The following is a 72,089-nucleotide window of genomic DNA, read 5'->3' as shown; positions in this document are numbered from 1 at the left end:
ATATTTGTGACAAAAATTATATTCTCTCATATACATGCCCCTAAATATGGAAAAAAAATGTGTTGAATCTGTATTTTGACTGCTTATAGCAAATGTCTGACAAGGTCTACCAGAAAACAAGTTATATCAGTGAAAAGAACTAGGTCTAATTTATATATGTACCCATTTTGAAGTTGGTGCTGTGAAGAAAACTATTAAAAAAACTATTTATAAAGCTCTGATCTAGCAGTAACAGAAGGTGCAAGCACGTTGTGAACCCAATAAAAATGAGTCTTAAAAGCTGCGTAAGTACAAAATGTCTGCATGCAGTCACTGCCAACACATTTGAATATACGATGTGGTTCATTCCCATGAACTCTACAATGTAAGACAGAACCCCTCAAAGTATCCAGTATTTTGTTGCAAAAGTGGCAGGTAATCATTTTAAGCAGACTAAGCTATCATGCCACCTGAACTTATGGTACCTGGCAAAATGTCTGCTTGAAGTGGCGCCAACACATTTAGGAAGAAAAAAAAAAACTCAACTTCTCTAGTTTTTGATGCAGAAAGGCAGGAACTTCAACAAACACCAACGTTTTAACAATTTCTTTCTCATTTTTTTTCCGCAAATAACCTCCCCATCCACAGCACTGACAGACTCAGAAGCTCAACAAAATGCTGCTGCAGTCACCTGAAAAAAACCCTCAATGTTGCTAGCATGTTTGACTGCACAGATGGCAGGTAACAGTTTTTAGGGAACAAAGCTAGCAAAACCAAATAGAAAAAGAAACACACATCATGAACAGAAGAGACACACTGTCGAGCATTTCAAACTTTGAAGGAAAGTGTTAGCTTAGCAGCACTACCCCGCTTGTATTCCTCCACAGCACAGTGCTGTCAACACTTCCCAACAGTGGCAGACTTCGCACACATGAGAGAACGTGCAGACATGTCACGTGAGCTTCACAGAACAGGACATTTTGGACAGCATTTCAAGAATGGACATCTGAGAGGGACACTCAGTTACCCAAACTGGAATACAAAGATATTAAATGTGGAGTTATAATGGAAAACAGAAAAAGAGAAATTATGTATAACACTTTGATTATTATAGCCAAACAATTTATACACAAATGTAGATTTGTGAAGACCCCCCCTACTGTTCGTAATTTACAAGAATGACATAACAAACTTCAAAAAGACACTGAGACATGTGAAAACCAAACGAGCCTTGATTGTTTATGAAAATTTGAATGTATTAATTCCTGATTAGACCTCTAACTTTATTTTGATATTTATTTGTTTTATTTTAATTTATTTAATTTTATGATGCTCTTACTAATGTTGTTCACTTAAGTTTGATATTGTTGCTCACTCTGGAAAAAATAAGTCTTTTTCTATGAAATTGATTGATTATATAGCCAGATTTTGATTAATAAAGTTGGGGGGGGGGGGGGGGGGGGGGGGCTTTGCAGAACTACTTCCGCTGTCTTGCGTTAAGTCCGTGGTGCAATGAAACAGCTGCAGCAAACTGTGCTGTTCACTGATTGGATGAGGCTGAGCTCCTGTAGTTTGAAATTCAAATAGTCGTTTATTTATTGGGGAATGTAAAGAAATACACGGATCAGGAACATTTTAATATAACACTCCAGTGTTTTGAACCACTAGCTATTAAAAGTTATTTTAGTATGGAAAGTATAGTTCATGATTTTTACTACAATTTTAGTTCTTACTTTTCAAAACAGATGTACCACCTGTTTATTTTAAACCAGGGCTGATATACTGATCAATTTTTCATATAAATTACAAAAAGTGAGATAATAGTGTATGCAGTTTCATTTGGGTAAAATGCTCTTCTACAAAGGATCACAAATTATTAATTATTTGTGCACAGTGTGAGTGCTAATAAGTTAAAATGACCGAACTGACAAAAGAAGCCTGTTATTTTAACACTGTCATATTTAAATTTTAACAGTATTGTACTGTTTTTTTGTAATACATGATTTTTCTTTTTAAATGGCAGGAATCTGTGAATTCAACAAAGAAATAGGATTTTTTTTTTTTTTTTTACATATTTCTACCTTTAAAATGACAGTTGTATTTGGTTTTGGATTTTACCAAATATTGCCGTTAAGTGACCATTGCTTCATTGTTTTTTAATTTACAGGTTTTTAATGAAATGATTTTACAACATTCTGCTATAAATTTTACAAACTTTTTTTTACAGTGTACAGTTGCGGAAAAAAAATTGTTAGACCATCAAAACTCATCAAAAACAATGGTTATGCAATCAAGTACTAACTCCTGTGTGTATCATGTGACTAAAACAGACAGAAAAGAAAACATGGAATGCCTAAAAGCACTGTTTTTGTCAGTGCAATGCTATAGATACTGATGTAAGAACTGAAGAGATTTTGGTTATTATCAAGAAAACATGGAAAATGGATAGATATCAGCTCTGAAATTAAACTCTTATGAGCTGTTTTTGTTATTATTATTTGTCCAAACAAGTGTACCTTTAGTTGTACCAGGCATTAAAATGAACAAGAAATTGAAGAAAACAAGGGTGGTTTACTGTAGATACAATGAACATCACTGTGATATAAAGTGAAAAAAATAATCATGAGTATATGTATTCCTGTAGATTTATATTTTAACCCCAATGATAAGGTGCAGTGCTGGAAGAATTTGAAAATTACCCTTTAAAGTGCTTTAAAAGTGCTTGAATTTGACTTTGAAAAATGAGTATGAACCCTGTGCTTAAACTTTCTATTTCATTATTGCATAATTTCTCTAGACTTAACCACACTATGCATGCAAAACTTTGTAACAACGACAGATACAGAATTCACAGTATCCTGCAGCATGAATTATTGGTCCTGAATCGTAAAAAGGGTCTAGGTCTTAGGTCTACTTGTAAAGTCCATAAAAAGCATCAGGAGAGGAATGGGACCCATAGAATCATGTTAATACAGATTCAGATCCCCACAGTTTACACAAAGTAGGTCCATAAAGCCAGTGGTGAGGGAGGATTAATACAGACCCCAGATGTCTGCTTTGCCCTGGCCTCACAACAGTCAGAGGAAAAGAAAATCCTGAGACACCAAAACATAATCAGATAAAGGGAGATAAAGAGAGTCTTGTTACTTTGGATGGAATTTAACAATAGTGGCCATCTAGTTATATGTAATAGTGCTTAAAATGTATTCATACATCTGCACTGAGCATCTATTTAGAGCCTCTAATCAGACTACTTTTATATATATATATACATAAATAGGATAAATTACATCTCAAACCAACAATGTCACTCTTCATTTTCTCAAAAGCAAAATAACAAACATAATTGTAAAAGAAACAGCATTGTTTCATGAGCTTAATAGTGTAATGTCTTTAAGTACAAAATAGGTACAAATTGAACTGATACCTGACAAGATATGAAAAATATTTCCATAATCCGTATCATACTTTTTAAAATGAATTCTATTAATTAAAAGTGAATGCATGTGTATTTCTACGATGAAATGTAGCAACATGTTATGTCATACAGAAGCATAAGAAAAACACTAACTGAATTACTAACACAGTTTCTATAGCATGACAACAGATTCCACAGAAGGGGATAGAGTCTTGTTTCCTCTCAGTCTAATTAAAGTTGTAGTTTTGATCAGATTCCTATTGTTGCTTCCACCTAGTTCTCCAAAACCTTTAAATAATATACTGTACATCCCCTACATCTTAAAGTAACAAATTAACCAGGTACAGAAATCATGAATAGGGTTTCAACAGCCAACTGTACTACTGCTCTGTGAAGAGTACATGGTTATAAACACACTCACTGGTTCAGCAGGTAATATTTGCATATGCTTGTGTGCTTATGTGAAGTCTGTGTTGGAGTCTGTAGCTGTGTTTCCATAAACATTACACACACATTTTTTAAAAATTGTGTTCTGTACAGTGTTTATTATAGCATGCTTCCACTGAGTGGTACAGATCAGGTCAGTACAGTATGGTACGGTTTGGAATGATAAGGCCTGGCCATAAGCATTTCCACTGCCAGCTATATCTTTACTTGGTAGACAGCATTTAGGCCATGAATGCAACACTTAAAGGGGTCATATTTTGCTAAACCCACTTTATTAGTCTTTGCTATGTTTATTTGTGTATTTGGACCCTAATAGTTCAAAAAGTTTGAATTTGAACCCTCTAGGTGCTGCAAAGCTATCTTTATATTCATTTTGGAAAAAAACTGTTTTAATTCCTGCTTAATTTGATACGTCTATAACTAGTTACGTCACAAAATTTGCACAAATAAGGTCAAGACTTCCAACAAACATTTGTCCGAATATGACAGAATTGTTTGTCAGCAACAGCAGTTGTAATCCATACTGGAATTATGTCCAGACTTTGAGATGATTACCTAAAATGTTCAGTTGTTAATTGAACGGGACAGAGGAGCACAGTTAACAACCTGGAGGGGGTGGGGCGTGAAGTGGCTCATGTGCATTTAAAGGGCCAGCGCTCAAAACGACCTTTCTGGTGTCATTACTCAGAAATAGGGTTGAAGATGGACCTGTGGAGTTGAATTAATGAAGAATTCAGAACCAAGCATAACATTTACAGATTATGTAGACCACAGGGAAATGTTTTAAAATGCATAATTCCATTAAATAAAAGCAAAATATCACTCCTTGCTGGTAAATGCCATTCATTGTTTTTGTAAAAGGAGTGACATTTTTCTGTTACCAGGGCCAGATTAACACTTCATTGTACCCTGGGCAACAATATTCAAGGGCCCCATCATCACAACCCCAGGATCCCTATAATCTGGCAAAATACAGAATAAGTTCCAAGAACATATGTAAATATACCCCATACTTCAATATCTAACTATCATCAAATGCATTTTGATGTACAAATGTGTAAATGCTCGTAGAACTACAAGTGCACCACTATAGCCTCTTGTCAAGGCCACTCACTTGCATATGATGATATGAAAACAAAACACATTAGCATCAGTATAATCTAAAATTGATCCACTACACGACGTTCTTTAAATTTTCAGTTTTTTTAATGTCCCTCTCCTTTTTTAATTTTCGTTTGGTGCTCCCACTTAGCTGCTTCTCCATGTTTGCAATGTTTTGATTCGCGTACGTCGCATATGTCGCGTAGTTCTTGAGGTCTCACATCCCGCTCAGTGCACGCACGTTGATTTGCATCACCACTGATTCGCTTTTTGGACTGACCACTGAGGAGAGGGTCTCAGCTCATGGTCACAGACAGCAGGAGCAGGGTTTCTGTGCAGTGCAATGGCTCCAGGCAGCGGACAGTTTCATTTATAAGCAAAAGATAACCAGATATTTTCGTTATGCCCGAGCTACCCAGGGCCCTTCAGAGGTCGCGGGCCCCTGGGCAATTGCCCAGTTGCCCATATGGTTAACCCGGGCTTGTCTGTTACCCAATGGACTGTATTGGGTCTAGCTCCTCCTTATTGATACAGTCCCATTTTCCTATGGACCTGTAACAGAAAGGTAGGAAGAAATGTTGGTTGGTTGGGCCCTTTTTACAATTGAAACACAAAAGTAGTGTACCATTCAGTGAAAACACACTATTAGAGCCATGTGAAATGTAACCTACAGCACCACCTACTGACAACACAATGCCACTTAGATTATTCGCTCCAAACGTGTTCATGGAAATGCTCATAATTTACATTCAGCTTTTCTAAAGTTTGCTTCAAATTCACTTGACATTTCAGCGAAACACAGTTTGTCATCTGCTGTCATCTAACTCTATTCACAGTTGCCGCTATACAGCTTGCTACATACGTGACAAGAACAGAGAAATTTGTTTGTTTTCTCAAGGAGGCAAAAACAAGAACGAGATATTTCATATTTCACTAGAAACTTAAGTGCCAAACTCATGGGAGGTCTGCATTTCAGCATTAACCACACCCACTTTGAATACCTGACCAGTCTTGCAATAGTTCTCGCACACTGCATGATAAGAGGGTTTTGCCCAGACAGTGTGTTGAGAACAAACTGCGAGAACTCCAAAACCAGGAAGAAGAAAGAAGAAGATGAAAGTTCTCTTTTCTCGTGGAGTATGCAGCCGACTTTAACGGTCTATACCAGTGGTTCTCAACCTGTTTTGAACAGACACTCCCTTACGTCATTATGCCTCCTGCCGCCCCCCCATCCAAAAAAAAAATTGCAACGGGGGGTTTATACAGCTCACTAGGTCACGCCCCCCTCACCTCATCGTGAACCTGCCACCCACACTCATCTATTCCCCCTCCAACACAAATTTGTGACGGGGGGGTGGGGGCACTCAGTGATTCACGTTACACAACAACCCCATTTCTGTCTGAGCACCCCCCTCTCAGCTTTCTCATTTTAAATGCCTCCTGAAATAGTCCTAGCGCCCCCTGGGAGGCCGTACCACCCCCATTGAGAAACACTGGTCTATGCACCAATTTCTACGTGGAGAATTCTGAAAAGTTCTTCAAAGCTTCTCTTCTGCTCTTCTACAGCATCAACATTAACTAACCTTAGCTTAGAAAAGGAGTTGGCAAACATCAACCAGTGACCGGCTTTAACCTGATATGACTGTGTCTTGTCTGCATCACAAATTTTGGCTTCATTTAATTATAATAAACGGATAAAAACCAGGGCACACCGTCATCATTTATTTCTGGTTAACCTTGTGTTCAAGCTAAATTTTCCAGATCATATGACAATTTTCATTACTCCACAGTTTAATGATATTTTATCTTTGTTATGTAACTAGTTGACAAAAACAATACAAAATTTTCCACCTATTCTGACCCTGAATTGGGAAAAAAAACTCTTCAAAGGAACTGAGTCAAATAACAATTGAATGACCATCCTTCTGTTTTCCATTTGTAGGAAAATCAAAGCAGACATAATCATGCAAATTGTATCAAGTTTAAACCAGCAGCGGTGAGTGTTGCTCCAACCTGAGGTCACGTCCTGTACGGAGTCTAGACGAACACAATGAAGCATGAGTCAGTTGTTCATAGTAACTGTTTATATTGCACACTTCTGTATCTCATGAACGTAGCCTGCTTCGCTCTCAACAGTTGTTCTTATCACTCTCAACAGATGGAACAGAGTTTGATACGGTCCATTGCACAGGCTTTTAATTCACAGCATTTTTTAGTCTCACTGACTGCCTTCGGGCTCGATCGGTAGCAACTGAAACACCTGGTGAAAGCAATTAATGTGTCAAGGGTGTCTCACCAGTTACTACTGAGCAGCTAACACACCCATGGTGAAAGACTGGTGTATATATACAGGGATGTGGCTCTTTTGGCACTGGGAAAAAGGGGAATTAAAATCTTGTATCAGAAAAACAGTCTATATTATGTTATTTTATGTTGCTTTGATGCTTAGCGTCAGGGGATATCCTGTGGTCAGCAAATTAAACTCAGCAAACTGTTGTGTCTTAGCTGTTGAAATCAAAATTGCTCATACGTGATTTAAGTCTGAGATTAATTAGTGGAAGAAAAAACCTCTACATTTAAGTAGTAAGTGATGTAATTAAATCCTACAGATGTCTTAGATTTAAGTCTCTGAAATCAGATGGCTGAGTCATTCCTTGAACATTTTAGCTCAGAATTCCAGCCTGTTTCCCAACATTTAGACAATAAAAGAGCTGAAACTCAGTATCTTATTGAGAATGAATGAATGAATGAATGAATGAATGGTTTATTTTTGGTTTCTGCAGTAATCACCACACACAGTACAACAACCACAACAAACACAAAAATTTAAAAAAGGAATAGGCCAGAAGCAGCTTATTTTTTGCCTATCTTTTTCACCTGACACACCACTTACAATAAATTACATGTACATCATTGAGCATTGTCATTATAACAAAAGAATCAATAACAAAACAAAAACACATCTACCATCTCCACTTAATATTCCTGAATGATCTTATACTTAAGGTATTTTTTAAACTACTTAAATTCATCAAGTCCATTCCATAATTTCACACCCACAACCAAAATACATCTGGACTTCACATTTGTCCTCACTTTCATACATTGAAAAATATAAAGACATCTTAAATTGTAATTACTCTCCTTTAATTTAAAGAAGTCTTGAATGGTATTTGGAACAATTTTTTTTTTTTTTAACTTTATAAATCATCTCTAATATTTTAATACATACAATACCCATACGGACTCATTGGCTTGGTTGTGTAATCTGTGCCTGTATGACATTCTTTAAACTTAGTGGTTGTTAGCTGATATTAGGCACCTTTGTTGGAATTACCAACTTTCAGGGAAAACAATCACTCAAACTAGAACCTTAAAGTGTACCTGTACTGGTCATGCTTACGACATTAAAACCCCTTTAGCCCTATTGGCCCGCCCGCGGGCCTAAAAAATTATATTAATATTCATCTACTATAAAAATATAATAAATCAGGACAATGGATGTTTTTTTTCAACTTTTGCTCAAAGTTTAGACCCTAATGTTAATAAAAGTACATCAAAAGTGTATTTTAATGCAAACTTTAATGCTCAAACATGATTTTTAATCTTTGTGGGGTGAAATAAACACTATTAAAAATCTCCGACACAAACAATTACTTTATGCATATCATCGTCAATCCAGCCGAAAAAAAATAGGAAAGGATAAAAAATTCTAATTTCTCTTTTAGTTTGTTACAGTTTACTCAGGCATAGTAATAGATAAAATATTTTAGACAATGGGAATAGATTTTGTGAGGTCCATAGACACCAAGAACATCCATATAAATGTTATTATTGTGAAGTAATTCTTCATTTACTTTGGGTATGTCTTTTTAGGCATTTTTCCTCTGAAAATATGGTCAGGGTTAAACAGGTTAATTATGCTGTGTGTAAATTCAGTAGAAAATTCACCTTAAATGCACTACACTGCACTTTTTTTTTCTTATGAGTCATATGGGGAGCGACCAGCACCAGCCGTAAGTGACATATCCGCGTTGATTCCAGGTGATTGGGTGCCAGTAAACAACCAGCAGTCAGTGAGAGAGACTGAGTGGAAAGCACGTGTTGGGGCTTGTTGTTTGTGCAGCCGTAAGCTTTACACTCCGCCATTGTTCTAGAAATGCAACCAAGCACCAGCCGATAATGTGTCATCTTAGACTGGTGTCTGCTGGACAGGGTCAGTGATCAGTCCGTCACAGCCCTGGTAATCAGACAAAACAATGACTGCATAACTACCTGTGCTGGAACAGCCCATGAAGGACAAAACATGTCGCTGACCATGGCTGACTGACGGAACAGTGACTTAGTACTAATGCATACTTGACAACGATCTGTAAGTTACTCAATCATTACCTATATATGTGATCTTTTGAAATAGCTAGCAATAAAAATACACTACAGGTACCCTTTAAGTTCAGTCAGATACATCAAAACTTCAGTTATGTTTTGAAGTCACTTGACATTTGGCCACCGAAATATAATCAGTTCACCTTGATGTCCACGTGAACATTTGTGCCAAATTTGAGACAATCTGCCAACCCATTCCTGAAGTATTGTGTAGTGGTGATAAACACTCAGTTAGTTTGATGCTCCAGACATTGAATCTGATGTTTAATCACCATAATTCATTCATTAAGATGCTTATGACTTTGACTTTGATTAAGGGGTGGTACCTGATAATGGTGATATCCAAACCATTTGCCCTTGAAAGTCCACATTAAAAGTCCATAATCACTCATCTGTAGGTTGTATATTATATCAAATGCTCTATAACTGCAGACTGGTTTACCATTATTAAGGCTCATTTTTGCTTGTTTTACGTACGTAAATAGGTACATCCGTTTCTAACGCTGTCATGCGTCACTGCCTTCATACTTCCATGTGTCCAGTTGGAATGAGTGTTTGTCAATCAATCCATCAGAGGGCGCCACTCTTAATTAATATACTGGCTGAAAAAGACTAAAGTTTTTTGAGAGGAAGAATGTTAATAATAACAAACATGCTGATGACTTAGGAGGTTTTACTAATGTTTATACTAATGTTGACTTTGAGAAGGGTAGTTGTCATAAATATGTTGGTAGTTTTTCACTAACTCACTAACTCTTTGAAAAATTCTGCCATTTCTGGAAATTATTCTCTTAAAATTTCAACACTGCCTCCACGGTTCCCAGTGGTGCTGCTCTGTATTCTCTCTCTGGGTACGTATCTGCAAGCTCCCAGAAAACGGACAGAATTATGTACGGAATATATGCAGAGGACGGACAGAACGCTCAGCCCGTATCTGTCTGCGTCAATAACGTAGAGCATAAATGAGCCCTTAGACTGTTCTGAATGACTGAACATGAATGCATGACGACTGCCTCTGATTCCTCCCTTCTGTACATCAAGGGTCCAATGGGAAGCCCTATCTGCTTAAGTTTCACATTTTTTTGATCTTATGTAAGGCATAATCCAACCACAGACAGTGTAACTGGAAATGTGTGATGAGTTCAGTTATTAGTGATGACGCAGCAAAAGCTGAAAAATAATCAGTCAGGGGGGCATAACACAGTGGACTCATCACTGGATTTCTTTTTTATATGTGTGAGTCATTGTGAGTACAAACTGTTTATTACCTGCTTTCCTGCTATTGAAATCATCCTGCTATTGAATAAAACCTCAGTTGTGTGTCTATGTGCTGTTTGTTGCCTTAGCACAAAAACTAGTTTTTTGCAAAGTTTCAGATCAATCTGACCTTTGATTTTGAGTGTAAACATGATGGATGGACCAAGCGACATACCCTGTTGTAAACATGTGTACATCTAAAAACAAAGAGTAAGAATCTGAGAGAAACTCAGCCCATCGGGAGGGTCACATGTGGCCACACCATACAGAATGCAATGTTGAACAAAGGGTGCCAGGCACAACAAACCCCGCCCCTCGCACATATTGTTGCTTATTTTGGCATCGATCCAGCTGATATCATCATGTCTATGCATGTGCTGATGTCAGCATATCAGTTACCTCCATATATGTGCCAAGTTTTAAGTAAATTTTTAAAAATGTATGTTTTTAAAGACATTTGAAATTTCACCCATTATACGTAAATGGGAGAAAAAAAAGATGAACAAAAAAATGTATTAAATAATGTGAACTTTGATCTAATTTTCCCAAAATGTAACCACATCTATTCTGGGTCACTGGCTATAAACCCAATTTGGTATGAATTCAACCAATAGTTTTGCTGCTAGAGTGCTTACAAACAAACAAACAAACCGAACCAAAAACAATACCCCTTGCCTCCCCTTTGGGGGGGGCGGGGTAATAAGTGTTGAAAGCAGCCTAAAGAACTTTTTGGGTTGGATCAAGTGTCTGGATATGTGAAAGTACAGATACTGTTGTCATTTCATATTCAGAATAAACATTTTGAGTTTTCTTTTCAGAGTCAAAAGAGTCTCCTTGTGATTTAGAAACAAAGTCATGAAAAACTGCCTTTGGAGTGTTTTCCCCAGTGGAACATTGAAGCAGCCGCAGCTGTCAAAGGGGCGACTGTGAAACCCAGGCCATACATTTCCATGGTTTCTTCTTGCTCTCCCTTGGCCTGTGTCATTACTCAGTTTAGCGTTAGGTGTCCACTTGACAAAGTGCACTAGTCCACCGCAGTCATGTCTGTACAATGTAACCTCAGCAGACGTGGGTTAACCCCAATGTCTGAGAGATTACACTCGCATTGGTAATTCAGCATACTTCAGTGACTGCTCAACAGCATGTTTGCTGACGGTGAAGTGTGTGGGGCTCTTGCAGAATAATAATGAAATTAAGTTACAAAGCATGTCAGTTTGAAACAATCCAAGTGGAACATCGTATTCATTATGTTTACACTGGTGTAGAGTCTGCCACACTGTTCTGCTGTGTTTTTCACAGAAGCTTTGACCTGGATATAGTGCTGCCACTCAGTCTTGTTGCCAATTCACTTCACACAAAATCCCATGGCCCAAAACGAAATGTTTATAAAACTGCTGACCGCAGATACAAAAGATAGGCAGTATGTTTTCAGAAGCCTTTGTCAATGTGCTGACATTTCATCACGTTCTGGTTAGTATTAGTTAATTTTGATGTTGATGGCTCTTGCTCACTTTAGCAGCTTTTTTTTAGCAGCTGGGACAATAGAATTATGTGTTAAAGGGGTCATATTTTGCTAAACCCACTTGTATTAGCCTTTGGTACATTTATTCATGTATTTGGACCCTAATAGTTCATAAAGTTTGAATTTGAACCCTCCAGGTGCTGCAAAGCTATCTTTATATTCATTTCGGCAAAAATCAAGTGGATTTCTACAACCTGTTTTAATTTCTTCTTAATTTATTATGTTTTATAACTAGTTACATCACGACATTTGCCCATATAAGGTCAAGACTTTCAACAAACTTTTCTCTGAGTACGACATAATTGTTTATCAGCAGCAGCGGTTGTAGTCCATACTGAGAATATGTCCAAACTTCAAGGTGATTACCTAAAATGTTCATTTGTTGGTTGTATAAACAAACACAAGTGGCTGAATGGGACAGAGGAGCACAGTCAATAACCTAGAGAGGGTGGGGCGTGAAGTGGCTCATGTGCATTTAAAGGGCCAGTGCTCAAAATGACCTTTCTGGTATCATTACTCAGAAATAGGGTTGAAGATGGACCTGTGGAGTTGAATTAATGAAGAATTCAGACCCAAGCATAGCATTTACAATTTATGTAGACCACAGGGAAATGTTTTAAAAATGCATACTTACATTTTTATTTTATTTTATTTTATTTTATTTTTAAAAGCAAAAAATATCACTCCTTTAAATCTTTTGAAAAGCCAGTGGTAGTGTTTTAAAATCTGACATCAGTGCAAGGTTCAGTCTTTGCATCCATTGGATGGAGTCTTAAGGAAGATACAGCAGGTCAAATTTTAGTCCACAATGCAGAGTAGACCTGGTCTGCATGTGCAATGGACCCATGGACATTTGAAAGGACTGTAACACTAGTCTGAGGGCTAGGTTTGTCCAGTGGTGTAGTGGTCCCTGGAGAAGTGGGTATACTCTGAATTTTTGCCCCTTTTTTTTAAGTAGTCCAGAAAAATGCAGTTTTAGAAACAGTGACATGTAAGACTATTTAGTTTACCCTATCTAATCAGTGAAGGTACCAAGTACTAGCCAATTAGAGGCAGAGTAGGGCAGGTCATGGCTTCACTATCCTAGGGGAAAACATGGGCAGTTTGGCTCAGATACTGCTGAATGGTGCACATTAGGGGAATTTAGAAGTGGGCATACTCAATGCTGACTGAAAATAAGTAGGTATACTCTGTATACTGCCATATACCCTGGACTACACAACTGGGTTTGTCCAACTACCAATGAAGGTGCCAGTAAGCAATCATCATTTAAAAAGAAATGGTTCTATCCATTAGAATCCACGTCTAATAATAATTATATAGCCCAGAAAGGAGCTCTTCTTTTTTTTTATGTTTTATCACAGGCTGCACCATTGTTAAGACGCATCATGTTTCCTATGTTTGACTATAGAGATGTTACCTCCTCAACCAAAGAACCTAGAACAGACAAACCAATCACCATCAATGAGGCCTTGAGGTCATTACAAAATGCAAGTATGCTATTGGATGAAACATCTTTAACATGTCTAATTGTGTCTTATTTTACTACAGATAAGAGACATTCTTGCACTTGATCACAAAAAATAGGCCTAAATGCCCCAGAATTAGAAACATTTTGTGTTGATTGGGTGATAAGTTTTGACTGCTGGTGCTATTTTGGGATGTTTGGGATGTTATGATCAGAGGGTGTTATATATATAAATAAGTAAGCTGTCATTTTCCCCAGGGCAGTGATGAATGAACAACACAGACTCTTACTTATGCACTATTATATTTGTGTCTAAATTTGTTCAGCCCCATTCACTGCACCACAACAGAATTTAAGAGACTCCAGCAGAGCAGCTGCAGAAGCTCACAGTGTTCCGAGGCCTGTGTACAGAGGATGGATAAGGGGGAAAAAACAGTACATCTGTGTCCCAAGCTGACACTCACAGGGCTGGTGCTCACTGGCGAGGTTTGGAGTCTGTCTCTGTGGCTTGGCCCAGACCTCGCATCCTCTCCTTTCACTCCCATCTGAGGTCAAGGAGTTGTGCTTGTTTGTGGGAAGCTCTTAACTGTCTTGTAATGAGCCCTCTCAGCAGGAAAACAAGGCCTTGTTTTTCCAGAGTTCAGGGTTGAATGCGTCCACCTCTGATCAGACCTCACTTGGAATCATCCCCTCTTGCAGCTGACTGACGGCAGCTGCAGCTCTGGAAATGATCCCAGCTCATTTATCACTTAAATGAGACAATGAAGCATACCTGACACTTCAGTTGTAATACCTGACCACAAGCATTACCCATTAATGTCAATGTACAAACTACTGCCACGAGCAGAAGATGGTTTTGTATGTATTTGTTAGTGCTGTCAAATGATTTAAATTTTTAATCAGATTAATCACAGGGTATGGATTAATTTTGATTAATCACGATTAAATAACAATTTTTTTTTATCTAGCTATATTAGTTGCGTTTCATTTTGCATGAGCAAACAAATTTAAGAAAGAGGGGAATATATATGCACTTAACGTGTTTGTTAAGCTGGACAATGCGTTAAATGAAGTGCTAGCAGAATCCCTGATGAACGTATGCTTCATGTTAATGTGGTATTTTAAACTGGAAGTGTTTCAGTGAAAAGACAACTCCTTCCTGCAGAGTGTGCGTAGCACTTTTTGTCAGTCGACTGTTCTGTCTTGTTTTTTGGGGTTTTTTGTACTCAAATTTCCCATCCAGAGGGCCAACATGCTGTTAAGTATCTTCCATCTTTATTGGTTGGTTCTGCTGCCTGTCACTACTGGATCAACTGCAAATTTGCACATCCGCGATGCTAACTCTACTTGGACAAACTGCCCAAAATGCATTGCCAGAGATGGTTAGAGTCACTCTGCGCTGCAGATGGGTTAATTGTGTTTAAAATTTAATAATATCTATCTATCTATCTATCTATCTATCTATCTATCTATCTATCTATCTATCTATCTATCTATCTATCTATCTATCTATCTATCTATCTATCTATCTATCTATCTATCTATCTATCTATCTATCATGTTGATAAAAAAACAAAGGCATATTAACCCTTTACAGGGCACTCATAGAAATACTCTGAAATCCCAAATTTCAACCTTAGTGTGTTATTGGAGGATGTAACAAGACTTTATCACTTTTGTAAAATTTTGCAATTTTTTTTTATTGTCATGTAAAAAATCAAGGTCAGTGAAGTTGCCATATTTGGTTCCTTACCTGTAAGTGGCGCAAAAAAATAAATAAATAAAAAAAATTCAAGAAGGAAATATGAAAAATACAAAAAAAACCACAAGTAATGTGAAAGGAACATGTATTTTAGAACATTAGACCAGCATAAGTGCTGATCCAGACCCCTGTCCACATCCACATTATCCCTTTGAACATCATTCCTTACATTAGTACCATTACTTCATGGTGCCTAACACAGTAGGTACACTCACTGTTCATGCAGAGGTGGACCTTACAGACCCTGTAGACCATATTGGACCTGAGATTGGTGACTGACTGTCCTCACTGGAACTGTTGCTGTCACTGTCTTGTAATGTATGCAGAAACTACCAAAAATAGTCACTTGCCCAATAAAGGGTTAATGTGTTACTTCTCGCCAGCACAGATTTCACACATTTTATTGTGCAAACTATGTGTTTGTCCGGCTGCTGTTTCTTCCCTCCACATACATATTTACAAGGTCTGACTGATGTGGTTTTAAAAAGAAAACAGTCTATTAATGTGGGACCATAGGAATGTGATAAATTCACTTAGAGCAATTTGGACTTGAAGATCTTCTGGTCACAAGAATATCACTAATCTATTTCAGACTGTGGTTTTGAGATTTGTCCTCCTTGGAATTTGCTTTGGTGAAACCATAAAAAAAAGTATAATGTTTGAAATGTACAGTATGCAGGGCCTGAAGAGGAGACTATTGTTTGTTAGCACATTGTCATCTCTCTCTGCTGTTGGATTCACTTAACATCCACTCTGAGAATTTTATTATTATTATTATTATTATTATTATTATTATTATTATTATTGACAGTTTTAAGTGTAGTAAAGCTTTTAAGTTTTAAGATTCATGGCCAAACTAGAGCCAAAAAAAGTACTGGCACCGGTTAAAGCTGTGTTAAAGAGGTGACACAAATACAGATATATGTCCTCAAGAAATATCTCCTTTTGCGTTTGATGTTTCTCCGAGTTTATTTTTTGTCTTTTAACCTGGCTTTGAGGTTGAGTGGTGCAGGTGTCTGAGCAGCAGTCAACTTGTCAAACTGTCGGCTGAAGGGATAAAAAAAGAAGTTAAATGTTGTTTTTTTTTTTTTTTTTTCCTTTCTTTTGAACTGCAAAAGGAAGGGTGGAAAACAACTGTATCATCAAGCAGTAACTGGAGTTCAAGACAACAATAGATTTAAGTGTTTCAACAGTGATCGTTAGGAAAGAGCGGAGTCACACTGAAGGCGATAAAAGACACATCAAATGAGCCAAAGCTGCTGACTAGAAATGAGAAACCTCTTGATTACTTTTCTGCTTCATCTGAATCGTAGGTTGTCAGCGAAAACTTTTCTAAGCTTGAAAGGTGAACAATTACAAAAGCTAAGAACTTAAAACATAAAAGCCCCCGCTGAGGGTCCTACAGTTCAGTGCTTTTCATGTTAGTACACAGCAGTACAATCGTGTGGTACCAGCTGGGCAGATCTGCTCCAACAGTTGTTTAGAGATGAGATGTTTGGAATGCAAAAACTGTGAGGAGTGGAACCGCCATTTATATAGAAGCTCTCCAGCTCTTTATACAAGATCTGATTCCTGAATAAAATCATTCTCGTGAAGAAATTTACTTGGACATAAAAATTCCAGGATGATGTGAGGCCACTCGTCTACGATGAGAAGATTTAATGCCTCTTTGCCTTAATTTTAATTTTAATTTTTAACTGAACACCTGCACAGAGAGTCAGGAGTGAGGGCAGCAACTGAAGATCACATGTCTGACCGGAAATTTCACAAAGACACCAGTTATGAACCAATTATACCATGCATGAGGGCCATTTAAGACTCAAATACAGCTCTTTGTGACCTCTTCCATACTGAAAAAAATTGAAGTGAGCAGGAACGTCAAACTCATTCTAGTTCAGGGGCCACATACAACCCAATATGATCCCAAGCAGGCCAGACCACTGAAATACTAATCATAACAATAATAAAAAGAAGAAGAAGAAGAAGAAGAAGAAGAAGAAGAAGAAGAAGAAGAAGAAGAAGAAGAGTGAATGGTTGGATGTGAATGAATATTTTATATAGATGGAGTTATAGAAATGCCTTTTTTACTGTTTTTTGTACGTTTTAGTTTTTATTAATGTCCGTTTTTTAATGATATCGTCGGTCTGCCCAGGGACTACAGGTGGAAATTAGCTCTAGTGCTACAACCTGGCACACTACATCTCTTCTTTTTAAGGTTAATGTATACTGTGCATTGTCCCTGTCTGAATAAATAATTTAAATTAAACAATTAAATTAAATTAACAAGAACAACTTCAATTCTTCTCTGTGGTTTTTGTGCAAAAAAGTAACATTACATTGTGAAAATATACACTCACAGTCAATGAAAACTTTGAGACCATATTTTTTGACATAATTTTTATTTTGAAACCCTAAACTGGAATTTTTTCATATGAATCATGTGTTTAGGATATTGGCATACAGAAACAAAAATCTAAAGATTCAAGAATAATTTAAAAACAAAAAACTTAATAAAAGAAAATGGCACCTGCCAAACACTAAGTCACAACAGTCAATACCCGGTATGGCCTCCATTTGCATCGATGCAGGCAGTCTATTGTCAACAGAGCCTGTGGTGTTGTGGCGTTCAACCAGGTTTCTGATTGTGGGTTGGGAACAGCCCATATGCCTGGCTATATCACTGTAGCCTCCACCATACCTAGTGCCCGGAGACGTTATTCACGTGATAGACGTGGCATGATGCTGTTCACTGGACTAACAATGGTGGCCTTTTTGGGCCTTTATATAGGCCTTCAAAACCAATCCTCAGATTGTGCAAATACCCACTGAGTATTGCTCAATGTGTATTTGGTCCACTTTTGCAAAGAGACCGACCCATGTGCAATGAACCATGACAACGTGACAACTCATCATTATCTCAACTACCCGAGCACTAAGTCATCAATAAATCCACTATGAATTATTACAACCCCCCTACAAGTAGAAATATGCATACATTTGTACCTCAAAGTTTCTATTGACTATCAGTATAATTACTAAAATATGAATAACCTGAACAACCTGAAAAATAAGTGAATTTTAACAATATTCTGCCTTAGATGATCATTTACACATGTACAATGGCACAGAATATTTGGTAATACACATCTGGAACTGACATATGTTATTGAACTTTATGATCAAAATAACTTGTCGTGACCCAGTGACACCCTTCTGTGTAATTTTTGTGTTTTACAGATTCATCCCATGGACCGGATTGGACTCTTTGATGGTCCATATGTTTGACACCCATGGTATAGAACAGTTTAACACTGGCTGTTTATTTTTTTATGTTTTTCTGCCTTCAGCCTTTGTCAAATGTCTCTTCACCTGATAACACCACTCTTGGTTTGTCCAGTGGAAAGTGTTTTATGTGTTTATAGCCCCCCTCTGTGGTCAATAGAGTCATTGCATTGTTAATTCTTTAGAACCATATAGTACTATTGACAGGAGATAATAGTGTCAATAATCAATCACATGTGCATAAAATATATTTATTGAAATCCTTTGGAATTAGGAAATAGTTTAACATCCTGGATCTTTCTAATGTCTGAACCTTAATCATCTCCTCATGGGTACAAAGACTAAACCGTTTGCGTATGTGGACTGAAGATGAAAAAGAGTATGGATGTGGAGTCCAAAGGATGTCCAAACAGGAAGCAGTTTAAAAAGAGTACAAAAGTAATATTTTCAACACATACAGGGATGAAGGTGTTGATCATTACAGGTGTTTGTTGCTTACTCTCATATTTTTTGTTATTTTTTTGTTAGTGGAAGGAATAGTTTATGACACATATTGAATAACAGTCACATGTTTCATATATATTCTGAATGTAAATTGTATAGCATGAATAGACAATGTTGCCCATAAAGTTGGAATAAAATATTTTTCCCTTTTCTCATGAAATGATTGTGACATTGTGATTTATTCTTGATAGATAAAATGTTCCTGGGACTCAGTATGAAATCATTGCTGATTACTAGAGTATATAAATAGGAATTCTTTTTTTTTAATCCTACACTGTAGTACTTATTTATGTATATTTATTCATTATTATTTTTTAGATTTTTATTGTTATTATCAGATTTTATTATTATTTTTAATATAGGATTCATTTTATAGGATTTTACCATGTCATGGCTGGACCTAAGTACTGATTTCATTCATGTATACACTACATGTAATGACAATAAAGTGAACTTTGAACCTTGAACTAAAAGAGGATTGTGTCTTAAAATATAATTATTCAAGCTTTTATGGGCCACAGTGTATACTTTTGTATCTAGACATAAGATATATAAACGTAATAATGTTTTTTTCCTCTTACATTTTCCTCACTTACACTGAGGGTCTAAGAACAGATGGTGCTTTGTATTATTCTACAAATTATAAAATCCTTTGAAGGACACTTTTGATTTGTGATATTAAGCTACACCATTTTCTACATCACTTTATGTTTCTGTTTGTGTTTAAAATCAAAAATTAAAATGAAATGAAATAAATTACGTCTTTGTATGGTCATTTTTGATAACTTTCAGCCTTACTTTTCATCCTTCTCAGGCCTCTTGGGTCTAATCTTCCTCTTTTTGCTTCTTATTCTAACCTCAAACTGAGCAAAGCAGGAGCTCAAAACAGCTGCAATGGCAAATCTACATTATTGGACCTTTTGTCATTTTCTGATTTTCCTGATCCGACATAATCAGCCCAAACATCCCTACATTCCATTACTGTCTTCACCTGAAATACTGACTTTGTCCAAAAGAGGGAAGCATATATCAAGCATCTTCTAAACTCATCTACTCTGTATCAGAAAATCTTTTCCTCATAATATGCACCAGTTTAGGTCATTTTAATAGTAACATCTTACTGTTGTCTCATATTTGTTGCAACAAAACTATTTCACTGCTTTATTTTTGGTTGCTATTTCGTTAACCCTTTGGGGAAAACCTCCATTTTTACAGTTTGTTCAGGTCATGAATAAACCCATAAAGACCTAATGTTACTTTTGTGACTTTTTCTCTAGATTTCACTTTTCTTAAATGATTTATCACCATTTATTATAATACTATCCTCTGTATTTTGTGTTTTATTATTTTTTTTCAATGAAAACCATGTATTTTCTTGTATTTAACCCTTTCATGCATAAATTATGAGCCTTAATCAAGATTTTTTTCCGGAGTGTTTTTATTCCTCTTTAGGCATGAAAACAAAACAAAAAAAACCACAACAGAATTGATTTTTTATTAACCCATTTTTCAAGGAATTACAAAAATGTTCACTCAGCTGGACACCATGCATTTAATTTTAGAAGCAAAGAAACATGTATTTACTGATACACTGTGTGAAAACTATGACATAAAAACATTTTTAATGCTGCTAATCTGATGTTTTCTCACATTTTAACATACCTGCATGGAGATAATATGCAAAAAAACCAAACAACCAACTTTTGTTTAAAGTAAAAAAAAAAAAAAAAACTGTTTATTTCAGTCTAGTAACAATTAGGTTTTTTTTTCACACTCAAACATGTTACTGCAGATCAGGTTTATCTAGAACAGCAAAGTTACAGTAATGGAATGAATTGCAGCGTATGTGATGATGCACAAAATAACAAATCCATGAATATACAAGAAAACTCCTTTCATCAGCTGTCCACTGTAGTGACCTCTATGCATGAAAGGGTTAATTTACTGATCATGTGGATGTTCATAGAAGCTTAGATTCAAGTTGAGGGTGATAATATCAGAAACAGAGAAAACCGAAAAACAGGTGACTTTTTCACCATAGCTATCAATAGCTAAACATAAAAACTAGTATCTCCATCCAGTGCCACTGAAAGCATTGGAAATATCTTAAAAGTTATATTTTCTGAGACCAGTGACCATTTAAGACATGGTGTTTCCCTACTATTCTTTAACCTCTCACTTCAACCCATAAAGACCCAGTGCTACTTTTGAGCGAGTTCCCAATTAATTTTTCTCTTTATTTGAACCTTTTTAAATGATTTATCACTATTTATTATAATTATAATGTTATAATCTATATTTTGTGCTTTTTTGTGCTAATCATATATTTTCCTATATTTAATTGACTGATCATGCAGATCTTCATAAAAGCTCAGAGTAAAGTTGAGGGTTGTATCAAAACAGAAAAAACTGAAGAAAAAGTGACTTTTTCAGCTAAGATATCAATAACTAAACATAAAAGCAAGTGTCTCCATCCACTGTCATTGATCCAGCTCCATGGGTTTTACTAGTGAATCAATGTTGTAGAAGATGACATTGTTTCTATGGTAACTACGGAGCCTCTGAACGTCCAAATGGCTCATATCTGGTGACCATGAAAAGATGAAAAACTGCATTTAACCACAATTATTTACGTGATGGTTAGGATTAGTGGTTCAGAAGTTATTAAATATTTTAGATCAGTAGATGGTTTTGGTTGCCAGTTGCTGTTTGGGTCTTTATGGGTTAAACATAATTTACTGACCAATACATGATGCATGTTTGTCAGTGAAAGTAAAGCTGCTGTCTTCACTATGCCAGTCTGACGTCTTTACATTTTGACTGATAATATCTTTAAACCATCATCTGCCATAGCTTTTAGCGCGTTTCTTCTTTTTCAGAGATTGTTGGCTTCCTGAGACGATGAAATAGCTTTGTTTTAGTTGTGATTTAGAGGTTCTACAGTACCTTTATAGGTATCTGTTGCTGGTCAAACATGCCAGGCTGTCAGTGTTGATGTACAATGCTTTGGAATACTTTAGAAACCAAAATGACATTTTCTCTTTGTCGATTTCCAAATTCAACCTCTCAGATCTTGAGCCACAGGGAGAGGATGGTTGTAGAACTACAGAGATGGAAATTATCACGGATCAGCGAGGTTGCTGACAGGACATCTCCCAGCCTAATCTTAAAAAGCGCTGGACGCCTCTAATCTGGGAGGGGAGGGCCCAGTACATTCTACTGGCAGTCACTGGTGACCCACTGACTCCAGTGTCCTTACATACCCCACACAGTTTATTCACCCACATGATCATCGCACATCTTTGGGAAATTTCTACAAGGATTATACCATTAGAGTGACAAAGAAAATATTGATGCAGTTAAATGGAATTTTTTTTTAGAGAATTCGAGGTGAGAAAACAATGACATAATGAATCTTGGTTGGGTTTAAATACATAATAATAAAAAAAATACAGCATATGATTCGCGTTCACCTTCATGCTGTTCTAAGTATTCAGTGACCAAAGACAATTCCCGTCATGTTTTCCCTCTAAATTGTGTTCCATCTGTACGCAGAAACAAAATAATTACATAATATCTGAAATATAATGAGCTAGAATCCTAACAATAATGACTTAATATATAAAAATACTGATTCAGTGTGTGAAAATAAAGATATTTACTCAGTTTAGTTTGTGAAAATAAGATCCTTAAGATGACTAATATCCCAAAAATAATGAGTTAGTATAAGAAAAAATTACACTATTTCAAAATAATGACTTCACTTCTCAGCATAATGAGTTACACATGAACTTTAATCCCATGGAGATATATATATATATATATATATATATATATATATATATATATATATATATATATATATATATATATATATATATATATATATATATTTTATTTTTAATTTTTTTTTTTTTACTTCACCTCAAGTAAAGTAAAAGCACAAATAAAATGTGAATCAAGTAATCAGTAAATAATCTACAGAATTGTTCTATCTGTCCATGATGTCCTCCACCTTATTCATTATTTTATCAATATTAGATATTGAGATTTACTCTTAGCCCTTTATCAGGCAAGTTATTTGGTTATTTCCATACACATTACAAGACAGCTCCAGTGAGGACAGTGAGTCAACAATCTCAGGTCCAATGTGGTCTACAGGGTCCGTAAGGTCCACCTCTGCATGAACAGTGAGTGTACCTGCTTTGTTAGGTACCATGAAGTAATGGTACTAATGTAAGGAATGACGTTCAAAGGGATAATGCGGATGTGGACAGGTGTCTGGATCAGCACTGATGTTGGTCTAATGTTCTAAAATACATGTTCCTTTCACATTACATGTATTTTTCTTGTATTTTCATATTTACTTCTTGGATTTTTTTTTTTTTTTTTTTTGCCACTTATGGGTAAGGAACCAATTGTGGTAACTTCATTGACCTTGATTTTCTACATGACAAAACAAAAATTAGAAAAAAAATTGCAAAAGTAATAAAGTCTTGTTATGTCCTGCAATAACACACTGAGGTTGAAAATTTGAATTTCAGAGTATTTCTATGAGCGTCCTGTCAAGGATAAATAATGAACTAGTATAACAAAGTAATGAGATGGCTTTTCAAAATAATGACTCAAACAAAATAATGAGATACTTTCTCCAAATCATGATATTGTTTTCACTTGAGAATATTTATGGAGAAAAATGAAAAGAAATTGAGCCGTTTCAATCTTTTAAATGAGGGATTGCGGGACAAAGGTTGGAGGTCTAACTGATTTTTATCATGTTACTTAAAAACACCAACACCAGTGGTATTAGGAATTTAAGATCATGAAACATTGAAGAGTGCGTGTAGATTTTTAATTTCAGAATATAATTTTTCCCATAAAGCCAGAACAGCATAAGGGAATTTTGGTTGTATTATAATTTAGACACAGTTGTAGTCAGATGGTAATATTATTTTCAAAGAAACACACTTCTGAGGAAAGTTGTGGTTTTATTTTGGTGAAGAGGTGATACAGTTTGATTCAGATTGACGTCATGGATATTGTGTTTACGTCAAGCAGAAATGGACTGGGTGTTTCTTATTGACGTGATGCACTCCTTGGGGTCTGTCTTAAAGGCCAAACTAAAGTAATGAAATCATTCAGTGTTAAAGATCCTGGCAAAAGAAGAGCACCCATATACTCCAAAGATTTACCATTCATTTCTCTTGGAAAACATGGGAGAGGGGAACAAGAGAGTGAAAAGGAGAGAGTGGGAGGTGAGGGAAAGCTCCGTCCAAAGGAGCCAGGGTAAGAATTTATGGTCAGGAAGAGCGATGAATGTGTAATTTACGGTGCATACTCTACCATTCCCCCTGCCCTCCCCTTTGGTAATGAGAAACGGCTGTTTTGTTGTAGATCCAAGGCATGGTATACCCCCTCCCTTCTGGCTATGACACACCATTAGTTTTTATTTCTGTCTCTGCTTTTACGACCCCTGCCCAGGCGCCAGCATTTGGCCGCTGATCAGGATCATCGTACCATCTAAGCTCTTCCACCTCCCAAGATGGCCTCCTGTAGCCTGAGGAAGACCATACCATAACTGCTGAGGGCTCGCCACTGGAGATGGATAGCATCATACTTCCAGCAAAATATTTTCTCTTATTCTTTGAGGGTTCGATTGAGTTCAGGCCAGAGGATAAGAGCTTAACACTTATGGTGCATATTTTTGTCAGCGTAATGAATTATGAGACTGGCCTCTGGTGAATAACTGTGTCGGACAATTAAAGCTGACCTCCATCACTTCTTTGTTTAAGCAGTAAGATGAAATAAGTATTTAGTTTTTAATGCTGGGTTATCCTCTTAAAATGAGACTTAGTGTTTAGTTTGGGTTGTCGTTTCTTTATGTTTCAATATCCATGGAGTTCAAACTTTTAGCTTGTTGGAGTACAGCTCTTAGCAAGTCAAGAAATAAGTGACCCTATCCATTTGAAGCAATAACCGACAAAACAAGTGGTATATAATAAGTCTGTAAAAATCCCAGATGGTCATTTCTTTTCGGGAATTATTGCTATTAGACTCAAGTAACTAGAAGTGGCACTCAGATTGTGCAGACCACGACCGAGGCCTGTAGTCTGCGATTCTAAACTACAAATTATAACATTTATTTTCCTCCTCGTCATCAGTTGGTGCCACTGGTAGCAAGGTTATTATCGTTAACGAAAACGAACGAAATGACGAAAACTAAAATTGAAAAAACATTTTCGTTAACTGAAATTAATAAAAACTCTAATTAAAAGAAAAAAACGATAACTAACTGAAACTGTATCGTGAGCTTACAAAACTAACTAAAACGTATAAAAATTATGGATACAATTCCCTTCGTTTTCGTCTTTGTCAATGTCGGATTGATATGAAATTAATTTATTTCGCTCCAGCAGTTTTAGCTGGTGACACCATACAACACTTCCCAGTCTGTCATGTCTGGTCACTGGTGGTTTCCAGTCGTCTTCTGGTCCCCACTCTACCTGGAACATACAGACTAAAGCTGGGACAAAGCAGCACCGTCCTGTCTGGGGTTTACTGTAGTGATACATGGGTCGGGTTTTTTTTTTTTTTTTGGCGTACCGTGTGTGTGCGCGAGTGACAGAGACAGAGCAGAGCTAAAGGACAGAGTCAGTGTTGAACTAGCATCCAGGTTAAAACTGGAGAGTTTATCACCATGAAAAGACCTTCCAAGCCCTGAACTGCACAGTTTAGAAGAGGAGAAAAGAGGAGGAGGAAAACTAATCCAATTACAGAGGTATGGAACCTGTTAGAATGATAAAAAGCGTTTGATGTTACTAGCTACAGCTAGCTGAACTGAACTGAAGCAAAGTTGGCTAATAATGGAACTGGAGATGATTAAGAGATGAGATATCTGCTAAGGTGTGGTTTACTGATGAGGAACTGGGTTATATATGTTTATAAGTGGTTTATATATGTTCCTATCTGCTTTAACTGCTGGTTAGCTGGTTTATAATATGTTCCTATCTGCTTTAACTGCTGGTTAGCTGGTTTGTAATAGGTTCCTATCTGCTTTAACTGCTGGTTAGCTGGTTTATAATAGGTTCCTATCTGCTTTAACTGCTGGTTAGCTGGTTTATAATAGGTTCCTATCTGCTTTAACTGCTGGTTAGCTGGTTTATAATAGGTTCCTATCTGCTTTAACTGCTGGTTAGCTGGTTTATAATATGTTCCTATCTGCTTTAACTGCTGGTTAGCTGGTTTATAATAGGTTCCTATCTGCTTTAACTGTTGGTTAGCTGGTTATATATGTTTCTATCTGGTTTAACTGCTGGCTGCTTTGTGCATCTCCTCTCATGCTTTGCACATCTTCGCATTGTTTCACATCAGTGACGTTGTGTAGGGAGTGCACCCCCCCTCAACCTGCTATAGGGAATTTATACATTGTATGGTACATTGTGTCTCTGCTCAGTCCATGAGCCGCCCTAACCCAAACCCCCAAATAAAGTGTCCAGGGTAACCCATATCCACGCCTCACTAATTTCTTTGAATAGGATGATGAGGAAGATAAAATATATGAAATAACTAAAACTAATACTAAAACTAAACTAAACTAAACTAAAACTAAGGATTCAGAAAAAAACGATAACTAATAAAAACTAACAAACCTGCTCTAAAAACTAATTAAAACTAACTGAATAAGAGAAAAAAAGTCAAAACTAATTAAAACTAAACTATAATTAAAAATCCAAAACTATTATAACCTTGACTGGTAGTAGTATCCTTGTTGAAAATTCCAACAGGAATGCCCCTGAAGTTTATGACGACGTTTATTTACGACTCATGGGATGGTGTCATGTATGTTTACATATGCTGTAATATTCCACTATTATTCCAAATTTGACAGATGTCACATAAACAGCACATTCTGCTTGGGTATGGCAAATCTGACATGGGACATGCTGACATTATTTCTCTTTGAAGAGGGTTCCTTGGGTACAAATACAAGGTATTTGGTAAATGAATTTGATCTGTGCGGTACGCTGCAGGTTGCAACACATGCTCAGTTGGAGTAAAGACAAAGGTCCTCTCCATCCATCAGCAGAAGAAACATATTCTACATTGTCAATTGCTCAACATTGTGGCAGAGGGTATCAGTGAGTTTATAGATATGAGCAAATGTCAAAATGCCAACATTTTTCCTGAAGGTGTTGGTAGGAGCAGAAGGCTGAGGATGAGTTCACAGAGTTCAACATCTGCAACCAGTGGGAAATTCTGAAAAAGCAATATTTGTAATGAGGTATCTGCATGTAAACATGAACATAAGAGGAAAATCCATGTTCACTGGCCATGGGAACAGAATATTTTCTTTTTCAGAATTAGGAGGGAAAAAAATTTATATCAGTATGTATAACTGACTTCAAAATTCAACATGGATGCTCTGTGTGTCAGTGGAAGATGTGATAATCCACTGGTGACTGACATTTTATTTGTGTCAGGTGCATGCATAAAATACTGTCGGTCTAGTGTTTGTATCTGCAAAAACAGCATGAACTGTTATGAACTGCTGCTGTGGAACTGAGGCTAACGTGCCTACAGCTGATGTTGCTAATAGAGATGGAAACTGATAAGAATTTAATGATTCCGATTCCATTATTGATTTTGCTTATTGATCCGATTCCTTAGCGATTCCCATTGGGTGAGGGAATAGAAGAGTACAAACAGGTTTGTTTACATTAACTGTCTTATTTTTCCATCTCTGCACAGAAAATATAACATACACAGTATGCACAAATAATAACAGATGACACCGGGCTCAGTTCTGGATCATCCAGTCATATATGAGGTGGCAATTGGGAATATCAAGGGGGCACATGTCAGTGATGAAAGCAGCGACATGGGTCACACCATACAACTGTATCCCGCTGTTGTGCACCTCATTTTCCTTTCCCCTACCTTCAGAAACTTTTGAGGGGGCAGGACGTTTGTTGCCCCCCCAAACCGGATGACGCCCTGGCGTTTGCTTTGCTGCTAGATTCACAAGTGTCGCCAAGTAGAGTATCAAATAGATGACATTCCTGTAAATGAATAGCATGCTGTGTGGACAAATGTTTGAGCATATTGGAGGTATTTCCCCCCTTTGAAGAAATGGAGGCTTTGCAAGTGTTACAAGTGGACCTGGTGTCATCTTTTCGCATGAAAATATAGGCATACTTTGGAATGTTTTTACCATGATGCCATGCTGGCTACGTTCTGAAACAAAACAATGCAGCGTACAAATGATGTCATCACACATGTTCAAGGAAGGCAGAATCATAAGCCGAATCGTTAAACAGGCAGGCAAACAATTCCAAGGAACTGAGCTGCTGGGAACCAGCTCTCAATTCCCATCCCTAGTTGCTAATGGTCGTTCACTAGACTTCAGTGATTCACAGGCCAACTCTAATTTGTCAGGTGGTGCCAATAGATTTAGGTTTTTGCTCTAAATTTGAGGCTGATTTTATTCAAAATTACTTAACTTTTCTCAGTTTACACATACAATTTGCACTGCTCTTGAAATGGATGGTGTACAGGTTGGAGGACCCAAACGCAACACACAGAGATGCAGGTAAGTCAGAACAGTTTATTAGCACTTGGCCAAAGACACTTATAACAGGAAGGCAGGAGCAGTGCTAAGGATCAGCATGGCTTGAAAAACCAGAACCACAAGGTAGGCAGACGGACCTCTCATCAGGGTGATGCATAAAACACAAATGTCGGAAAGAGAAGCAGCACTCAGGGAAACCGGGACCGGTAAACGCCGCAACATCACAGGCAGACAAAAAGCAGAATATCCAAAACTGATCTTAGGGTCACAGACAAAAAGGCAGGTTAGGTTACCAGAGCTAAGGTGAAGAGCAGTAGTCACAAACAGGTACAAAGACAATCTGACAATGTGTGGAGGAACGTGCCCTGCTTATATCTTGGCCAGCTGATTAGGGACAGCTGGGAACAACAGGTGGAATGGGTTAGGCTGATGAGGTGTGGAATGGTGAGGGAGAGGACATTAGGAGAGAGTCCCAGGTGAAACTGATGTTACTGACGTGGTGTGGCAATGTCAGGGAGGAGACAGTAGGGAGGCACACTGTGACAGCTCTGGTGTTTTATCATCCCTAATGAGATGTTCACAAACACTGCTGACTAGGGGTGTAAGAAAATATCGGTTCTGCAATATATTGCGATATTTCATTTCACAATATTGTATCGATATTAAAAAGTATTGTATTGATGTTTTTAGGTATGTATTCAAATGCAGATATTAATTTTTGTTTTTTAATTTTTTTTGGTTTATATTTTATTTATTATTATTTAACAGTCTTTTATTAAATAATGTTAGTTCCTTTATTGGGATTGCACAAAAATAATGTTATGATGTTAGTTATGAACTAATAGAATATGAACATTTGAACAGGATCTAAAACTGTAATGTCTGCGAAACATAATTTAAGTTTTAGAGGAACATTTTGTGCTATAGCATTTTTATTTGATCCTGTTCTGATCACATACAAATGTGTTTACCGCACTTTCCGGTCTATAAGGCGCACTGGAATATAAGTCGCACCTGACTATAAGCCACAGGTGTCCACGTTGTGACATGAGATATTTACACAGAAAGATGGTAAACAGAAAGATTATTTAAATATTTATTTCCATACTTTAACCGCTTTTTTCCAAACAGTGCCTGGAACACGGCAGTAAATGGCAGGAACAGGCTGGTTCAAAAACCCACAAAAGTCATTGATCTCTGTCTTCATCTTCCTTCTGCTCATTGAAACCACTGCAGTCGTCTTCTTCAGTGTTGGAGTTGAACAGCCTCAAAGGCTCCGTCACACACCTTCTATGTCTCTCCTCCGTTGTTGCTCAATGGCCCTTCCGTGCAGCAGCTCTATTTCCTTCTTGGACAGACACATCGATTGCTTTTAACTTAAAAGCTGCAAAATATGCATTCCTTCGTGTGTTTTCCATGATGAGGGTTTGTGCATGACACGCAAAATGATTGTTACAAGTTAAGATTAAAACTTCTCTTCGCATCGCCTCCTCCACCTGTCTATCTCACTTTTGCGCTACCTGCTTGAAAGCCCCCTGGTGGCCGTTAGTCCGTATAAAGCTATACTCAAGCTGCATCGCTGTATAAGCCGCAGGGTTCAAAACGAGAAAAAAGTAGCGGCTTATAGTCCAGAAAGTACTGTAGTATTTGTGCATATTTCTGGTGTAATTCAATTCTTCAAGGAAATAATCATTTAAAAAAAAGAAACAAACAAAAAATTGCCTTTTTAACAGTATCATGATATATTGTGATCTATCATATCCTAGTATTGTGATTTGTATTGTATCAGATTCTTGCCAATACACACCCCTTCTGCTAACCCTGTTTTAGTTTGACAGTTGAAGGAGTTTTCTTGTATGCCAATGGACATACATGGAATTGGAAATGATGTTCATGCCTGAATTCATTGTTCCTTGAGTCATTATAAAACATAGCAGATTACATTGCATCATGCTCCTACTCATTAGATTCACAGTAGGAAGGCTGTTATTTGAACAGTCTGTGAGGTTTTCCATGATTTCCATGATTTCCATTTTGTGTAACTTTTGCTGCTGCTGTCTTGACCAGGACACTGTTGAAAATTAGATTTTTAAACACAATGATCTTTTTTTCTTGGTTAAATAAAGGTTAAAAAATTAAAATAAAATAAATTCAGAGCTATATATATATGTTTGTATATTTAGCACTTTACATATACATTTATTTTTTCTTTTTCAGATTCAGACTACTTTATTAATACCCGAAGAACAATTCAGTTCACAGTTACCCTGCCTTATTGGATGTCCAAACAGTTAGAGACAAACAAATGCAAAACATTCATGGCAGCATATGACAGCCACATACATACACATTCACCTGTCAATACCCATGCACATTTTTGTATGGTTGATCATTTCTTTCCTACTAATTTTTATTAAAATAGTTGTATTATTATTATACTTGAATGGAGAAACTGTACTACACAATTTCCACCCTGGGATTAATAAAGAATAAAATAAGCTGAGTCTCCAGTGTTAAAAACAAAGTTGAAAACAGTTCAAATCTGCACCTTTTTATTAGATGTAGATGGAATGTGACCTATACCCAACCCTCATACCATGTTTCATGAAATTTGGTACAGTAGGGTTTGCAAAACGCTGCTTACGGACTCACAAGCAGACAGACAAAAGGGAGTGATCATATAATCTCCTTGGTGGAGTTTAAGATACACCTGGCACAAGCTTGGAATTCCAGAAACGTAAATGGTTTTTGCATAGAAAAGTAAAATCAAACACACACATTGCAAAATCAGTGTATGACTGAAGTTTCATCAGCTTCAGCTGAACTTTATTTAGGCTTTCACAGAGTAAGCTGTACATGATGATACTAATACTTACGCTTGATGATAAACACAGTTTGACATATTCAGTATCACAATTCATAGTACGAGTGAATAATGTTGCATGTAACTCTCTCCTGAAACTAATATCTTGTGTAAAGCAAACAGCCCCATGGAAAACATTCATGGAAAAAAAAAAAAAACAACACTTTTTCTCTCTATCTGCAAAGTAAAGAAGCCAGCTTTTGGAATATAAATGTGTAAAATGCTATGATTGTTCTGAAACTTGAGCAGTAGGAAACATTATGGTTGTGCAAAATCTTCAGACCCTGTTGCAAACATACATGATTACTGAGCAGCTGATGACTTGATGGCTTATATAATAATCAGTGACTCGTAGTTACTGCATATTCGATATATCACTGTGCATTTACATTTGTTCCAGACCCTATTCCTTCAATCTATGAGACCAATATTAAAACATATGTGCAAATGTAAACACACATGTACAGACAACTAAGTTCCATCAACAAACATTTTGATTTCGTGCAGAAGTGCATACAAAGTAGACACAACACCCAGACTTTAGGTGGAGAAAAAACACACGCACACGCATACACACACGCTTGCATGCTCAGAGGCATGCACATGCAACCTGGTACCCATGCAAATATCCATGTGTTTTTTATCCCTTATTTTTTTGTGCAGAGTTATCTGATACAAAACACCAACATTTAAATTGAAACAAACAACTAAGCTATCAAATGACAAAAGTTTCAAAAGACACAAGATGAGGATAATAATCCCTCAGAGCATCCTCTTCTAAGCTTAGATTCCCTCTTCAAAACATATACAGAAGACCTTTTGTCCTTATACAACCACAAATGATTTCCAGTGCCTTTCTTTGTTTCATCTCACAACAGGAAATAAAGGTACAAAGACTTTTAATACTATTCTTTTTCTTTATATCACGTACAGAGGCAGTTGAGAAAATCCATGTCCTGTCTCTCTCTCTCAAACACACACACACACACACACACCAAAAAAAACAAAAAAAACAAAAACAAATGAAAAGCAGACTGTGATTAAAAACTGACTGGAACAAAATACATCACAGACCGGCGGAGACTGAGGAGACCCTTCATTCATTATCGAAGGCTGCAGTTCCAAACTAAATGATCAGTTTGTAGGTCAATGTCGACTTGGGTTTGTTCGTGAAAACTGAGTCTTTCCGAGTCTTTCTTTTGCAGCGTGGTCACCTATCTGATCAGTTTTAGGAAGCCTTTTGTGTTGCAGCATTCCTCCAGTTCTCTTTGCGCATCTTCTAGCAGCATTAATCTGTTCCTTCATCACTTTCGTCAGTCTTTTTCTGTATGACTGTCACTGCTGGTTGAGGCATTGTCCCTGGTTTCCCCTTTGCCACCCCCACCCCCCCACGCCCCCCTCCTCCCCCCTCCAGCAGACAGCAGGGTTTAAGTGACGGAGCTAGTTGTGAAGCTAGGAGCAGTGGTCGTCCTGCTCTGGCCTTTCCTCCTCCTCCCACCTCCTCCGCCTCCTCCTCCACCCCCACTTCCACCTCCTCCTCCACCACCTCTACTGCCATCTTTGCCTTCTCGTCCTCGTCCACGTGTGTTCTCCCTGTCTCTCCTGTTTGCATCATCTTGTCTGTCTCCTTTATTCTTCCTGTCTGAAAACACAAATGAGAAAAACATGATTAATGACATGTTACAGCAGATTTTGTAGTATTTTAAAAGGGTTAAAGTTCAGTGATGAGCAGAAGTGGATAGTATCAAGCACAAAAACTTAGTCTCTACATAAATAGACTCTTTGGGTAAATGTACTTTACTTGAGTATTTATTTTTCTGAACATTCTTTTACTTCTACTCCTTACATCTTGCTATCTGTCAACTTCTTGCATCTCCCTTCTTTCGGTATTATTGCATTTCAGGAGAGTAGCACATCTTCTCAATAGTAACCCTTTAACCCAATAACGCCAAACGTATCATATTTGATACATGACTTTTAAAGACCTCTACATGATCAGTGGGATATTTTTTTCTTTAAAAACCTGATGTATACAATTAGATACATGCAATACATGGATAATCTACCAGGGGGGAGGAATTCATTCACCAGAGGCCTTTCCAGTGACACTACAAGGACTGTCCTTAATGAGGAAGGAGGAAGAACTTTATCAGTTTTGAAAAGGAATTACCAATTTGTTAGACATGTTTGTGTTATATTATGTTTTTGTTTGTTCAAAAATAATAATATTTGAGTACTGAGACCCGATGTATCGAATATGATGCAAAATTGAAACTCATACATGGAAATTGATATTTGAAAAAAAATGTGTTTGGATGTTCAGAAGGACCGATAAAGGCTCCAGTTTCAAAGAACTGGAATTTTCTGTCAATGATTTAATGGTTCAGGGTTTACAGGGTTAAAACCATTTGTATCGTATTAGCTACACCAGGTTCTGAGACCTTTATCTTATCAACAAAATCAGTACTTTCCTTAAAGCTGCATATGACGTTCATCACCAATTTTTCATCAAATCTGTAAAACCCGAGTCATAGCCTAAGTATCAGGAATCCGTTAGTCTTTCTGTGATTACCCTCCTGAATCACTTCCCTCATGGTGAACAACTTTGAAGTGTACTCTATCACAAGCAGTCCGTTTGTTTACATACCAAACCGAAACCAAACCGTCACTCAGGCCTTTTCGGAATTCCACGCAGCAGCAAGAAGCAATGAAGCTGTTTCTGTGTTTGTTGCTGCTGCAGCCGCACTGCGGCTGTGTGGAATTCCCATTCCCACAATGCACTTTGAGACAAATTTCCAAAAATGCTCGAGTGACCTACCGGCTTGGTATGTAAACAAATGCACTGCTTGTGAGGGAGTACACTTCGAAATTGTTCACCATGAGGGAAGAGGTTCAGGTGCGTAATCATGGAATGACTTAAGGATTCATGATACTTAGGTTAGACTAAGGTTTTACGGATTTGATGAAGAATTGGTGATAAAAGTCATAAACAACTTTAAAAACCTTTCATATGTGACCCGATACGTGTTTTATGCCCCCTGGTGGATTATCATACCTCTACAGCCAGTGGAAAGGCTTTTTTTTGTTTTGCCGTTTTCAGTATGGCTGCTAATGTTAAATCATCCAACACACATTTTGCAGGAAAGTCTTTGGTAATTTTCAAAAAGTTACATTAAGAAGAACATTTATATTATTCATCTGAAAACTGAAAAATATTGGAATTATGGTGCCATTCAAGGGAAATAAAAAGGCTATAAAAACTTTTATGTAAAAAAAAAAAAAAAAAAAAAAAAAAAGAAATGTTCTAGATTTTCAAAATGTTACCGGTAAAATTAATTTTTGTATCTAAAGTTAACGTTGTTGTGAGCAACAAGTCGCCAAAAATGCCCACCGTATCAAATGTGATAGAAAAAAAATATCATAAACGTAATTATATAGCAAATTGTTTTGTTTGGATTATGTTAAAAGGGCTAATGAACATTTCAGTTCCAAAAAATGGGAATTTTGTGGCTACTTTTTAATGGTTCAGGTTTTACAAGGTTAAGGCTGATTTCAAGCTAAATGGATATGACAATAACACTTGGTGTATTCATTATTGCTTACTACATGGTTTTGCGGAGTATTCTACAGCATTCTATGGTTTCTTTCTTAAATCATTATTTGTTGTAAAATGTGTAACTCTTTTAGTAAGCAGCCTTTCAGTATGATCACTCAACTTTGGGCAAACACCCTGTATAATCCCCTTGGAATTTGTTTTGCTGCAACCAGCTTGCTGTGCATTATCCAATACAGACCATTAACAACACATGTAACAAGAAATTCTGTAAAAAAAAAAAATGTAAAAAGAAAAAACAGGCAGCAAAATAAGACTAGGCAGTAGATCAAAGTCTCTGTAGACTCTGCTGCAGACGTGTACATTTAAAGAAAGTTAAACGAAAGTTAAAGACAAATAGGGATAGCACAATAGTGCAGTGGTCAGCACTGTCACCTAAATACCCATATACTGTCCATCTTGCACCTTAAAACAGATCGTGATGCTGCTAATCACAGTCACTATTACCACTTTATCTTGCTCATGTTGCTGTACAAACACACCACCACCTTAAGCTGTCGCTGGAAATGTATATTGTGAAATACTGTACAGATTCAGAGGTTTTTACAATTATTTTAGTGTTGTTTTTTTTTTTTAATAGTTACTTTTAATTCTATTGTTCTTAACTATTTTTTAAAAATCTATTATTACCTATTACTGTCTATTTTTTTTTTTTTAAATGCTGTTCATTCATGCTGCACACCGAGATCTGGGAAACTGTGTTTTGTTCTGATCATGTCTGAGATTGAATGACAACTAGAAGCACTCAGAGAGCGCAGACCTCCGCCAAGGCTGATCAGTGGCCCCCCCTGTGGGCCCCCCACGCCAAGGAGGTTATGTTTTTGCCAGGGTTTGTTTGTTTGTCTGTCCGTTAGTGTGCAACATAACTCAAAAAGTTATGGACAGATTTTGATGAAATTTTGTGGTCTGCACCCCCCTGTAGGCCCCCCCCACCCCCGATCACCACCAAAATTTAATAATTTCTTCCTTATCCCATTTCCAACAAACCCTGAAAATTTCATCCAAATCTGTCCATAACTTTTTGAGTTATGTTGCACACTAACGGACAGACAAACAGACACAGACAAACAAACAAACAAACAAACCCTGGCAAAAACATAACCTCCTTGGCGGAGGTAATAAAGCTGAGTCTGAGTAAAAGGGCAACATGTTCTCCTCATGTCTGTATGGGTTCTACCCAGGTACTCCAGCTTCCTTCCACCGTCCAAAGACAGGCATCTGAATATGTTAACGGGTCAGTCTAAATCAGGGGTCGCCAACCCTGGTCCTCGATATCTACTATCCTACATGTTTTAGATGTTTCCCCCTTCCAGCACACCTGATGGTCATTATCAGGCTTCTACAGAGCTTGATGATAGGCTTATTATTTGAATCAGGTGTGTTGGAAGACGCATACATCTAAAACATGCAGGATAGTAGATTTGGAGGACCAGGGTCAGTGACCCCTGGTCTAAATAACCCATAGGTGTGAATGTATCTGCCTTCACCCAATTTTACCTGGGATAGGCTTCAGCACTCCTGAATCCTTCCCAAGTAGTACACAGTTCAAAAAATAAATAAATAAATACATGAATGAATGAATGAATGAATGAATGAATGATAGTCAATGATAATGGCAGCTGTGGCTCAGTTGGTAGAGCAGGTTGTCCAATGACCAAAGGGTCAGCAGTGGCTCACCTGGCTCAGACTGTCCACCTGTCGAAGTGTCTTTGGGCAAGACACTGAAACTTAAATCGCTCCCACTAGGGCCTGGCAGCGCCTTGTATGGCAGCAGCTGCCCACTGGTGTGTGCATGAATGTGAGGCTTTGTAAAGCCCTTTGGGCACCATGAAGGTGGAATGTAAGTGCAGTCCATTTACCATTTTATTTTAGATGAAATTTGATTGGTAATAGTCATGGTAATTTTTTTTTATTTGATGTTAACTTTGCACAGAAATGTCGGTCAGAGGCCTATTTGCTTAGTTACAGTGAATACATTTCAGTGTTTTCTCTCAAGTAAATAAGTTGAATCAATACTTCTGTTTTTTTTTTTTTTAACACTGTCTACATCTGTCTACTGTCTCTCTACATCACATCTATCTACACCATATCTATCACTTCTATTTAAGCTAAGAATGTGTGTACTTTTGGCTCCTCTTGTGATAAGTGTGTCTGTTGAATCTGAATGTACAGTTATGATTTTCCTTTTTTTACTGACAAGCTAAATGTGTCAATTCTGCAAATACAAAGCATGAGCGTTGATTAAATCCACCATAATGTTATGTTTTGTCATAAACACATGGTGACAGCAACAGCCACAAGAGAACATTAAAAAATAGTCAACACTAGGACAAAGTAAGTAATTTAAACATCTAGACACCATTTTTTAAAGCTCCACCTATCGCTCCTATAAACACTCATGTCTGTTATCACATTATGCATAACAATTGTACATTTTAAGAGCATAATTGCTGTATGAATGCAAACATCCTCCAACGCACAGGTGATGTGTATACACAACTGGTTCAGCAACTGAAAATGTAAAGCTATAAAAGCTCTCAGGAAGCTCAAGTGTCACAAATGTCCGCCACCTTTAAACCACTTCGGACATAATGAGTTAAACACTGTGAAGGGCCCAGTAATGGCCCATGAGGATAAAACGAGATGTCATCAAGTGTATTGTACATTGTCTCTAGTATCAGGTGGCTGTTGTTTAAGCAGCAACTATTCTGTTTTGTATATCGTCGAGAGGGTAGTTAAACTGGAGGATGTTTGTTATGAACTTGTGCGCTGAGAGAGACTCTGCACATCCTGGAAACTGAGTGAACACATGCCAAGTGCTGGACAGTGTTCACTATGCAGTTGACAACAGCAGGGTTTTATGGCGCCACCACGTTTGTCTACTGCTGAGCGGTAATAACTACAAGTCTGTGTTTATTTCCACACCAGTATTGGTTTTACTTGTTGTACAAACAGTTATGATTTTTTGGTACAAATGCAAAGTAAAAAAAAAAAAAAAAAAGAGCCCAAATGTGCAATATTTTTCAAATCTTACCAAAAACATGTTTCTACAAATCCAGTGAAAATCATTATATGATGATGAAGAAGAGAATTCGATGTTGTCGAATGTGAACAGACCGAATACAAAAACATTTATTTAATTCAGGCCAAAGCGGAATCACAGTTGTTTCGCTCATAAGTAAACGGAACGTCTCGATCCCACACGGTAGTGCTCAAACAGGAGGAACTCACATCTATCTAAGAGCCATTAGTGCCATAATCAGGGAAACATCACTACTGACATCATTTGGTTAGTCATGTTGTATAAGAAAAACTGACGTTCAAATGAGTTGATATTAAGTCAATTAATGCGTTTTTGATCCTAATCAAGGGATTAATGTTGAGCGGTGGTCATTTTAATTGAAATCAATGAGGCCCAGTGAGAGAGAGTGTAGCCTGAAGTGAAGAGTTAAGAGAGAATCATCAGAGCTGATGTGCAAACGGAGTAAGGACTTAATTAGTCCTCGAACAAATCACTAATGGAGCCAAGAGAGGGGGACTCCATCAGGTTATGACAGCTCTGATTGCACCTCCTCTCCATCCAAGCTAAACAATTTTGCCTGACAAATGCAATAACACATCCAGAAAATTCTGTTTTCGCGTGAGACCCTTCGTGGAGCTTCAGGAAAAGGGGGGTGGGATTTTGCAGCCAAATCAACACAAAGCGTGAGATCTGCAGACCACTAAATCACTAATGTTATACAAGGTCTGCCCTATGTGTTTTATATAGTCGGTTTGCCAGCCAACTCCCACAGATGAATCTGCAGCTGTGCTCTTTTCTTACACAGAGTCAGTTTACCCACTTGAACTGGTTCACCGGAGTCATGGTACCATCACCCAAGAATTACCTCACAGAAGAAAATTCATTCTTGTGCATTTTGGCAGTAGTAGCGTACAGTATATGGCTGTCTTTCATACGGCTGTATTTCGCAGTATATTAGAGGAAAAACAGGACCTCCTTAACTTCAACAGTCACCCGTTTCATTATCCAAAGAGCTTCTATGACTCATCACTCATCAGGCGACACCTCACAGGTCATTCCTACCTTTCTAAAATAACCTAAGTTTGCTCCAAGTTTAGAAATTTGGCAGTCAACTTGAAGCAATTTTTATCAGGCAGTTTATAATATTTTACAGTTGATTATAATTTTTAAACCCACGGCCGAAACTTCTTCCAGTATGCAGGCATCAAGAGTAAATTTACCGCTGTCACAGGCTGTCCAAAAATAAAGAGCTGCACCGTCCCTCACCCCCCACCCCACCCCCCCTTTAGACATGACTGCAGATCTGTATGGGACAATGTCAGATCATATTCCATTCTTGGAGCCACAAGGGAATCACTGAGGGATGGAGAACGGTGCTGTAATATTCTAACGTCCACTGTGTTTACTCACATACATCCAGGCATATCATCCGTTACGTGTTGCAACATCTGTACCAGTGCCAGCAGTGTGCAAATATTGTTATGGAAACTAATGAAATCCCCTAAGCGTGCCACCATCCAATACTGCCTTTAAATACTGCTTCTTTACAGCCTTGTAAATAAATGTGACTTTAGTTGAAATTGGCAAAGTACACAAAGCAGATTAGCACGTAACAGAAAGAGGAAAAAAATGTGATAATGAGTCTTAAGCAGCGTTTAACACCTCAGTGGTTAAATGGACCAAAATAAAGGTCAAATTAGCTTCAGTTAGCAAACTAGCCCCACCTCAACACTATCATCCCCTTTTTTTAATCTTGCCATTCTATTAAGTACAATTTTTAAAGCAAACCTCCAAGATCGCTGTTGTTTTTGCGGCACCTTTCATCTAATAAACTCCGAACCAACTGGCCAGCCCGTCTTTTATTGGCCTTAGCCGTCATTGAGGCCAAGAACGCCTAATAGGCTGTTATGAAAGTTGATAATGGCCACTGACTGGTGAGAATGACTGTTAACCTGCTGGAGAACAAGCTGCTGTGTGGATGATAAGAGCCCAAGCAAACATGTCATGGTCGTGTAAACCTCACGCTTCAACGGTCTTTAGAACAAATAGCTCTTTCTAGCTCTGATCATTGTCCAGCTTCGCAGTGCGTACTGCCCGCCCTTCATCTGCTTGGCTCATACAGGGAGTTTATTGTTTACATGCTGAGAAGTCAAGAGATTCTGTATCCTGTGAGCTCAGCCAAACCAAACCCAATCAACACACTGTGGGTCACAGACACACTGGCGGGAAAACAGGCCTTTGGATGTTGAGTAATGGTTCAATCACTCATCAAATTAACTGATGGAGGCATTACATGAAGCACACGCAGCTTTAAAGCTCGTTCATTTGGTATCTTGGTACTTTCGTAAGATTATATTAATGACTGTTTGTTGTTTTTGAAAGGTTGTTCCCATCTGCCATGTTTACTGTGTTAAACATGGGCGGAAGAAGTGTTCAGATTTGTGTAAAAGTACCAGCACAAACAGTGTGAAAAACTTACTAAAAGGTTCAATATGTAAGATCTGCGGTGTTCATTTGCTTACATTAAGTTTGTGCTGGACTCTGTATTGTCTGGGAATCGATGGTTAGCAGTTGTGTTGGGTACTGTGGTTGCTGTAGATGAAAAGGTGTACTGAAGAACTCAGGAGTCAGTGCAAGGTTTCTCATGGAAAAATACTGTAATTTCTGGTCTATAAGCCGCTACTTTTTTCACACTCTGTGAACCCACGACTCAAACAACGATGCAGCTAATTTATGTTTCACAGGCTAATGATCAATCCGGCTGTCAAAGAAGGAAATAGAGCTGCTGCACGTAAGCTTGGCATCAATGAATCAAAGGTGAGACGTTGGAGACGGCAGCGTGAAGCATGGGTGTGGCTTGTAGTCAGGTGCAGCCAATAGTCTAGAAAGTAACTCAAGTCCTTAACAAAGAAGTCGGTGTACAGACCATTATCATGGATGCCGGCTTCTAAGATAGTGGTTAGTTTGGAACAGGGTTATAATAGTTTTGGAGTTTTCATTATAGTTTAGTTTTATTTAGTTTTGACCTTTTTTTCTTTAATCCAGTTAGTTTTAATTAGTTTTTAGAGCTGGTTTGCTAGTTTTTATTAGTTTTAGTTTTTTTTTCTAAATGCTTAGTTTTAGTTTAGTTTTAGTTATTTTTATATCTTTTATCTTCCTTGCTGTTGTATTCACATAAATCCCGTACAGGACTCTGCTGCTTTCTCCCAACTTTAGTCTTCATGTTTCCAGGCAGAGTGGGGACCAAAAGACGACTGTAAACCATAAGTGATGAGAAGTGACGGACTGTGAAGTGTGGTATTGTGCCGCCAGCTAAAATTGCTCGAGTGAAATAAATCGATTTCATATCGATCTGACACTGACAAAAATGAAAATGAAGGGAATTTCATCCATCATTTTTATATGTTTTAGTTAGTTTTGTAAACACACGATACAGTTTCAGTTAGTTAGCGTTTTTTCTTTTAATTATAGTTTTTATTTATTTCAGTTAACAAAAATGTCTTTTCTATTCTAGTTTTCATCATTTCGTTAGTTTTCGTTAACAATAATAACCTTGGTTTGGAAATGGCCAACCACTACCAAAGACCATCTACCTATACAAAGCAGACCAACAAAAACTTCACATGCACCTATGAGCATGTGAACATCTTACATATTGAACCTTTAAGTAAAATTATGTAACAATAATCAGCAAAATAGACTTAAAGTATAAAAAGTAACACTGTGATGCAGTAAAATGATCCCTGACAGTTTATGGATTTATTTTACTAATGATAATAATTAATAAATAATTTAAAGTTGAGCTCATTTGAACTACGTCATATTCTTTTCATGTCTTAAAGGTGCTCTGCCACACATGTTTCATTACTTCTGTGGTAATGTCTGAAGTTCTACCAAGGACTTGGAAAAAATGCCTCAGTTATTAAGTTTCAAACCATTCTAACGAAGTAATGAAAGCCTGCTGGAAAACTCAGCTCGATTTGCACCAGTTCTCATGAATATTCAACATGCTAATCTGCTTGACTCTGATTGGCTAACAGCTAGCCAATGAGAGCCTGGCTTTTCAGCATCCTTTATCCTGTGCAACAAGTACACCGAAAATGAAACTTAACATGCTTTGAATGTCCGAATCCCGGCTTGTATTCCTCTATTATACAGCGACCTTACACGGAATTTTCACAACTTCTAACCTGTATCTACTCAGCCCCCTCCACAGCTGTATGAGCCCCGTGAATTTGTCATGCCCCCCCCCCCCCCCCCCCCTTACGGTGCCCCGGGGCTAAACGGATTCTGTGGGCGTGGTTTCACCCAGGCGAGCTCATGAATAGTAATGAGCTCAGGCATTAACACGTCACACTGACCAGCTTTTCTAATTGACTTGATTACTCTGCTTATTTCTTTTCAGTGGCAATAGCAGACAGAGGAGGTAGTGGTTCATTCTCAAATCATATTTCAAAAAATACAAGTCAAAATAGTTTTGTGTGGTAGAGCACCTTTAATCTATAGCAATGCCTTATATTTAAAATTATCACGTTTGTAGCATCAGTGTCCCATGAGGGCCACATATTCTTAAGTCCACCTTTCATGAGTTCATAAAAATAAGCCTTTTCAGCTTTGTGACAATGTGTTTTCCAGCATGGTTAAGAAGGCAGTGGATTTGATTTCTCAATTTGTAGAAGAATATATGGCTACATTCAGACTGCACGCAAATGTGACCCAAATCTGATTTTTTTTGCCCATATGTTACCTGTATCTGATCTGTTAAGGACAGTTTGAACAGCACAAATCCGACCCAGGCCCCTTTCATATGTGGTCCTAAATCCGATACGTATCTGATATTTTGCAATACGACTTAAGTCTGAAGGCCCAGGTCGCATTTATCCGACCTTTACGTCACTGAAATGTGACAAACATCACAATTCTGCGTCCCAGGAGTGTCACTTCCATAAACACAGCGTGTGCCTGCGTGGTCACTTATTACGTCAGGAACTGTTTTGCGCATGGGGGTCACTTCAGGGTCGCATTCATTTCATACTCAAAACTGATAAAAGTCGCATTTAATGTGTGTTATGAACGAGCACACGAAAAAATCAGATTTCACCAAAAAATCCGAATTGTCCATTCAGACATGCTGTCTGAACGTAGGTCTATCATTGTTTAATTTATGAAAAATCAACAAATCTGGACATGTGTGGTTTTCACTGAACAATAAGAGAATGTGTCAAAGCAACTAAAGCTGTGATACAAATGGAATAAAAAGTTACATAAACGTACTATATTTTCTGATGTAGTGGAGTATAAGTATAAAATGCAACTAGTACAAGTATTTCAAATTCATGCTTCAATAATGTAATAGTAAAAAACAGTCCTTGTTACATTCTAACACAAGTATTTCATGAGTTTTGTGTTTGTATACCTCTCACACAGGGCGTCTTAGTCACAACACATTTCCTTTTCTCTGTCTGTGGAGCGCAGGACTGTGAGGGGACAAAAGCTGGGGACGTGTCCATACTGTGGACCTGTGGAAGGGGGACACGAACCCGAGACTGCGAGCCTTTCTTAAATCCGCATGTTTTGTTTTTCTTCATACAGGAACTCCACTGGCTCCACTCACCCAGTTCACACTCTCCAGCACGGGGACCTGAAAGGGAAAAAAAAAAAAAGGGGGTAAAGTAGAGTGTGATTGGCCCCCCACATTTGTTTCACAGCTTTTCCTTCTGTTTTTCCTCCGTTGTTAAACTCAGCAATATAAGCTCTGGAGAATGAGTTTAAGTAATTTCTAAATCTGCAAACAATTTGAAGTTTTTTAGTTTTTGAAAAGTAAGAAAAGGAATATTACAAAGACTTGTCATGAACCTGAAAATGCACCAAACAGAGCTCTCAGCCGCAAAGTTCAGATTACTTCATTTTACGAGGCAATAAATGATCCAAAAGCTTTGGTCAGTGCTGAACCAAAAAGCATACAGGGATTATTCTGTAAATGTAAAAAAAAATAACTTAATTTTTAGAGCTCCATGCACGACAGGTATAATTATATGAAAAGAGTCCACACTTGAAGGTCAAAGGTCACTCACCAACACACTCCATGGTCTCGTTGGCAGTGCGCTGGCCTGGAGGGCAGCTGACATAACACCGCCCACTGTGTGAATACAAGCCCTCCTTACATTTTGTGCAAAAATTGCGATTGAAGCATGCTTCACAATTGTCTATTTTACACTCTGAAAGACACAGGGGAGACATAAATGGATGATTAAATTAAAGAAGCACGTCAGTTTTCATTCACATTGATTCTGGTGAAGAGATTCTTCCTTATATTTACTTTAAATTCCTAAATTACTTGTTCTGGAACATTACTAATGAAGGCACAGAAATATATGTTCTTTTTTCTTTTTTTTCATTCCATTTAAAAAAAAAAACAGAACAAAACAAAAAAAACCTCTAATGGTCCTCCGGAGAGAGGACAACTTGAATTTTATTTCCTCCGAGAGATTTATTAGTGATTAAACAATGTGGGGGAGTAATACTCATCACTTTAAAACACATGCACCGCAGGCCTTGTTTTTTTGGAAAGCAGTGTGAATGAGTACAGCCAGGAGTGTATCGCTTCAGTGGCTTTCTTGAAAAAAAAAGCGTCTTTCTCCACACCTCAGACTCATTAAAATCTCTGACTCTGCAGTCAAACAACCACATTTCTTAAATTTCGGATAATTACAAACATAGGCAGATACAAAACAGACATCTCAACACTCCAAAACACTTTGGTCTTATTTTGGAAGCTTATTCTTCATTCCATAATTTGATATCTGGTTGAAAAAAAAGGAATGAAATATCGTTTCAGGAGTCAGTATTTTTCATATTCAGATTTATTTTCATTTCATTCTTGAGTTTTTGAAAAAAAAAAAAAAGTAATGTGCAGCTGGTCTCATGCCAAGGCCAGAAATGATCTAATGTTCAATCCTCAGAGGGATCTTTCTTTTCTCGCCTGCTGCACCCAATTACTATTTTTAAGCCCTTGACAGCTAAATTTGACAGCACTGACATTTGTAGCCCTATAATGTAAGACAAATGTTGCTAACAAGACATTCTGAGATGACATGTATAAAGTCAGATGATTGGATAATAACACCAGGTTAGCCACTAAAGGCCCCTAAAAAGAATATGTGTAGGAAATTCAAGATTTTCTTCAACATATCAGGGGATGTAAAAGACTGCTGCTCTTAAATAATAACTCACTCATAGTGAAAATGGCTGCAAAGGAGGCAGCATTTCAGTGAATTTAGATTTTGGTGCTCAGACATTTCCAATAATACAAATAAACTAACTGACACTACTTGTAAATAGAGACAAAACAGTGTACAATGACTATGAAAGCTACTATATACAGTGTTTAATAAAAAAGTACTGATGCATCATCATAATAGGACCTGAAATCAGAGGTCCTGTTGTTCAAGTACCTGAATCTGACCTAAAACATTGAGCCTGTTTATATGACCATAAAAATTTGCTAATTGCCATAATCAGATGCAACGTGTTTACAAGCACTTCAGAAATGCGATAATCGAAAAACCCTGGTTTATATGTTTCAATCCATTATTTGATTTCTTTCGGAGTACGTACATTACGTTATGACGTAAGACGTACACTTCCTGTTATTTTCAAAACACCCGGTTTTGACATTCTAAAGGACAACTTTTGGAATGTGTCGCCATTCCTGTATTTCCTCCCATCAACCAGATGGAGGATGTTGAGAGTTTTCATTTGTTGTAGCATGAAATTTGTTTTCTCTTCACTCCAGAAGTGAGTCTTTGCCGACTTTTTGCTGCTACATGCCATGTTTGTTTACCTTTTTCCTTAGGGTTAGGGTTGTCACTGCATAACTTCTGTTTATAAAGATTTTTTATCTACAGATGCGCAGATGTAAAAGAACAAAAGAAATCCGATTAACCTGTATGCTTGAAGACATCGGAGTATTGGAGATAAATCAAGGTGTGTTAATCTGATTTCTCATACTCAGACAACTGCCGTTATCTGATGAAGCCTATCAGACTATCCTGTTTACATGATCGCTAGAATAATAACTCCAGAAATCAGATAATGATCGGAGTATCGGTGTGCATGTAAACGGGCTCACTTTAACAGTGGGGCGTATGTAACAACCACAACTGGCGTGAAACTGAAACTTCATTTCGTCCGTTTCTCAGCTTTTACGCCTCACTTTTACTTCGGAGCTTGCACAAAATTTGCACAACTTCTAACCTATATCCACTGGGCCCCCGGAAATGCTGGGCCCCATGAATTTTGCCCCCCTTTATGGCTCCTCAGGCCATCTGATACACATCAACAACCTTAAAATGACTAAAACCCTGAAATATTTCATACTGAAGTAGCAGTTATGGTGATTTCTGCAACTTTCAGGTGGATACTGCTTCTATTTACATATTTTCAAAGTCTGATATTTCAACAGTTTTACATCCAACTGCAACACTGTTAACTTGTAAAATTGTCTTTTAAAATGGCAAACATCAAAAACTCTTCAGGTCCCATAGGGCACAATCAGAACAGCTGTGAATTATGTCACCTTTCTATTCCTTAACAAAATGCTTGTTTGTTTGCTAGCAAGCAAAAAATTTAGCTAGTTAGCCAACGCATGATGGCTGAAAAGGTCTTATTTCTACTCCTTTGATAAAAACATGTTGGCCAAATGAATGCAGCACTGGGGTCAAATAACAGATGATAAAAACAGGACAACAAACAGAAAATACAGCATTGTGATAAAATGTACGAAACAAATGGTTGCACTTCTTGCTAGCTACTTAAAAATTAACTATTTGGTCTACTCAAGAAGGCTCTGTAGAAAACCTTACTTTGAGACTTGCTAGCTGAATTAATTCCACTATATAGCTAAAGAATAGAAAATAACACATAACACTAGGAAAGCACATAAGTTAAAAAAAAAAAAAAAAGGGAGAAAAGGATTCAACAGCATTATGAAACTTAACTAGGCTGAATCTGTCCTTTAAGCTTATTTGGTGTTTAATGTAAGATTTTTTTTTTTTTTTTTTTAATTATTCTACGGTACTTTTACGCTTCAGAGCAACATGTTTTAGGCCCAATCCCAATTCACCCCTTGGCCCTCCCCCTTACCCCTACCCATGGCCCTTGCACTTGACACTACCCCTTGAAATGGAGTTGCAAGGGGTATGAAATGACACAATCCTTCAAAACCTGTTACATCATCAGCGGTCATTGATATTGCTATAAACAGATGCCACAACTTTGTTTCTGACAGAATTCACCATGCCGTCAGCAGCTGTAACCATCTCTGTTGCATGGGCTTTGGTCATCTTTTTGCAGCTATTAACCGCAAACTGCAGAAATGTGGTCTACAACACATTGAAATGGCATTAAATGGTTGATCAAATGATTAAGTTGTTTACAAAGAAAATACGTAGATTGGTGTGTTTCTTTCATCACACTGCTGCACTTTTAAGTTGTGTTTACCTCCATCTTGCCAATGTTTCGAATAGAATTATGGGAGATTTCTCATACCCCTCCATTTGTAGTGTGGTCCTGAAAAATGTCTGTTTCGAGGGCCAAACAGCCCTCCCCCTTAGCCCTTCCCCTCTGGCTCATTGAGAATCAGGACACCCCTACCACTTCATGTGAACACGCAAAATGGAGGGGTAGGGGTAAGGAGGAGGGCCACGGGGTGAATTTGGCCTCAAAGTAAAAACCAGTGTTTCCAGCTGGTTCAAAAATGAATCCTTGCTGGTGCAACCCATCCTTGTACAGTACATGTCAGCTCTCAGAAGTAATTTTTTGCAAAATTAAATCAGTATTTTTGAAAGGAATGAAGCATATATTTAGTCCCTCACAGAAAAAGATGTTGCTAAATTCGTTTAAAAAATCATAAAATACATTGTGCTGAAAGTTTTACGGGTGTTTCAAAGCAGAATATGTGTAAATTGAAAGCAAAACAAACATGGCTTGTGGACTGGCATGAACTCGGCACATGAGAGTCAAATAAAAAGCACAGACTTTCTCTTGAAAACAGACAAACAACAATGCATTAGAGATGTTTTTGTTGGGATGGTGTTCCAATCCTGTTTTCACATAAGAGGAAACAGACTCCACACTGAGGGGCTGGTAATCTTTGGCTAAAAGTGTGGGCCTGGTGCCACCGAAACAGACGCCTTGACTTTGGTAAATACCATGAGTGTGGCTGTTATTTCCTCCACTTTCTTTCGTAACTGTAACTGGTTTTGGTGTTTGGCTGTTCACTTATATTATTTACTTATCTTTAGCTATTTGCTTATATAAATACATCTTATTCAGTAACACACAAGAAATGGAAAATACAGATCGAGTATCCCTGTTTCTGGATAGGATTTTAAGTGATTATTATGCAATCTTGTGGCTACAAAGCAGCACCAAGATACATGAGGCGAACTCGCAGGGGTTTCCCAGTTCTCCTCTAAATGCCTCACAGATAGATTGTAAACTAGTGATAATAAGGCACAAATAAAGAGATAATTTAGAGCAGGGGTGTTGAACTCATTTTAATTCAGGGGCCACATTCAGTGCAATATGATCTTAAGTGGGTCGAACCAGTAAAATAACAGTGAAAAAAGTAAAATTACAAAATGAAAATGTTTACACCTACAAAATTTCCTTAAAAATGTGAATAACTAAACAACCTGAAATGTCCTAAGTAAAAATAAGTGAAATTTTAACAATATTATGCCTCGGTTTATTATTTGCACATGCGCATTACAACTTACAGATCACAGTGGATCTACAAATACACAAAACTTTTAGTAATATTATTAAAATTGCACTTACTTTTCTTCAGACATTTCAGGTTGTTTATATTTGTTCAGATTATTCACATTTTTTTGTGAAAGGAAAGTTTATAAATGTCAACATTTTCATGTAATTTCATATTTTTATATTAGAAGAAAAAATTTGGAGTTATCATAATGCCAACATTTTCATGTAATTTCATATTTTTATATTAGAAGAAAAAAATTTGGAGTTGTCATAATATGCAGGTTATTATGAGAGTTAAGGCTGCAACTAATGATAATTTTAATAATCAATTAATCTGTAGATTACTTTAATAACTAACCGATTCATCAGATAAATACAAAAGACTCAATTCTCAAAGATCAGTATTTAACCCAAAGTAATATTGGCTGCAGACATTAATGATTACATCCCCCACATTGACTTCAAGTTTAGTTAGCAAGCACTAGCCCACCACCCAGACTTGTTATGGCTAGAGACCAGCAAGATATAGTCTTCAACCAGCTCCGGTTATAGGCTATCAAACTAGAGTTGTATGTTTTAGTTCCAGTCAATGATAGGTAATGTTAGTCTGGTGGCCAGATAAACGGAGATGAATCAAAACATTATAATTACGACAATAATGTCTAACTAGCTAGCAAGCTAAAGTAATCACAACATGTAGGCTATATTAAGCTAGGTTTACATTATGTTCCCCATGGTCATGGCAGCCCCGTTTGTCTGAAATGTAGTGCGCTATGAGATTTTGGCCATTTTTTTCTCCATATTCGAGTTTTGTTACATAAATGGCGCACTGTTTCAGCCCAACAGGGCTGCCCAGCATCTGAAGCCTTCACTATGCTACTCTGTGTTTTCCTCTGTTACTCTCCACAACGTGCAGGCATGCCTCAATACCAACGTGATCTAAACCCAATGAATCGACTGCCGAATTCATTGACAACTCTTTTAAGAATCAATTTGGGATGATTTAATCGATTCGTTGTAGCAGCACTAATGATAGTATTTCACTGGTCTGACCCACTGTACATCATATTGGTCTGTAAGGGCACTTTCACACAGCGTACTTGAGTCTGTATCATACTTGAATATGCTCAAACCTTTCCCGCAGATGTTGCGTTCACAAGCACATGTCGCGGCCTGTGCCCTAGTACGAATGGGTGTTACAGGGCCAAAACAGTAGGTGGCGGTGTGGAATGGAATTCTGTCGCTATCCAACAAACATGAAAGTCAGAAGAAACCAATCCCTTACCTGTAGGTTAGCCTGTTTGAGGCAAAGAGAAGCAGCATGAACTTCGTTGTCCCTGATATATCACCGCGTGGTTAAGGCGAGCCCAGGCCGCGTGGGATCTGAGGCTATTTCAGGAGACAACAGGAGCATCATCTATGGTCTCGTGGTGATTAACCCACTTCCGTTGTCAGAGTGGTGATTAGGTCACTTCCGGACTCAGGCACGGATCGCATTCACACGGCAACGTATCGTGCTGGGGTCCAGTCCAGACCCAGGACTACCTTCTCAATTGGACTCGGGCATGGCACTCAAGCATGGAACGGTTGCATTCACATGGACAAAATTAAGCGGACTCTGGGGTCCAGCATACTCGGATATGGACTTGAATACACTGTGTGAAAATGTCCTAAGCGGAACCTGAACTAGAATGAGTGTAACACCATTGATTGTTAATATCTTCAGTGTAATTTTGCACAAATTCACCCCAGCGGCCAGATTGGACCCTGTGCCGGTCCGTATGTTTGACCCCTGTGATTTAAAAAGTCTGCAGATATTTGATGGGAGTTCAGTATCGGCGGTATTCGACGTACCCACTGACCTGTTGTGTTGGATATGGAAAACATACCAACATCACAATGCAAAAAACTCACGAGTGCATCTGTTGTTGCCTTCAGGGTTCCTCATGCCAAAGTATCCCATGGGGCAGGAGGCGAGGCACACACCTATCTGCCGGATGTCATTACGCTCCAGGAAGATGAAGAGCTTGGGCTTACATTTAATGCAGCCGTTGTACTCAGAGCATCGGTCACAGCCTTTAGGGCAAGACGGCGGCCCCTCGGTACTAACTGCAGAAACATAAGGTAAACAGAACAAAAAATAACAGTCACAGCTAAAACAGAACACCAGCACATAAAAAAATATAGAAATTGATTCCAGTCTGATACTTTTTAATGAGGGAATACAAAAGGGCATTTGTAAACATACTGCTTTGATGAAAACATCAGGGAATTTTAATATTTCGCTGGCATTTGTAAAGACCCAGCCCGTAAACCTGCCAGTACTTTATCACTCCAGCAAGCAGGGGTTAATGCTCACAGCTTAATCTAACTGGGGGCCAGGCCAAACATCTTTGTTTGAACAGTTACTCTGTGTTTACTTGAAACTGCTTGCCGGAGATCCTTAACAGATTTTCATTTGGAGAAACCCGGATAATTGGGGCTGACAGCTTACCAAGAGAAAGTCAAAAATTAGGCAACTTACATCACACAGAGCCTAGAAATGATCTGAGGATAAGAAAACTGTAACTAGAACAGAGATAGGAAGAGAGAAATACCAACATATAGTGAATCCAGGAATGCACTACAGATGCATTTAGACTTTTAACCCTGCTTTTGTAGCAGTTCTCAAAGGGAATTTTCTCTATTTTTAACCTTTCTTAAGTGATTTATCACCATTTACTCTAATATTATCCTCTGTATTTTGCATTTTGCAAGTGAAAATCAGGTATTTTCCTATATGCACTGTATTGATTATGTAGATGCTCATTAAAGCTCATATTAAAGTTGAGAGTTTTACATCCAAAACAGAGAAAACTGAAGGAAAAGATCATTTTTTCTGCAAAACATATCATTAACTGAACATAAAATAAGTGTCTCCATCCACTGTCATTGATCCAACTCCATTGGTTTTACTGATGAATTAATGTTGTAGAAGATGACGGTGTTTCCATGGTAACTACGGAGTCACATTCACTATGGAGCCTCTGAACATCCAAATGGGTCATATCTGATGACCATGAAAAGATGACAAACTGTATTTTACACCAATTATTTACATGGATCAACAAGATTAGTGGATCAACAGGTATTAAACATTTTATAACAGTGAATAATATTTGTCGCCGATGGATGTTTGGGTCCTCATGGTTTAATATATGTAATTGGGATTAGACATTAATCCAGTGTTTTTCAGCCTTGGGGTCACCTGAAATTTCTAGTAATTGATAAAAAAAAAAAAAAAAAAAAAAAAAAAACAGCTTTCGAAATAAAAAATATATGGTGAGTTAACAGAGACAATCACAATAGCTAAAAGGCATGACAAATTGTGAAGCTGAAACTGAAGCACTGTGGTACTGTTTATGTTTCAAATGTTCATTGTGGCCGATTTAAGATGCTGCAGCTCTTTCATAATTCATAGTTTGAGTTATTGTTTGCTCAATATTAATTTGCAGCCTTGTAAATACCAAGGAAAATAAAATTCTCACTTTGGGCAGTAATCTACACCTGGCTTTTCTGCCTCCGTCCATAATAATATACACTATATAGATTAAATGTCGTCTAAAATTAATGTTTATTTGCGACATAGTATAGCAAACTAATACATGATCAAAAACAAATTAATTTTAGCCAAAAAAAAATGTCTCTGTTTTGAATGTCTGGGGTTGCCAGAAAATTGTTATGTTAAAATGGGGTCATGAACCAAAAAAGGTTGGGAACCACTACATTAATCCAATTCCCACCCCAAAAAATAAATAAATAAATAAATTTAAAAAACATGCAGCAAGTAATCTGAATTAGTTTTAGGACAAATTATGTCAAAGTGCACATCCTTTTTTTTTTTCTAAGGAGGCATTCAGACACAAAATGTCAGAGTTGATTTACAGTGTAGTTCTCTAAATATACATACTCTCACACTGCAATCAATCTGCCTCCCTGCCTTGTGGAGATAAGTCAGATAGTAAACGCATTAAAAGGATTCTCTCGTGAATAGATTACATGAGTAAACTCAAATGCAGCAATACAGCCCAGTGCTATTACTAACTAACGGTGATAAAACATTTAATCTCAGCAAGAAAATGATGTTGTAAACAGTTCACTGTCTAAATCATGAGCTGCAACTTGAGCTGCTCTCCCTTTTTGAGTCATTTTTTGATGTAGAAATTGGTATTAAGTTAATGTGAATTTAATATACTGTCCAAATGTTGACATTTTCATAAATTTGTATTTTTCCTGAGTCTTTTTTTTTTTTTTCTTTAGTTTTAATTAGTCAGTTTATGGTGGAAAGTACTTTGAATTAACTAGTTTTAACTTTTATTTAGTTTTTCAGGTATTATGAAGGAAAGCCATAATTAATAAAAGTTGAACAAGGTAAGAGGTGAAACAATGCAGCACATAAAATATGATTTACAAAACCATTACATTTATTTAACCTGAAATGGCAATAGTGGCTTTCAAAGGTCAACATGATAATGATAAGTTTAAGCCAACTACTCCGTTGTAATCACTGTTCCCCATAAAACATTCAACACAGTTGGAAATTTACTGCTTTTCATTTTATTAGAAACTAGACAGCTGCTGAACTGATCTAAGTAAAAGTCATAAATACAAGAAAAAAAGAATCAACAATTAATTAATCTGGATCTGAACATCAAAGTAACTCTCAAAAATCAGAGTGATTGAGGGCGTAATTTTTTTTTTTTTTTTTTATGTCTTTCATTTCCCTCAGAGTCGTTAATTATATATCAGCCACTATCAGAGTCAACACTGATTGGACTTCAATTGTATAATTTAGGCAGTTATTATCCCTTTAAACCCTAAGCCTAAAATGGTCCGTCTGGACTTATTTTTCTTATTTTGACTCTAAAAAGGTTAGAAAATATGCTGTGATTGAGTCCAGAGGACTTGGAACTTTCAAACTCTCCGTCATTTACAACTTACTGCTTGTTATAATACTGATAAAATGGCTTCTTCTCCAGCTTCCAGTACAGATGTGAGTGAAATTACCATAATGACCCAATAAAGAATATAAATCGTCACAAATTTTTCCAATTGCACAAACAGTGACAGAGTTACGGCCATCCAAAATGCATATGCACAGGATGTGTCAGCGATGACACTTTAGGATTTAAAGAGTTAAAAATCCTAAAACGCCACATCATTTGCAGACGATTAGCACTGCTCATAAATCTTGCAAATCTCAGTAAGAAAAGATATCTAGACCAATTTTTCCAAAAATTGTATTTTTGCATTAGTCGCTCTTCCATTGACCCTCAAATTGCGTAAATATAACTTGCGCATTAAAATTTACATAATGGCAAAATGACAATTTCGCCAAAACTCTCATTTTTCGATTAAAAGTTTTTGCGCTGGCAAGAGGTGGTTTTTCGGGTGTAGCGCAAATGGTATATCACACAAAACTGAAATGGAAAGACCTTTTTTGACCACTAGAGTCACGTGAATAAAAAAATGAAAAAACGGATGTTGATGGACGTTACAACAAGCAAAGAAGAAGAGTTTTAAAAGAAACATGGCATGGTATGTGTGGACACACCAAGAAACTGAATCATTTTTTGATTTAGTACAGGATAGAGGGGTAATATATAATAATAATGAATATATCTGTAAATCAACACCATATTTATGTTCATCGCCATGTTTATGGAATGACTTCTCATGTCATCTCACAATAATAAGTCAACAAATCATCGCATTTGTGATTTAATGGAAAAACTGACATTACGCCCTCGTATTTTTTTTGACATTTAGTAAATATTGGTAAAGTTTTGCACATATGTCCAATGGAAAAGCAACTAGTCTTGCTTTTTCCATTGTTAGTCAGTCTAATGAAAGTTGTTTTAATTTTTATTTCATTTAACAATATTTTTTACTGCTAGTTTTTGTTAAGTCTTACAACCCTGTCACCAGCCTGTCACATCAGTACAGTACATATATATTTATATAGCATTGCACTGTAAGCAGAATCTACTGAACTGGTTTTGATGTTGTCAAGGGCGCTCCTATATGTCATAGGTGACCCAAATTTGTCTGTCCTCATTATAGTGTCACAAGACAAACTGTGGCAGCGTTTAATACCATTGTCTGCATTCATGTGTGCGCAAACAACTTTTCTCTTTTCCTTCTGAGTATTTTTAAGACAGCCACATGTGTTACTGTGGCTGGTGTTGGTATTATATGAATTCTGGTTCTGGTGAGTTTGGAATTGCCTGAAAGCTCTTTGTATGTTGAAGAAGAATTATTTCAAAGGTGACGCTAACACCATCCGAGCTTCCGAGGGGCCTGGAGATGGACTGTGAGGAGCCGGAGCACCGTCTTTGTGGTTACGTGAGGTCAGAAAAATGCTTACAACAACAACAGGCAGCACGGTCCAATTGAAAGGTCCAAACTGTCAGGTACTCCTTCCATTATGCATCCGCAGAGCCAGACGCAAAAGAGCAACAGCTTTGAGAGCAAATCCATCAAAAAAAAAAAAAACCCTCTATAAATAACCCTAATACCCATAAAAGTTTTTCATAAACTGAGAGAGGCATAATCTTAAAAAGAGGCAAAAAAAAAAAAAAGATGAGCCATGCGAGGGGAAGACTGAACCTAACATAACCCACCTAGGAAAAACAAATACGAGTGGGGAGAAAATAAACAAAATGTTATCTTTACTTTGCTTGTTAAATGTTTATACGACATCCAACGCTGTGACTCAGCGCGCAGAAACGAAAGGCAGCGGGCTGGAGAAAATAGAGAAGAAAACAAACTGAAATGTGTGTGTGTACGTGTGTGTGTATGTGTGTGTGTGGGGGGGTGACGGACGGACTCACCCCGTCTCTGCCTTCTCGCCTTGGAGACTCTGAGAGCGTCACTGTGACCCATGGAGCTGAGGAAGACCATCGCCAGCGCCACCAGTCCTAGCTGCATAGTCTCTGCTGCCTTCCCGGCCACGCAGGGTCCCCCCTTACAACCAGATGGAGCAGGTGTGAAGGGGGGTGGGGGTGGGGTTGGGGGAAAGGGGGTGGCCCTTCCTTCCTCTGGCGGGACAGGTGGATCCCTCTTGATCGTCCCTCCTCTCTCTGTGTGTCTCTCTTTCTTTCTGTGCTGTGGTGTTTTCTCTCCTTTCTTTCCTCTCCTTTTTCCTCTTGTCCTTCTATCTCTTTCAGTCTAGACGCTTCTACGGCCGAGAGTCTGTGAGGTGGAGGCTGATGCTGGGGTTCCACGTCCAAACGAGCCTGACACCCTACGAGCCATCACGTTGGCGATAGTACCGGGAAGGGGACTGCTGACAGTGGAGGGGGTGGGGGGGAGTTTGGGTCTGTGTAGAGAACGAAAAGGAGGAAAAAATGGAGAGGAGAGTGGTGGGTTCCTAATGGTTTAACCCATTAAGCTTTGGGTGGCGGGTGGTGAGGAAACACAGAGCAGGAAGAGCTTCAGAGGGTTTGGCGAGCGCACGTCTCAGCTCATAAGCTTTAAAAAATGCTCAGAGGAGGCGCTCGAATAAGGGTTCAAGTAAGGGAGTGAAAAAAAAAATAGATGCCGTGTCTTGACTATGTGTGACAGCACATCTGCTAGTGCCAGGACCTGCCAAGGAAAAAGAGGAGTGGGTTTGTTAGCAGGATGACTGTAGGCAGAGTTGGTGAAGAAACTGATAGAACTACAGTAGAAGCATCACTGTAACATCATCAGTTACTATTTTAACCCTTTCATGCATACTGGTCACTACAGTGGACATTTCTTCAAAGCTGTTCTCTTGTATATTCATGGATTTTCTTGTTTTAGTTCCATATCAGCCAACACAGTGGACACTTAAATGCATCATCTCATACACTGACATTCATACCATTGCTGTAACTTTGCTGTTCTTGATAAACTTGATCTGCAGGAACGTGTTTGAGTGTAAATCAGTTCCTTGTTATTGTTATGAGACTGTAATTAACAGGGTTTTTTTTTTTAAACAAAAAGGTTTGTTTTTGTTTGTTTTGCAGATTATCTCCATAAAGTGAGTAATAACTAATATTAGAGTATGTTAAAATGTGACAAAACAGATTAGCAGCATTTTAAAACATTTTTTCATAGTTTTCACACAGTATATCCGTAAATACATGTTTCTTTGCTTCAAAAATTAAACGCATGGTGTCCAGCTGAGTGGATATTTTTTGCAATTCCATGAAAAATCGGTTCATAAAAAAATTCAATCGCAGTGTTTTTTTTCATGCCTTAGGAGGAATAAAAACACAAAAATTCTTGATTTATGCATGAAAGGGTTAAATTATAATTTGTACAACATTTTAACAGCTTCTGATGGGTTTAATTAAACTATGAGTACATTTGGAATAAGAAAAATAATTTTACAAAATGATGGGTAATTTTTCTCCTGAAAAAGTCAGTGAAATTTTCATGCTCAGCATAATGTCTATAGCTGTGTTACCCAAACTTTTCTTATTTTTCTGTCAAACCATCATGACCCAATTCACTATACGCCGAATGTATGAATGTAAAAAAAAATTAAAATAAATAAATAAATAAATATATATATATATATATGTATATATATGGTCATATTGTTTATCATTTAAACAATGTATAACATTATTTTGAATGGATACACATGAATAGAATAGAATAGAATAGAATAGAATAGAATAGAATAGAATAGAATAGAATAGAATTTGGTTCAAAAGCATGACATACAAACATATTTGGTGACCCAAATAAAATCTCCCGTGACTCATCTAAGGGTCACAATCCAGAATTTGGGAATGGAGGATGTGTAGAATTCATCCACACATTAAGTGAAACACCTAAATTATCAAATCACTATTTATTAACTGCTGAGATGCTAGAAATACTCCACAAACTCTCCAGAGGGGGTTTATATGCACTCCCAATTTCATTGCACACACAATGAGAATAAAGGCTATTCTATTCTATTCTATTCTATTCTATTCTATTCTATTCTATTCTATTCTATTCTATATCTAAATCAAATGCTATTAAATTTACTTTCATGCTCATCCTAAGCTAAAATAATTCGGCTTCATTCTTATGTCATATGCTTTTCTTAACTGCATAAGAAATTCATGAAATCTGTGGTTCTAAACCCATGACTGGTACATTCAAGTGATCAGCCGTGAAACGAGGAAACCACAAATACTTCGGGGTCACATCACTCCCAACTCTGTTTGACCTTGGATGATGAATAGAGCAAGTTTATCCTTTAAAAAAATAGAGACTAGTCAACTCTCATCTGAAAATGCAACACACACTGAACGACCAGAGGACTTTGTCATATTTGGTGCTGAGATCTTTTTGAGATACTGTCGTGCTTTGCCAGTATTTACAGCTCTGGTGTGAAAAGGACACACAGAACATGTTAGGATCTGAGCAATGGGAGGTCCTCCCTTGCAGCTCAATAAAAGAAAAATAGAACCATATTTGGCTGTTGAGCCGGTTGTGGCTCTGGATCACACTAAGGACAATGCCATTTGGTGTATTTAGACATTCCAATGGGTAACATTATTTCTTTGTTAAAGAATACATGAAAAGAAGAAAAAACACTTTGAGATACTCACGATTTTCCTTTAAACTGGACTTTTAGGGAAATCAGATTTTTTTTTTGACACCCTTCCCAAAAGAATGTCCTTAACCCTTTAAGACCCACATAAACAGTCACTGGTCTAAAATGTTTAATAAGTTCTGATCTATTAATCCTATCAATACATGTAAATAATTGATTTTAATCAAATATGATCCATTTGGATCTTCAGAGGCTCCGTAGTGAATGTGGAAACACCGACATCTTCTAAAACCCATGGAGTTTGATAAATGACAGTGGATGGAGACGTGTTTTTACATTTGGTTAGTGATATCTTTGCTGAAAAAGTCACTTTTTCTTCAGTTTTCTCTGTTTCTGACATAATTAACCTCAATTTTAACCAGAGGTTTTATGAACATCTACATAATCAGTAAATTAAATGTAGGAAAATGTATGATTTTAATTGAAAAAAAATTTAAACACAGAGGATAATATTATAAATGGAGATAAATTACTTTAAAAAGGTTAACTGGAGTGAAAAATTTACAAAAGTAGTACTGAGTCTTTATGGGTTAAAAATTATTTAGAAAATTCACATTTTATCCACAAAAGATGCAAACAGGTAGAAATGTGTTATCATTAGTAATTAATTATGAGTCATAAAATATAAAAGTATTACAAAAAGAGCTGTTCTTAGAAAAAAAAAAAAAACACTCAGTTTTTGATGTAAGTGGAGTTTAGTTCTGCGGCTGTAACATTTTGGTGCAGAATGAGTCAAAATTACACACACAAACACACACACACACACACACACACACACACTAAAAGAAAAGTACAGCTCATTTCTTTACAGTTTGTTAAATTACACTGAGGTCCTAAAAAAACAACAGAGTTTCTTGTAGCTTCTCCTAATTGGGAAACACTTCAGACTCTCTTCCTCCAGTGGGTTTGTTTACTTCATTACATCTAATGACTTTACATGTCAGGGACACCTCTTGGCTAAAGCCATATTTATAAGAAAGAGCCAAAAGAGTGGCGCGGCCAGTGTTCTTTAGCACCTGTTTGTTAGTTAAGAGTGATGATTGGAGAGCGGGACATGTTAAGGATCTGGATCACTCTTTCCAGCGCTGAGTAACTCAAGACATGTGCCAGAGCCTCTTTCATAACCCCGCACTCCCACGACTTTGTGCAACCTGCCAAAAGCCCACCTCAGCCTCTCCATATCTGCTCTTACGCAGCGTGAAGATACGAGGGTTCAGATGAGAAATGGCACCGCTAGTCCTCACGCTTTAAGACCTTTTTTTGACACTTGTCCCGTCGGCTGACTGAGGTGCTACCGTGGCACCTATGTACGTTTTCAAAGTTCTCCCTCTTTGCTCCCTCATCCATTTAATTGCGTGCCTTTCCTCGCCGTCGGCCACATTCAGCTGAGCCCGGTGAAACTAAGCCGGGCTCATGAAATAGTCAGGAGATTAAATTGCCTCCTTTGTAAGTCCTAAGTTTGATCTATCAATTATTCAGACGCTGAAAGGGAGCTCCCACACTGGGAATTTATTGAACTCGAGAAGGTGCCACAACTCTGAGCTCAGAGTTACAAATGCAACCTGTCGATGACTTTCTGCCTGTGAGTCGGGGATGTCAAACTCATTTTAGTTCAGGGCCCACATACACACCAATATGACCTTAAATGGGCTGGACCAGTAAATAATAGAAAAATAGCGTATAAAAATTGACAATTTCCAATTTTTTCTCTTTGTTTTAGAACAAATAAGTGAAATTAAATAATGAAAATGTCAAAATGTCTACATTTACTAACATTCCATGCACAAAAAATAATAAAATAAACTAAACAACCTGAAATTTCTTAAAAATACAAGCAATTTTAACAATATTTTGCCTCAACTTATCATTTATATATGTGCATTACAGATGAATAGACAGTGAATCTATAAAGGCATAAAACAAGCAGAATATTGTTAGAATTTTGCAGTTTGGAATTTGCAATTGTCATTAATTGCAGCTTATTCTGCTGTTATTTCACTGGTCTGACCCACTTATGATCAAACTGGGCTAAAGATAAGTTTCACACCACTGACCGTTAATGTTTTCAGTGTAAATTTTACACATTAAAAATCCATCCCACGGGCCAGATTGGAATCTGTGGCGGGGCGGTTTTGGCCCACGGGCCGTATGTTTAACCCCCTTGCTGTAAGTGAACCAACACGTCTGAGAGGCAGCAGTAAAGAATGGATAAAACACACACGCACTTCCCAAAGATATTCCATAATTCTTAGTCTCAACGGTGGATCAGTCTTTTTCCTCACGAAAGGAAACATTTAATTGTTCCACTACATGAGCTCCGCACTAACCTCAAAACCCTCATGGCATCAATATGAAATAATTTAAAGTGGCATCTGCTTCATAGTCACTAAAACTGTACTTTATTATGAGCATTGCTTTATCTGTTGCTATCCGGTTCCATTATGCACCTTCTGACCTCATAACCATTACTGTATTGCACTGCTACTACTGCAAATACATGGAAATGTACACTTTATATTCTGCTTTAGTTTATTCTTTATATTCAATTGAAAAAAATTGTGGCATTTAACAAGGTGAGAAAGAAACAGTATCTCAATTCTGTGTAAGTCCTGTGCATTTAGTAAATTGACAATAAAACATTTGAATCTTTGAAAAGTGAGTGGATTCTGCTTCCCATTTTTATTTATTTTTTTGCATTTTTCCATGTGCAATAAGCAAAACAATGGGATTTTGTGGGTGATTACAACCTGTCAGTTATACCACTGATCTCCAGTTAATTTGGATAGCTGTAAAATCCCTTATGTGTGCATCCAAGCCATAAGCTCTGGCGGTGCTGGCCAACCCAACCCACAATGAAAACCAGAAAGAACAGAGAGACATAAAGTGATGGAAAAGGGGGGGAAAAAAAGGAGGAAAGAGGGGATGAGGTGTTGATTACTTTCATTCACAAATGAAAGCACGAGACATATCATGCATGCAAGCTCCTTTAAAGCACCTTTAAATCTGCAGATGATTATTAGATCATTAGGTTTTGCGGTCAATGTGGAGAAACTCCTGGCCGGACCCCACCAGTGTTCACAGAAGCCTCCACTATTGGTAATCACTTCCTCTGCTCTGAGGCTTAAAGAGAGCAGGCGGTGTGAGGTCATGTGCAACAGATGAAACAAACTCAGCAGCAGTCGGAGTGATGAAAAGTATCAGCGGCCTCTTCCTCCAAATAAACCATAACCAGACTTGTTGTTTCTGAAAAGTTCTCTATGTAGGACTGATGCCTGCATGGCTCAAAACAGTCCGAGGAGTTGATCCTGTGCAGCTCAGTTGAGCACGGTTCAGCTTTGCCTCAGAGGGCTTTTGCACACCATGCAGGATTACAGCTGTTTGCACTTCTCTGCTGGGTGAAGGAAATAAAGTGCAGACCTCCACCTGTCCCTCAGTTCAGCATCTCTACTGTCACGTCACTGTCCCGTTGTTTTTTTCCCAAAAATCCACTCACTTTTCAACCACAAGTAACTGACATTTAATGAGGAGTGTGTGTATGTGTGTGTAAAGGGTGTGTGTGTTTGTGTAGAAGTATTGATGCAGTAGAATAGGACAGGGTCAAGTCCAACAGGATCTTAAATTCAGTCTGAGGAATAAGAAAGCACTGTGGAAATATGCCACAAGGATTTTTCTCTTTCTACATGGATGTTCATTATTAATAATAATAATAATAATAATAATAATAATAATGTAGTAAAACCTTTAAATGTTTCTTTTGCGCTTTATAAAAAGCCAAAACAAATGTCTTAATATACATAAAATTATTATAAAATTCCATAACCACAAAAATAAAGTGTTTTTTTTTTTCTTCATGTAAGTAAATATCCGATCATGTTTTAAAAATAAATAAATAAATAAAAATAAACCCACCTGTACATCGGGGTCCCGGGATGATGCTGTTCATTGAGCAGTCGGGACTAAATTTCCTTTTTTTATAGGGAAATCCGTAACTTGTTTGGTCACAAAGAACTCCTCCTACAGGACACCCCCATGCAAACTTTTCTCTGTCATCATTTAAAAAGACAAATGATTGAATTTCTTTCACATCTGTCACTATTTCGACACAACTCCCCAACACGCACGAGGATGCAGATGATGGGAAAAGAATGTGCAAGGGACTGAAAAAAAAAAAATCCAAATGAAAGAGATTACATGGAACAAAAATAAAAATTAAAAAAAAGTAAAATCCGATCAAATTAGTCACTCTGAGTTTTTTTGTTTTTTCTCTCGTCCTCCTCCTGTAGTTGTTCTTACATGTGGTGCTCGCTTTGCAGTGAAGTCCCGGAGAGTTGCGCCTTTTAAATCCACTTTAGAGCGTCGAACTGCATCCAAGCTCTGACAACTGGAGTCACACAGCCGTGATATCTGCATCCACAGCCCAGCACTGCCAGCGGGCATTACAGGCCACACCCCTCCCACTGTGACTCAAAGGTGGATGGGAAATGGATGAAGGATGGACACCACAGACCACATGCATGGGTACTTTCATTTAGATTTAGAATAAATAAATAAATAAATAAATAGATAGATAGATAGATAGATAGATAGATAGATAGATAGATAGATAGATAGATAGATAGATAGATAGATAGATAGATACTCACTCTATGCAATCACATGAAGAAGGAAGTAGTGACCACATAGATCCTGCAAGAATTCAGATTCCAACCATCACAAATGTTCAATTTATCCTAGGTTTTTTTTTTTTGTTTTTTTTTTTTAACCCTTTCATGTATGGTGGACATACGGAAGAGGATTAGGGCCACTAGGAAGAAAAAAAAAGGTCCAATTTTTATTATTATTATTATTATTATTATTATTATTATTATTATTATTATGAGAAAAGGTCATAATTCTGAGGTTAAAGTAGAGAGTTCTGAGGTTAACCCTTTCATGCATGAATTATGAGAACCTTAGTCAATATTTTTTTATTGAGTGATTTTATTCCTCTTTAGGCATGAAAAAAACAAAGCAATTAAAACATTTTTATGAACCTATTTTTCATGGAGTTACAAAAATGTCCACTCAGCTGGACCCCATGCGTTTAATTTTTGAAGCAAAGAGACATGTATATAAAACCCATCATCAGAAAATGACATACTGTTTGAAAACTATGAAATAAAAACATTTAAAATGCTACTAATCAGATGTTTTCTCAGATTTTAACTTACTCTAATACTAGTTATTACTCATTTCATGGAGGTAAGTAGCAAAAAAAAAAAACAACAAAACTTTTTGTTCAAGAAAACTGTTAATTACAGTCTAATAACAATTAGCAATTGATTTACACAAAAGCATGTTACTGCAGAGGAGGTTTATCAAGAAAAGCAAAGTTACAGTAATGGTATGAATTGCAGTGTATGAGATGATGCATAAGTGTCCACTGTGTTGGCTGATATGAAATTAAAACAACAAAACCCATGAATATACAAGAGAACAGCTGTAGAATAGCTGTGCACTGTAGTGACCACTATGCATGAAAGGGTTACAGTCTGATTTTTGAGAAACAAGTCAGAATTCTGAGATTAAAGTAGAGAGTTCTGAGGTTAAAGTCAGAATTCTTACTTTTTTCCTTTAATCTAATGATAATAATAATAATAATAATAATAATAATAATAATAATAATAATAATAATAATAATAATAATAATAATATTGGACCTTTTTTTTTTCCAGTGGCCCTAATCCTGTTCTGTATGTTCACGTTTATGGACAGGTCATTTAACTGTTTTGAGTTTCTTCATTATAATGGAGTTCTCCAAACCTGATCTGATCAATAGTAATATTTTAACAGCAATCACTATGTTTTATTCCAAGAAAAAATGTCCGGATTGTCTCAGCAATACCTATGGAAAACGTAAATTCAAAAGGGAAAAAAGCATTTATATATTACTATGTATAAGAGTACAGGAAGCTGTGATGAATATCTCTGTGTTTTGTAAACTTGCATTTACTTTAAAACGTAATTACTTCACAAGATGAGGAAATCTGACTGATATATTTTGTTAATATTATTACCCGGGCAAAAAAAAAGCCATAACCCCAAAATGGATGTGTGAAGATCCCCCAACACTTTTGGAGTGGACACATGTGAACAACATGATGTGGAAAGACTGACCTCATTAAGACTCACTGTTGACAAATGTTAAAAAAAAAAAAAAAAGAAAAAAAAAAAGAAAAAGAAAAATTGGATGTATATGTTAATCAAAGAAATCCCTAAAGTTGTACAATCTTACACTTATGTATACTTACTTAGACTTTTGCTCAATTTGTCCTGAACCTGTTTGTATTTTCTTTGTCCAAAGGTTGAACCTAAAGGCTCTAATTGTTGTGGTCTGTTTTTTGTTTATTTGTTAGTTCTGTGTCCTGTAAAATTTGTATAAAAATAAAATATGAAAAAATGTAATCATGAAACTCAGATTACCCAATGTGTTGTTTTCATATTATATCTATTACTATTATTTGTTCTTTTTTTTTATTACAGTAGCTTAAACAGACAACAAAAACACATCAACAGTAATGATTGTATAGAATTACACATTCAAACTTTGAAATGTTCATTCAGAAATAAACTATATTCAGCCTTTTTTACTAATATGTACGTATAGTATAAATAAGAATGTCTTCAATGGAAGTTGAAATCTAGGTTTTTCTTCTCATATTTAATATGATGTTGCAGGGTTTTCACATATTTTTCAAAACAAATATTAATGTTACATTGGGTTCTGTTCCTTTGAGTTGCTGTTAGGTTGTTGCTTGTTTTCATGATTTTTGATAACTGACATTATACGATACAACACACCACAAAATAAAGTAATTACAAAATATATGCCATTATTTAACATCACATATGGTTTTTTAAACCTTTACTCCATCCTTATGGGGTGTTCACATACATTTGAACAGTTAAAATAACCACTGAATAAAACAGAACTTTTTCAAATGGTAAAATTTATTTCAATTTCAGCACAATTTTTAGTAAAAATCATGTTTTTTCTTACAATAATAAAAAAAAAAACATCCTGAAGCAAACACAGCAGTATTGTTCAGCACTACATTTATTATCTGCTTTTTTTTTTTTCCTGTTTTTTTCTTTTTTATCCAGAAGTTTTCTATTACAAGAAGAAAAAGAAGAAAAAGCCCCATATTTATTTTATCTGTCTTACCTTTTAATCACACTGGCAGTGTTTTCCTGGAAAGAACAGAGACGACTTTTAAACAACTTTTATTCCAATAACTTATGACTTGCAGTTGTGTATCTGTGTTTTTTGGTTGATGCTGATGAAAATCCCACAAGATTATTTGCTACTGAATCACTAAATGTTTCATTTTGTTTTTAAATTACTGTATTGTAAAAAAAAAAAAAAAAAAAAGATGTGTCTGTCTCCAGCCTTTCAACAACATCATACATTTTCTACTACATTTCTACTCTAATGAGCTTTAAAACAACTACCAAAAGAACGGCAACAAAACCATCATAATCCACCCTGACTTTTGTTCTAATGTCAACATGTACTGACTATACATCTTCACATACCGGACAAATGAGACGTCAGAGTGCTCCCCATTTCCTCGTTATCCAACAGGGGGCCATAAACAACAATTTTTGGAGATCATACAGACCGGCACTGTGACATTTATCAACACTGTCTAAGACTACTGGAAAAACACCAGCCACATTAAGCCATTCTTAACCTGATGAAGGATTTATCATAAGAATGAAGATCCACAGCAGCCTGTTTGTGTTTTTTCGGGTCCTGATACCTGTTAACCATCTGCCTCTGGGCTCGTGACTCATTTTGACTAGTGCTAAGATCCTGAAAACAATTAAAAATCCATTCCGCGTGACGGCTGGTGATGCAAGTTGACATCTGCAATGAAAGAAAAACACACTGCAGATGAACTGACGTAGTCATGCATGCAAGTACAATGCAACTTTTTTTATATTGAGAAGGTAAATGACAAGTAGCACTTCTGAATTGGCCAGCTGGACTTTATACTTAAAGCATTTTTGAGTCACTTAGACATCCATTAACTCATGAGGACATCCACTGCCTGCCAAAAGAGAGCCCAGGGGAGCCTTAAAGCAGAGCCAGACAGTCTTTTTGTATCAGTAGTAAGATGCTTATGCATGCAAATATTGCAAAGTCAACTTTATTAAGGTAATAATTTCTGTTACAGCCTAAAAGCCAAGGGTAGTTATGGGCAATGTAATACCTCCAGGGTAGAGTGCAGAGCAGCCAGTTTAAAGAGAGGCTTGGGGATTAATGATGACTAATGATAGGTTTATGACTCCAACATTGTGACTGCGCAGAACAGTGAGAATGTCAGAAAAGACATTCTTCATATCCATCAAGCAAAAAATGAAAATAATACTACTCTCCCAAAAAATGATAAATCAAAATGAGCTGACTCTAAAACCAAACAATGTGTTGTAAATTGGTTACAATCTGAAGTGTGGACCACAGAACCTCTTGCATGTACATGACAAGTTTAGATTACCTATTACATATGTGGGAAAACCATCAGTGTGGCTGGAAATGATCACGGTTTATCCAGTCTTTTGTGACTTTGAAGGAAGTTATGGCACGATCCAGATTATTAAATGACGGTAACTCCCCTCTCGATTTGGAAGGAGGAAAAGTAAAGCTGTAAAGTTTGATAAGTAGCCTGTAAGTCCACTGAACCCGCTACATCCCTTAAAACAGCTGTAAATTCTAAAATATGACTAAGTACCTTATGTACTTTCCAAAGTGTTATTTACTGTCAGATATGAGACTTTAGCTACCGTTTCATCCTTCTGACAGATTAAAACCTCAATAAAATACAGTTCATTTTTACAGAGAACAACAAACACCAGCCCTCACCACCTGCCTGTTTTCACAAAACTGAATGACTGAAAAATTCAGATCATTCACCGTATTTTAAAAACAATTCTAAAATGATTGACTGTTGTAATAGAATGGAATTTAAGAGTCATGTTTTTTATTGAGTTTCTGACACAACAGTGCCAATGCATAGAAGAGGAAGACGAAGAAGAAAGATTCATACAATAATAATGCCTCTTAATAATTATGTACAATTGTGGCTGATATATAAAGATGTAAAACACATTGACAGCTCTTCACAAATAAGGCCTAAACATCTCAGTCTGCCTAAAAGCATTTTTTTTTTTTTCCTAATCTGAGTCTATTTGTGTAGATTTCATGAGAATGATTTGTGTTCAAACTGGCATGTTTCATATCAGTTTGTTTTCATTCAGATATTTGGCAGTTTATAAAAATAGGTGATGAACGGCTTTAATGACCATTTGTAGTCCAAGATCAATGTAGTGGTATGGCCAAAAAATAATCTGGTGATTTAGTTTCCCACTTTATTTTTGCATTTGCTGCTGTCAACTGTGCAATTTCCCCATGATGGGATCAATAAAATCTTATCTTATCTTATCTTATCTTATCTTATCTTATCTTATCTTATCTTATCTTATCTTATCTTATCTTATCTGATCTTATCTTATCTTATCTTATCTTGTCTTATCTTACCTTATCTTGTCTTACCTTACCTTATGTTATTTTATCTTATCTTATCTTATCTTACCTTTCCTTATGTTATTTTATCTTATCTTACCTTATCTTGTCTTACCTTACCTTATGTTATTTTATCTTATCTTATCTTATTTTATCTTACCTTTCCTTATGTTATTTTATCTTATCTTATCTTATCTTATCTTGTCTTATCTTACCTTATCTTGTCTTACCTTACCTTATGTTATTTTATCTTATCTTATCTTATCTTATCTTATCTTACCTTTCCTTATGTTATTTTATCTTATCTTATCTTATCTTATCTTATCTTGTCTTACCTTACCTTATCTTATCTTATCTTATTTTATCTTACCTTTCCTTATGTTATTTTATCTTATCTTATCTTGTCTTATCTTACCTCATCTTATCTTGTCTTATCTTATCTTACCTTTCCTTATGTTATTTTATCTTATCTTATCTTGTCTTATCTTACCTCATCTTATCTTATCTTACCTTACCTTATCTTATCTTATCTTATCTTATCTTATTTTATCTTACCTTTCCTTATGTTATTTTATCTTATCTTATCTTGTCTTATCTTACCTCATCTTATCTTGTCTTATCTTATCTTATCTTATCTTATCTTATCTTATCTTACCTTTCCTTATGTTATTTTATCTTATCTTGTCTTATCTTACCTCATCTTATCTTGTCTTACCTTACCTTATCTTATCTTATCTTATCTTATCTTATCTTATCTTATCTTATCTTATTTTATCTTACCTTTCCTTATGTTATTTTATCTTATCTTATCTTGTCTTATCTTACCTCATCTTATCTTGTTTTATCTTATCTTATCTTATCTTATCTTACCTTTCCTTATGTTATTTTATCTTATCTTGTCTTATCTTACCTCATCTTATCTTGTCTTATCTTATCTTATCTTATCTTATCTTATCTTATCTTATCTTAATCATGGCTGCCCGATGACTATGTGATAGTGGCATAATTGTTGCACAGTGAGAGAGAATGCCAATGCTGTGTCTATCTTAATGTCTATTATTATAATCCATTAGAATATGTTGGTGATAATCTCCAAAGGCCCCCCTCCACATATATTTTCTTATTTCCCTTTTCTCTTGTTATGCTTTAGACATTTCAATCCATTATAGTTTTATAGGATTGCATGTAGTCTCTAGACAGTAAGAGTGCTGAGCATAAGAACTCTGGCTACATTGGGCCTTATAAAAGAAAATGTTTGTCTTCTTATCTGAAATTCTGAAATTAGTTTTTAGTACACTGGGCTCATACTGGTTTTCAAGCTCAAAATTTGCTTCAAAGTGATGAAAGATACAATGACTTAGGAAAAATTCATCACTCTGTCTGAACAGAAAAGAGGCCAGAGCAGACAGGTTTGGCTTCATTCACTCAGAATCTTCCCTCATGGTTGTGTTAACAAATAACAACCAAGGAACACTTGAATAGAACTGAGTACAAATGTTACTGCAGAAAAAAAAAAGATTTTTATAAACATTTGCATTGTGAATAAATATAGGAAAAGTAAAAGGCATGACATTAAACATGTCACAACAGCAGTTTTATCCCCATACAAAACGCTATTGTAAAGACAATAAACTAAAGGACGCTCTGTAGAGTACAGTAGCATCAGTAGCATATTTAATGCTGACGTTAAATTAATCAGACGCTACCTTCTGTTGTGTTTTACGTCTGGGCTCTACACAAAGTAACACAAGGCAGTACACAGCAGATCACACATGGACTTATTTTAGAGTTACAGATGTTGAATTTATTGTTTTTTTGGTTAACTGTTTATTAGGCAAGTGACTATTTTTGGTCATTTCCACAAACATTAAATATGAGGTCAGTGGGGTCAGGAAGCATATTGGTTTTTATAACACTACACAGCTATTCAGACAGATTTTATAGAAACTTTTAAGTTTTAAATAGTGAATATGGGTGATTTTTGTCAGTTTATGACCTTATAACAGTCGTTTTATTGCATGTGTTTACTTTTTAGCAAGTGCTGCCCAGCTGTTTTATGGCACGAGGAGGGAGACTGTTGTGATGCCAACCGACGAGGAGGTAGATGACAATGTCTAATAACACATTAAGGTTAAAATTTTGAATTTCAGAGTATTTCAACGAGTGCCCTATAAAGGGTTAAGAATAAGACCTTTACGCTGACCTTTAATTGAACATGTGTGGCTGCAGTCACGTTTTAGCATCACTGCTGGTATGAATTGCATGGATGCAAAATATCCATCCAGATGTTCATCACAGCTGTGTACCTACCAGTGTCTCCTGGCTATTGTTGGAAATAGAAAAATGCCCCATGAAACAGGTGAAATTGACTTTTCAAAACCAAAAGCATAATGACATAAATCCCCAAAGACACAGTTTGGAGTTTGTCTTCCTGTCTGTTTCTCTAGGCTAACATGAACTCTTTATTGGACTGTCAGATGCACTAAAATTATTACAGGTGACAGGATTTATTTGTGTTTAACAAAAAGCAGAAAACAGAAAAGTTTGATTTCAAAATAAAACGCAACAGAGCCTTATTAGCAAACAAAGACAGATATTGTGAACTGTAGCCTGTTTGTCTTTTGTTTTACCAGTCTTCATGGATCCTCTGTCATGGTCGATTGCAGACAAACTATTTCACCCTGGGAGAACACACTCCATCTCTGTGGTGTTGATAGCTGATGGTTACATGTTGTAACCCTAGAACACACAAAATCCTATGAACAAAGCTGAAACCACTGACAGGACTCTAAACATTTGCTGCTAAAAAAAAAGGTTGATTGTAATATGGCATATCGCGCATTTATCAAGAATTGTTAAATATTCTGTCTGGAAAAGACCTAACTTTCAGTTTGGTCCAAACAACTGGTTTACCAATTATAACAGAATGCCTTATGAGATGGAAAACAACAGATTTATGAGACATACTGGTGGTGCAGGAGCATTCAGTTTGTTTAACCTTACAAAAAACAGTGCACTGAAGTCTAGACACCATACTGTTTGGTACATCTCACATGTGCTTTATTTTGTCCTTCCACATTTGTCTGGACTAATTTGTTCCAAAAGTCTTATGCCAACATTAAGCTGCGTTCCAGGCAGGTTTTTGAGCCTGTAAGTCACGACTTCAAGCCACAACTCACGACATAGTAACGTTCCAGGCAAGCTACGTCAAAGTGCCTGAGGGCAAGGAATAGTGGTAGCTAGATGCACCTATTAAAGGCCACATAGAAGCATAATCGTTGTGGACCCTACAGAAGTTGATTATCTTCTCAATCAGTTGGGGGGGGGGGGGGGTTATGTACGTGGGGGTGCGGTCACTTATGATACCATTAAAACAAAAACGAAACTTAACATGCTGTCAACTTTCGCCTCCAGACATCTACACCTCTCTTATACATCGAATCTTACACAAAATTTTCACAACTTCTACATCCACTGGGCCCCCTCCACTGTTCTATAGGCCCCCCACAAATACTGGGCCCCATGAATTTGTCGTGTTCACCCCCCCTTATCGGCGCCCCAGGCTAGATGTAAACAAACCAGAATGGCGGACTGTGTGGGGCTTATGCTTATTTACAATCATTTCTATCGCCAGAGGTGTTTGCTCTTTGCTTGTTTAAGGGAAACAGGAGGAAAAACGGTGTATAAGGCAAGAGAAACTGTTATACCTTTTATATTATGTTATTTGTATATTTGGATACATATAAATTTATTCTTGCACTCAATTGACTGAAAACTAGCTAACGCCAGAGTAGCTGCTGATTATGCAGAACACTTGCAGATAAATAACATTAGAGCAATACCTTGATTTAATAAACAATTTGCATAAACACCACATCTGTGGAGGCCGCCATTGTTGTTTCATGGGCTATGTGACGTCAGAGCTCAGATCTGGGAGTAC

The 72,089-nt window shown here is 37.0% G+C and overlaps 1 protein-coding gene and 1 long non-coding RNA gene across 2 annotated transcripts; one reads left to right on the top strand and one right to left on the bottom strand.

The window, feature by feature from the left end:
* Positions 1–32,984: 32,984 nt before the first annotated feature.
* On the bottom strand, positions 32,985–62,950 carry rspo1 (R-spondin 1). The gene is made up of 6 exons (XM_030156986.1): positions 62,494–62,950; positions 55,835–56,588; positions 50,877–51,071; positions 44,267–44,410; positions 43,609–43,833; positions 32,985–33,199 (listed from the first exon to the last, which is right to left on the bottom strand). Exons 2-6 carry the CDS (start codon positions 55,929–55,931, stop codon positions 32,985–32,987), a joined length of 876 nt encoding a protein of 291 aa, XP_030012846.1. The 5' UTR covers positions 55,932–56,588; positions 62,494–62,950.
* LOC115434866 (uncharacterized) lies at positions 43,194–50,187 on the top strand. The gene is made up of 3 exons (XR_003937605.1): positions 43,194–43,337; positions 45,671–45,673; positions 50,176–50,187. It is a non-coding gene; the product is annotated as an uncharacterized LOC115434866 (long non-coding RNA).
* Positions 62,951–72,089: the final 9,139 nt, after the last annotated feature.

The sequence above is a fragment of the Sphaeramia orbicularis genome, chromosome 16 (genome assembly GCF_902148855.1).
Source record: "Sphaeramia orbicularis chromosome 16, fSphaOr1.1, whole genome shotgun sequence".
Taxonomy (NCBI): Eukaryota; Metazoa; Chordata; class Actinopteri; order Kurtiformes; family Apogonidae; genus Sphaeramia; species Sphaeramia orbicularis.
The sequence above is the reverse complement of the archived record's forward strand: the minus strand, read 5'-3'. Positions and strand labels throughout refer to the sequence as shown.

Bases quoted from the DNA above. Each gene is read 5' to 3' on its own strand.
- rspo1 (XM_030156986.1), bottom strand. From the start codon at position 55,931: ATGCAGCTAGGACTGGTGGCGCTGGCGATGGTCTTCCTCAGCTCCATG. The intron at 44,411-50,876 runs GTGAGTTTTTTG...TGTGTCTTTCAG, and splicing joins AGGCAACAACAGATGCACTC to AGTGTAAAATAGACAATTGT. The intron at 33,200-43,608 runs GTATACAAACAC...TTGTGTTTTCAG, and splicing joins TAAGACGCCCTGTGTGAGAG to ACAGGAAGAATAAAGGAGAC.